This window comes from Coffea eugenioides, chromosome 10, assembly GCF_003713205.1.
Source record: "Coffea eugenioides isolate CCC68of chromosome 10, Ceug_1.0, whole genome shotgun sequence".
In the NCBI taxonomy this organism is placed as follows: Eukaryota; Viridiplantae; Streptophyta; class Magnoliopsida; order Gentianales; family Rubiaceae; genus Coffea; species Coffea eugenioides.
The window spans coordinates 15,629,973-15,702,061 of NC_040044.1; the positions used below are offsets into that span (position 1 = coordinate 15,629,973).

Below are 72,089 nucleotides of genomic sequence, written 5' to 3' on the forward strand. Positions count from 1 at the left end.
ACTTGAAATATAAGCATTTTGACCGGTGGTCAAATCTAAAGAAGTATACTCAACTCTGTTCCCATGGTTATAATGACCAATTTACCCATTACTAACTATTATACCCTCATGGTGCACAATCTAAAATTTTCTTCTTTGGATTGCTGTTTTCACCGGTTGTTGGGATCAATTTGTGCTTCCCTCCTGAAGTACCTGAGCTGCAAATATTTCTACAAGACTACTCAAAAATCACAGTGGTAATAAAACACCAAAAAAAAAAAAAAACTTTTTACTTTGATCAATGGAAGTAATTTTCGTAATCCGTAATTTACATTGGCAATGTGATTGCACTATATTAAATTTCCACGGGATGCTACAATTCTTGAAATTCTCAAATTACTATCATCTATCTACCTTATGATTGGCTCAGTAATGGTTTCAGCAGATATTAAATTAGATGGCTCTCCAGCAGCTATTCGGTCAATGAAAGGCTTGATATTTTTTCATCTTATAAAGGTCCTTATTAGATCGGCCACCTATGAGAGTTACAACAATCCTATTTTTTAATATTTTACATACATTACATCTTAAAAATGATATATTATTATTTTCAAAGGTTTTTTCAAGTAATTATATAACAAAACATTCTATAACACCTCTTGAATATGCTGTCATTCATTGCGTACAATTTTATAGCACAAATGTAGTATAACATCACTGATCTGACAAAGCCTTTCTAATACTATCACTTTACTAGGAGCTGAGAATTCTGTTGCAGTAAAAAGAAACAAAATATTCCAATAAACTTGAAGAAAATCAAAATATCACCAAGAAAAATTGATTAACAAAAGTTTAGGGTCCGTTTGTTTCGAGTGAAAATGTTTTCCAGGAAAATATTTTCCTAATTTCTCGTGTTTGGTTGCACAAAAGTTATTGAAAACATTTTCCTATGTAAAATATTTTCACTCATCTTATGGAAAACAACTTCCCTTCCAAACTTACTGAAGTTGTTTTCCGAAATGCATGCATCCCGCCTGTAGTATGTTCCAAACTTATTGAAAACATCTTGTAGTATGTTCTTTTTTTTTTAGTGTAAACAGGAGGACTCGAATCCAAGACCTCTTCCTTACACTCCCTCCCCCGTACCACCCAACCCAACCCTCCCCCTAGTATATTCAAAATAAAAAAAAATCTCATCTTGCTCATCCTATGCTAGTAATTAATTATGTATAATAGGGACATTCTTTTCTAGAGAAACTTTCAGCAATGAAAGTGCAAGATATATGTCACAATAAGCATTGCATGTGATTGATATTTGACACTAAATGGCCAGCAATTTGTTTATTGCTTAAGGAGATATTTTTTATTCATATATACATTTCTCTAAGATTTTTTAAAGTTAAACAATGAGATAAATTTTCTTATTTTGCATGGGAAGAAGTATGTAGTTATAATGTGTAGAAAGTAAAGATAGAGATAAAAGTGAAAATATTTCAAAAGTTAAACAAACACCAGAAAAATGAAGTAAGAAAATATTTTCAATAAACTAACCAAACACCTGAAAATGATGAAAGGGAAATGATTTTCATGGAAAATTACTTCTACGGAAAATATTTTCCCAAGGAAAACATTTTACTTCCAACCAAACAGACCCTTAGTGATTGAAAATTCCCAACCAGGGAAAAGGAAAATACCTCATTACCAAATTCTTGTTATTTTGTCTTCTTTCTTCCTCCCTGATCCTTAAGAGAATAAGATCAATAGGTTGATTACGGGATAAGAAGAATAAACCCTTCATTAAACCAAAAGTAAGAAGAACAAAGGAAGGGATTTATTTAAACACACTGAAAACAATAGACTAAAAACCTTCGAAGATAATTAAAAATAAAGACAGGAACAGCGGAAGAAGAAGCTTTCTTTTTTTGGGATGCCTGTATGGTAGAGATGAAGTAGCCATCAACAATTAAGGGAATCAAGACTGTTTTATAGTTTAATGTTCACGTGATTAGACACGTAATCAACTTGCCTTTGGGTTTAGTTTGTAGGCTATCAAAAGAGATTTGAGAGAGATTTGGTAAGTTCCTCTTATCCCATACACAAGTTCCATTAGCTTCCCCTTATCCTCTATCTAGGGAGTAATATATAGTAGGAATGGTACATGAATTGTTGCATGAAGGAAAGAAAAATAAAGACGAGTATCCATTTTGACTTTCAATCTGCAAATGCAAACCGTTCGACAGTGTAAACATAAAATATTAAAATCTCGTCGTCATTAGTGTAAACGACAATAGGATCAAGAACTGTATCTGTATTGCTAAGCAACATATTAACAGCTTTTGAGCAATAGGATGCTGAAAAGTAACTTGATCGGGCAGGAAAAAGAAACGTTAACCATTGGGCTTTGGTCCAGTTGCTAGAGACAGTCTCTTAGAATTTTTTTTCTCATGTACTGGATTAAGGGGTTCAAACTCGGCCTAGTGCACTACAAAGAAGTTTCACTGCTTCCTTTGCTCAAAAAATCTAGGGAGGGCACGTCAAAAAAATCCAGAGAGTGCAATAGTGTGTACTCCCCCTTCCCCATAAAATAGAAGTAGTATAGATTATTGCTATTAGACAAGAAAAAAAAAGAGTAGGAAAAAGAAAAGCAAACATACCTGACTTAAAAAATTTTATTGTACTAAGATCCCACGGCAAAATAATGTAGCAAATGTAGCCTTTGGGAGGGATTTTGGGAGGGACTAAGACCTGCTATTTTGTCCCAAAAGGTGCAGTAAAGTAGAGCTGTCTGAACCAGTGATGTGACGAGGATGATGGTTTTAATCTTATTCAATAAATGATGACCGGATAATGTCATAATTCCTTATAGTATAAAACTTTTATTCGACTTTTTTATCCCACAGGTTTTAACATCTGCACCAAGAACACGAATGGTTGTTAGTAATAATCATTCTGAACAATGTAATATTTTTTTAACAAGGTATAATTCTACATGAATTACTTGTAAAACTTAACAACAAAGACAATTATTATATATGGGACATGCATGAACAAAAACAAAGTATCACACCTCTGTTGTAAGGATGTATAAGAAATTTACATAGAATTTCAAAATGTTCAAAAAATATTACGTCTATCTTCCCTGAAGGTTGATTAAATTATCAAATGAACCCTGTGATTTTAGCAAATTGCATTTATACCCTTGCAAGTAATAGCGTCTAAACCCAACAAACGGTAGTAGTGAAATGACAAAATTGCACCTTGCAAAATACTACATTTATCGCCCTCGAAATTTGTCCAAATTTAGAAAAGTTCCTATATTTTACCACAATGCAATTTAACATTTCAATAGCCAAATACTTTATAAAAAAAATTGCTTTAATGTGATCCAAGAAAAACGAAACCTAAATTAAAAGAACTAAATCAATTACTAACGACTAAGAAATGAGCAAATAAAAATAAAATGAGAAAACATCTTAATTTCTTCTTTTTGTGACTGACTTATTTCAATTGTTACCATGCTCTTTCAACCCACTTTTTCCATTATACTAATATATATATATATAAGTAATTTGTTGTGTGAAAATAGTATTTAGCTACACTGTATGAATTTTTATTTTTATCCTTAATTCTTAATAAGTGTCTTTTTAGGAATTTTACTTCTGATTTCCAAATGGAAGCCTTTGTATGAAAACCTTAACATTCAGTGCTTATTAGAGGATGTAAAGCAATAGGTTTTCTATTTTGGAAAAAAGAGTTTGATTATTTATACATTCACATGAAAAAGAACTCTTAATATAGAAAATGTAACGCTGGTATAAAGTTGTATAATTATAGTCCTTACATTACATGTATCGGATGATAAAGGTATTTAGTGAATGTTCATTAGTTGTAATTGGGAAGAATGGAAAGTGAGAATAAAAAGTGATTGAAAGAGTCAACACCATCTCGCCCTTTTTGTACTTTTATCAACAGAGGTTTAAACAATACATTATTTTTATATTTTTTTACACTAATCTTTCTAATTTTACGTATTCATGGGGGGATACTTGTACTATATTTTTTTGGGATAATTTCAGAAACCTCCCCTTTCTCATAATATCACTCAGCTCCCCTGAGATTTTTAAAATCTCATTTACTTCTCTTAAATTGACATTTATTGTAACATTTTAGTCCCTTTGAAGGAAATGCAAGAAAGATAAAACTTTTATTCCAGTACTATCTTTATGTTATCCTACTTATAAAGTTTCCAACAACAATAAAAAATACAATAAGGTTAACTTTTTATAACATGTGAATTTCTTCACTTAAACTATTTATTTTAGTTGTTTTGAAACAAAGCAAAATTTACACCTTGAAGAATTCACATATATGAAGAGATTATTTTAATTTTTCAATACAAGTTAAACAACATCATGTATTCAATGTAATTTCTAAGAAAATTTCTTGACTTTCATATAACTGTTTACGAAAGTTTTCAAGGTGTTAATTACACCAAAATCCTCCTAAGTGGTTGATTTTAACTAGATTTAAGTTATCCATGTCCTTTGCAATCTCACCATGATCTCGATATAGAGAAATATAGACCATTATCAGATAACAATTTTTTTTTTGTTCTAATCTACATTTTTTGGTTTAAAATTTTAATTTTGTTTTGATTTTTTGGTTGAATAGTTATTAAGAGTAAGGGTAATATTGTGGATTTGTGACATTTGATAAGAATATTTAGTCTTATCAAGTTGACACGACAGGCAAGTGAGATTTTAGAAACCTCTGAGGAGTTGAGTGATATTATGAGAAACCTCAGAGGAGGTTTCTGAAATCATCCCTATTTTTCTACTAAAGTTGCTGCTACTACGAAAATAATACACTAGAGAGATGTATGTATTATTGGACTATTTTTATATGGGGCAAAGAACGGTTTTAGGTTAGGTTTTTGTTTATTTTCAATTGTTTAAATTGGAGTAGATTACAATGTAGGAAAAATTAGATTGTTGTATCTAAGAAGCAACATATTGAGACCTAATACATAAATAATACTATATAAGGGCGTGAATCGTTTGAAAATAGCGATCTAATTCATGCCTCCTCTTATCATGCCATAATTACTTGAACGAAACTAATTATTTTATTTTTATGTTACATCGATGAAAGATGAATTTTGTTCATCTTCTATTTGAATTTAATGTTGGAAAGTATTTATAATTACTTAATTACACTTGGCGTAGAACCAATTGGTTATGAGGAAAACATCTTCTGCTACTAGAATAGTATTACCCTCAATTTAACGAGTGCGAGAGTTTCAGGTACTATCCTCATCCACCAAGCTTCACAAACAAACTGAAAACATAGCAGAACACAAATGCATCCATAATGGTGAAGAAGTACTTGTAAATATCAATAGTGCAAGACCAGATGTACAACCGCCTTTGTATTTCATCTAGGATAAAATGCACAGAAAGATTCTTCAGCTCTAGGCTACGATACTTGATTAGGCATTTCTCTGCTGTAACAGCTTCCCACTACTCTGCAGTCCAGTATTTCAATGGCCTTTTCAGACTTTAAATGAAGGATACTTTAAACCAAAAAAAGTTGCTTTCAATTGATAACAATTAACAAAATAACACCATCTCCTAGTGTCACCTTCATCGCCCAAGAATTAAATAAAGAAATATATGTGCTGCAAAGGGGCATTCCAAGGGAAAGCAAAGTGGAGAAGAGTCAGATGTAGATGATCTTTTCAAAATAAAGAAAAATGAAAACCAAAATTAGTCGTGTTTGTTTAGATATTACAAATCTAGAAAATTAATAGAATATTACACTGTGAAACTCCAAAAATATTAAAAGATAAAACACTTATTGCCCCAATATCATCTATGCATGCTTCCAATGCTTTTTTTCTCCCAGATCTGCTAATGAGCTGATTTAAATTCAGATGTTAAAGTGAGATCTAACGAGGTAGATCTAAAAGATTTCAGATCCGACAACCAAATATGCAAAAACTTAGATCTAATGCAAAAAATAGCAAAAAAACTACAAAAGCTATCATTAGAAATCTCTAGGAGAGGAGAAAACTGTCACTCAAAATCCCTGAGAGAATAAACTCTCACTAGGAGACTCCATGAGAGGTGTGTAACATCTTTTGCTACTATAATAGCATTACCCTCAATTTGATGAGTACAAGAGTTTCAGATACTATCCTCATCCACCAAGCTTCACAAACAAACTGAAAAATAGTAGAAAACAAATACGTCCATACAATGGTGAAGTACTTTTACATTTCGACATTGCAAGACAAGGTATATGACCAAGGATGAAATATGCAAAAAGATTCTTGAAGACCACAGGCTACGAGTCTTGATTAGGCACTTCTCTGCTGTAAAATTTTCCCACTACTCTGGAGTCCAGAATTTCAATGGCTTTCTCAGACTTTATGTTCTTAGGTGTCTTGTACTGGTTTAAAGAAGTTCCTTGAGAAACATAAAAGTCCATGAGCTCATTGAATGAACCTTGTTTGACAACTCTTACTTCCAAAGGGCCAATGGTGTTGCTCTGATTCCTCAGCATCTTATATTGCAGATCCAAAGATTGTTCCACTAAACTACAGCATTTTTCCATTTTAACCTGATCAAGTACAGGAAAGTCATCATTGGATCACAGTTGAAGCTCCCAAAAGAGTACATAGTGACCAGGAATAGAGGATGTATCAGCATAGCTACTGTAATCCAAAAGAAAGAACCCAAGTGGTTCAAGGATATGCATTGCAATTGTAACTGCATTCTGGAGGTCTTGTTCAGTTGTTTTATCTGTATCAATGCTCAAAACCACATTTCTCCTTTGTACAAATTTGAATTGGGGAGTGATATTGTGAAAACCTGTCACCAGGAGAACATCCCCCATTCTGTACCTGTATAAACCTGAAAGTACATGCCTCTATCAATATTCTAGATATTAGAGCGTTTGAGCTTCTAAATTCCCTAATCATCATTGTTTATGTTTATCAGGATAATAGATGTACGAAAAACCAGAATGCAGTACCTATATCTGACAAATTTGAACATCAGAACAACTCTTGCACATTACATATTCAAGGCAATTGTTAAGCAGAAACAAATGGAGATACTTCCATTTTAGAACATGATAAATAGATTCAGATGGAAATCGGAAGACACCTTCTGGTGATAAGATGCAAACAGTTCAAGAGCGAATTTTGTGTCTGCAGAGTACTTCTTCATGGGACAGACTAACAGAATTATAGTTCACGTCTACAGTATACCATATGCAATTGGGTCAATCAAAAGTATAGAGAACTTTTTTTAGGTCAAAAGTATATAGATCTTACCTGTACAGGTTGTGACAAGAAGTTCGTAATGTTGGCCAATCTTAACATTAGCAAGATCCACAATGTGATCTTTCAAGCGAGCATCCTTGCTATTGGTGCAGTTTGGATCTTGATGATTGCCAATTGGTATGAACTCATAGTAAGCCATGTTTGGTATAAAAGTATATGAGACATCATAAGGACTGCATAATGGTTTCAAATTTATCCCAAAACACGCCTCTGAAGAAACATAGACTGTTGAAACTATAGGTAACCTGCCTGTATAGAATTCAAGCGCGGGAATGTACTGTGCCATGGACCCAGTAATTATGGCCTGGACATACTTGGTCCTTGGCCAGATCTTCTTAATTATTCCTTCCCAAGATTTTTCTTGGCATACAAGATCAATTGAATCAGCCAAATCTGGCATTTGTTTGCTCAAAATCAAGGAGACAGCCCTTTTGCATTTAGGGTCAGTGATCCAATCACTCATTTGTCCAGTTCTTATGTTGGAAGACATTTCTTGCCAATGTTCCTCAAAAAATTTGATTATCCTTAGCAAACCCGAGGCGAAAAATGTACCAATGCTTGCTATCGCATCTCGCTGGACAAGGCCACAAAGTAATTGACTATACAAGCTCTGATTGGTATCTTCACACAATATAACCTGAGGATATCTGTCTTTTCTGTTCTTTATCTCGCTTGCTGTAGTTGTTCTTAAAACTAAGCCACCAGGAGTGTGGATATCTGGGCTGATAAGGACAAAGAACAGCGCTTTCCCATCGTTTAATCCGTGGAGGTACCTTAGTTCAAAGCTATACATTTAGCACCTTTTATTTGACTCTCATAATTCTGCCGAAGAAATAACAACTGTAAATTCATTGCATTAGTGAATTTACCTATTCAGAACAGTAGCAAGGAGACAAGAAAAGAAGGCCCTGCGCTCTCCCTCCTCAGCAGTTTTTGGAATCCACTTTTGCTTCCCACCTGAAGTGCCCGAGCTGCCAACAAAGTTGATGTTATCAGTTAAGAAAAACAAGAAATTCATGGAAACGAATAGAAATAACTCGCTCTTCAGCACTATTGCCGCCCACTCCATTTAGGAGTTTCCTTTAATCTATTTACAATAAATCAAAGAAATTGATTTACCTGATCAGTAGCTCAGTAATGGAATCATTAGTTAAAATCTGAGATGGCTCTCCATCCAGTGCAATTCGATCAATGTAAATCTTGATATCTTCATAATCTACCACAGGAACTTTATTCTTGAATAGTTCCTTATCAGAGTAACCATTAAGAAAACCTTTCAAGTAATCGGTGCTTGCATTTTTAGTTAAAATCTCCTCCAGGACCTGTTCTTGTATATGACCAGCATTGCTGGTTATATCCTCCAAAATCCTCGAACCAGCTTCAGTATCTCTTGGATCAAAGGTTGGCAGCATTCTGGTAAAGAAAAGAAATGCAGAATCTGAGTTTGGGGATGGGAAATATACAGGGAAATTAATTAATGAATAAGCACGCTCAACTACATTGTCTTGAGAAAAAGATTTACGCCATGGTTAAGCTCTCTTAAACCCATTGGCCAGGTGATCCATCCTCTCATCCTCATTCCCTTCTCCTAGATGCCTATTTAGTTTGCTGTATGTTACCATTGTAAATTTGTAATGATGTAAACAGAAAAACTCATTGAGTTACTTAGTCTCCTTATGCTATGTTCATCACTTTCACAATCCAAAATCGCCAAATGATCTTGAATATAGCTTCGATCGAGCTCTTATGGATCTATATCCATCCTTGAGTTCAGTCAAAATCTAACTCAAATCAAATTCGAGTAATTTGAGTTGCTATACGAATTGAGTGGGATCTCCATATAATATTCCTTATTTAGCTTATAGAGTTTTTATCTATATTTTGTTGAGCAAGCTTGATCTCAAGCTTCAGCTCGTCCTCATAATTTTCTCGAGTCAAACTCAAGCATGAACACGTGATATTCATTGAACTTGAGCTCGGACTTAACCACAAATTAACTTTCTTTGATCTTGAGCTCTAGTACCTTAATATTTGGGCTAGATTTGGCTAATAATACCCCTAGAGAGGTGATCCAAAATTTAAATGAATAGCACATTTCTATACATAAAAGGAAGCTTATTCGTATGCATTTTCCAAAATATGGCAAAAATATACTAGATACCAGTTGTATTCTGCAATATAATTAATAGGGCAAATTATACTTTACCCCCTATGATTTAATGCTTTTCCATGTAACCCTTCTATAGTTTCCGAAGCTATGCATAAACCCTTATGTTGGGACTAAAGTTTCAAAGTGACAAAAAGGGTACTCTATAAGGGAACCAACTCATAGGGCTGAAAAATGAACTAACCTATTCGATACTCGAATCGAGTTCGCTTGGTAAGAGCTCGTTCAAGTTTGGTTAACCAACTAGTCAAGCCAAATTTGAATAGTTTTTTATGTTCGATAACATACAAACTCGATAAAAAATTCGTTCAAACTCGGTTTGGCAAATAAATAAGTCAAATTTGAACAAAATTTCAAGCTTGTTAAAATAATCAAACAAACTTGAACATTAGGGTTTTCAAGTTGATTAGATTCGTTTATATCCCTATCAACTGAAATGTTGAGATTATCCTCATCTAGAAACTAAAATTTCTGAAATGGCCAAAATATGAAAACACAAAATGCATGACATTTTAGTCCCTTATGGTTTAGTGTTTTTCCACATAACTACCTTTTGTTTTCAAAATCTATACATAACATCCCTTTGGTTAACAAGTAGTTTTCATATTAACATAGGGGTATTTTTGATATTTTAGCAGATTATATTATCGAATGTAAATTCGATCATTTTGATGTTTTAATCCAAACTATGATGGAGCTACGTAGAGTTTTTGAAATGGTAAGAAATTTATATGGAAAAGCACTGAACCACAGGAGGATATAGTGTAATTTACCCTAATTAATACAGAAGTTTTGATTTTGGGGGTTTTCTAGTAAACGGGAGTTTGCCAGATAAAAAGGTGAGTAGTTTTTTGACTACCAATTTAGCAGAGCTTCGTCCTTCAACCAAAGGCAACTAATATCACCAAACTTATCAGCATGATAACCAAAACTCAGAAAAAAACAGAACTAAAAGAATTACATATTAGACAGGATTAACAACTTGACTGCATGAATCTTGTTGACTTTCGACCTACAAATGCAAACCGTTCAAAAAGATGTAAATATATGGCCAAGTAAGCATATCGCATAGGAAAAAAGGAAAACATATGAATCACATCAGAAACAACAGGAGGAAATTAATAAATGAAGCGAATATACATCACCTAAAAGAAACTTGATTGCATATAATCCTACGGCGCAAATATACCTCACCTGGAAAAAACTTGATTGCACTATGATTCCACCGCAAAAATTTTGCAGAAAATGAAGCCTTTGAAACCATTTTTGTCGACTGCTTTTCACTTTTCAGCGATGCACGGACTAGAGAACAGTGAAGCTGTCTGAACTCGAAAGGTTGACCAATTACCAGTGCTACAGGAAGTTGTCCGCGTCAGTCCATATTCATCAAATGTTGACTGAAGATTATATATTTAGATAGGGAGAATTGAACTTTTAGTCCCCAATATTTGTCCCGTGTATCAAATTAGTCTTTAAAGTTTTGATCAAAACATGCTACAGGAAGTTGTCAGCGTCAGTCCATATTCATCAAATGTTGACCGAAGATTATATTTAGATAGAGAGAATTGAACTTTTAGTCCCCAATATTTGTCCCATGTATCAAATTAGTCTTTAAAGTTTTGATCAAAACAAATTTAGTCCCCCAAGTTTGTGATTTTAGACAGATGTATGACAATTAGAGGAAATAGATTTGATGACTAATAGTTAACATCAAATTATCCTTAGTCAATAATTTTAACTTTGCACTTTTAGTCTCCAATATTTTGATTTTGAATTATTATCTTCTCTTAAATTTTAAACAATGATATTAAGGATTTAATATTAAATGAAATGTAAATTAAATGGGTATTAGGAATTCTAATTAAACTTCTTTTTCTTCTTTTTTATTTTTATTTTATTTATTCATGCCAATAGTATCCCATATGTTTCTTCTCTTTTGCATGGTTAGTCTAAAATTTGTTAAAATATATATGTCTTATTGTTTCTCACTATTAATAATTAATTGATAATAGGTTTTATTATTTTTATTTTTAATGATAACTAAAAAAAACTTTATTAAGTTTCCCTTTGAATACATACTTTTGTAATTAATTTGATTTTTCTAAATTTTAATAGGTTAACATTTGAGTTTAAATGAAATTGGTATTTTTTACACATCATATGAATCATTAAATGATTATCAAAATACATAGATCATATCAAAGTACATTAAATGATTATCAAACTTTATAAGGTTGGATTCTTCTCCTTCTTTCTTCCTTCTCTCTAGAGAAAACTCTTTAAATAAAACTCCATTCTAACTCTCCCATGGGAGAGAGATCTGATTTTTTTAATCTTTCCCCATGGGAAGAATCTTCCCTATAATTTTTTTTCATTTGTGTGAATAAAATCTCTCCTAAAATTTTCTAGTGAGTGTTTCTTCTCTCGTTAGAATCGTCTAGTGAGAGTATTTTTCTCTCCTAAATTTTTTTAATGAGAGTTTTCTTCTCTCCTAGAATTCCTAGTGAGAGTTTTACTGTATTTTTTTAATTTTTCTTCTATTAGATCTGAGTTTTTTCAGATTTTGATTATCAAATTTGAAATTTTTTGGATCTATTCGGCAGATCTCACCATAATAATTGGACTTGAAGTAGTTAATCTGCAGATCTAGCGATTGGAAACATGCACAGATGTCCATGGAGTTACAATTATTTTATCTCATTTTTTTAAAATTTGATTTTTATTGTATTTTAGATCTGTAGTATCATTTCTTCAGATCTGTTCTTTGATATCTGTGTATGTTTAACGATGTAATTTCTACCATTAGTACAGATTTTAATGACATTATGATATTTTACAAAAAAAGTACATAGATATTAAAAATAAATGCTTTAAATCTACAATATTGGAACATTGGATTTTAATTTATAAGAAAGACAACAAGAAATAAAGAAAGTTTTCTAAAGAATTCCTAAGATCACTTCATATTGATACTTATCTTCACTAGTTTTTATAATTACAATGGCTAACTACAAGGATTTGAAGTCTACGTACGCAAGACATGCAACAATTTGTGTAGTAGTAATTATAATAAACTTAAATTATAAAACTATAATTCTCTTTTTCTTCCACTATTTTATATTTTATTTATTATTGGTATATTGTCATCCAATTATAATTTATTTAACAAAGATGTACTACTTAGGCTACCATCATGTTGTATCAATATAATGTGTTTTCATGAAATTTTATAGAAATTTAGGAACAAATTTGTCATATATTTAATTTAATTCACATATTATTTTATTTTAAAAGCCTTAGTTATAACTACTTAAAACCTATGGGACCATAATGATCGAAAAGTGAAACATTTGGGACTAGAAATATAAAATTCAAAACTTTTGACTAACACTAATTTGATGTTGACCATTAGTTATGATGATTTTCCATTAGTTGTCCTAAAGCTGTCTAAAATCACAAACTTTGGGGACTAAATTTGCTATTGACAAAATATTGAGGACTAATTTGACATATAGGTTAAACATTGAGAACCAAAACTATATTTCTCCCAAATAGATAATCCCTTGTGTTATGAGATTATTAGATCTTCCCTTACCTAATTTCCCACATGTTTTACTTTCCATTTCATGTGTATAAATTTCATTTGGTAGTCAACTGGGGGAAGGGACTTTCTGAAATTGCTAGGCAATTGCTTCATACATGGTGGCGGTGGATTTGAAATTGGATTGATAGGCTTGATTGTCAAGACACAATTAGTTGCAGTGAATAGAAACATTCATTGTAATTTTGCATATTGTTGTATTACTAGTATTTTATGAGAGTGGATTCAATTGGTAAGGTTCGTTCACATTATCTAAGAGAAGTTCAAATACAAATCTCGTTACCAGTAGTCTCTCATTAATAAGCAATCTATAAGAACTACTACAAGACACTCCATGTGACATCTAGAAGATTTTAAGGTGCTTTATATGACATATGGAGAATTTCGAGAAGAATTTGTTGTGCAATTTCTGGGCATTTTTTGTACTGATAAATGCATTGTTAGCTTGCTCTGGATTGGAATAAGATAATCTTGTTCTCCACGTACTCAAACATTATTATTACTAAAAAAAATAAGACTACATGCTTTTTTTGGCATCCTGTTAGGACTTGTTTAGATCAAACCAATGATTTTAAACCCGGACCGGAGAGTGAACCGGAGAACCTTTCGGTTCACAGTTCGATCGGTTCAACCGGTTCGACCCTGGTTCAAAGGTTAATAATTTTTTATTCATTTTAGTATTAAAAATTTTGAATAAAACTAATATATTTATTTTAGAAAATAAATAATTAATAAAAACTGGTTGAACCTCCTGGTTTTCACCGTTCAATCGGGTCTTGACCGGTTCAATTAATTCTTTGGGTTTTTAATTGAACCAGACCGGAGGCATGGTCGGTTCACGGTTCAACTGGTCGAACTGTCCGGTCCGGTCCGGTTTTCAAAACATTGGATCAAACTAGCTGAAACAACAATTGTGTCTAGATTTGTCGCTCTACCACTAACTTAACGGAGCAATATTGTATTCCTGCTCTGTTCCAAACAACTTGATGAACCTCAAAAGTTTATGATGATTGGTTAATGATGGAGCATACACAACGAATTCATATATTTTTTGACAATTAACATCAACATATTGATTTACAGAAGAAAGTTGTACAGTTTTTAATGTGAGTTATGATAAATTTAGGTTAATTGGAGTAGCCACATGCAATAAGGCTCAATTATAATTTTGCCCCTTTATTCACCAAGTATGCATATCAAACCCCATGACTAATAGTCAAACCCATGAAATGAACTTTGGTTCATGTCAGTAGCTGAAAAGACAATTATGCCATCATAATTTCGAGCCTTGATAAGTTCACCCTTCTCATGCCATCGGATGAAAATAGCATTCTCCCATTGGAGGAAATATGTCATTTAAAAAAGATAAATGTATGACCTCTGAATTTTTACCCTTGAATTTTGTGTTGGGATCCAAGTGTGGAATACATGACTATTGAGATATCAAGTACACAACAATTTAATGACAAATAAACCATAAGTATGAAAAATAAACGACACACAAGATTTAACGTGCTTTGCCTCCATCACTGAGTGTACATCCATGGAGAGAAATCCGTTCTTTGTTATGAGAGTAAAACTCTATACAAGAATATAATTTGAACCCAAGTTTAGCCCTTATATACGATCTCTTATATCTCAAGAATCCTCTCTCACTTCATGTATAAAACTACATATCGCCCTTATGTGCTACCCTGTAGTATGCCAACTTCACCTATTTATAAGTTACATTACTTGGCCAACATTCAAATAATAACAAGAAATAATTGCTAATTCCTAATCTCACAAGGAATAGAAAATAACTCCTAATTCCTAAACTCATACAAATATGAAATTTCTTGGTTACTACTTCAAGTAACTAGAACAAATTAGAAAACTAGTTATTTCCACACAAATTAAGAAATCTGCCTAAAAGAAATTAAGTCAATTTCCTAACAAATCTTCACTTTGGAGAATATTTCTTTTAACAACCATTTGTTTTCAACTATCAACTAATATGATACCGAATTACACATCTAAATCAATACAGTTTTGACACCCAATTGATTCAATAGCCAAATGAATATAATAGGTTGAAATTTGTTATTAAATTTATGATTAATTTTCCCTTTATTCTTACCAAATATTGTTTTAATTGTTAGATTCTACTGATATTCAGTTAATGGTACTACTTGTAGGAAAATATGCGAAACACGATCAAAAGGAGCAATTTTCCAGCATTCTAAGAATTGATTTGATGGTGGCACATTCATGGCCTATTTCTAAGTCAAAATCGAACTCAGGGCAGTTTTTGGATGAAGATTTTGAAGACTTTAATTTTCATTATTAGTTTTAGTATTGAATTAAAAAATTTGAATTATAATCTTTAGTAGTTTCCTTTGTCTATTTGGAAAACAGGTTTTATTATTAGCAGTTGTTGTTAAGTAGGAAACAAAGAGGAACAGAGGGACGGACCCATTTGATTAGGAGTCGGCCAAAAAACGAATTGGGGGTGACTCTTTGGAGCATTAGAGAGCCATCGCTTGGTTCTTTTTTTCTTCTTGTTTTTTTCCATCTACTTTTTGAGAGAACCAAATGAAATTTCTATCAAGAAACTCTTGTGGATTTTTTTTCGATGATGCATAGCTAAACTTTTATTTTCTAGCTGAGGAGTAACAATGAGCTTGGTTCACTAACAACTGTGAGATCTAACTATTTTTATTAATTTCTTTTATTAGTTAATATTTGTATGTTTTCTGGTTTAATTTTTTATGGTTGTTAATTGTTTGAATATCAAAGGCATCTGATATTTAATTCAACCTAACAAACTATTGTTAATTAGGACAATTAAATCCGTAATTGTTTGATTGTCTTAAATTAATGACAACTAATGTGATTGGGACCATGCTAGAGAGATATACGATCTAATTTAAATAAACCCTGGTAGTGGGTTTGTTAATTAGAACACATTTTTTCTGATTTTTAATACAATTAAGAAATTAAATCCTTTGGACGTACTTAGAGTTATCTCTTGGATAGGGAAGTAGTTAACGAGCGTACCGTGACTATTGAAACACTACGAAAAAGTTGATTGTTTATCGTTTGTATAACAACTATAACCTGTTTATTAACGAATAATTGAAATAATTCTTACATCGATGATCAGTTATTTGAATCACTCGTAGAGTTATTTCTTTGGTTAGAGCTCGCTTATCTTGAATTAAATTAAATTTACTTTAATTTAATTATTTTTAATTTGTATTGATTGTTTATTTTTATTTTCAATTATCCAAACTCTCCCAGATTAATTTTCACATGAAAAGAAACAAATTTTTCTCCTAATTCCTGTGGAGACGATCCTACTTGTCATTGTACTCGTTTACATCTTTGAGAGTAGGTATTTATTATTGCACAATTCCCGACAACTGTCAATTTTTGGCACCATTGTCGGAGATTGGTATTAAAATATTTGTTTCTTTTCTTGTTTTATTTTATTTTATTTTATTTTTTGATATTTTTGCTAGTTTATGTCTCGTTCTTCTCATATAGGTGATTTAATTTTGATCGCGAGATTGAGAAGACAGCGCGTAGGCTACTAAAAGAAATCCGAATACGAAAGGAAGAGCAGTCATTTACTGCATCTCCAGGGATTAATTTGGCTGTGGATTTATTGGAATCTGCAAGTGAGTACTCAAGCGATACTAACCACGAGAAAATTATAATGGCAAATAACAATCAAACCTTGAAGGAGTTGGTTGCTAAGGATTTAAACCAGCAGCCTTTATGCATTACTTTTTTTTTTATTATGCTGAAAATGTAACGTTTGAATTGAAATCAGGACTAATACACCTCCTCCCCAATTTTCATGGTTTGCCAGGTGAAAAACCTCACAAACACCTACATGAATTCATTGTGGTATGCACAAGTATGAAGCCACCGGATGTCATTGAGGAGCAAATCAAAATGCGGGTATTCCCTTTTTCATTAAAGGGAACTGCCAAGGACTGCCTATATTACTTGCCAGCAGGGAGTATCTCAATATGGACGGATATGAAAAGAAATTTCTTGAAAAAAAAACTTCCCTGCATCCTGGGCTGCCAGCTTACGGAAAGAGATCTGCGGAATTAAGCATAACTCGGGAGAATCTCTCTATGAATATTGGGAGAGATTCAAGAAATTGTTTACCAATTGTCCCCAACATCAAATTAGTGAACAACTTCTCATTCAGTACTTTTATGAAGGCCTGTTTTACAGAGATATGAGTATCATTAACGCTACAAGTAAATGTGTTTTAGTGAATAAAACCTCTCGAGAAACTTGGGAATTTATTAAGGGAATGGTTGGAAACTCCCAGTAGTTTGGCACAAGAGAGGGTACTCCAACTCATCGTGTCAATGAGGTAAGCATTTCATTGGTGCAAAAGTAGTTGGCAGAGTTAACTTCTGTAGTTCGTCAGATAGCAATAGGGAATATACAGCAAGTCAAAACATGTGAAATTTACAAAAATATTAGTCATCCCACTGATGGATGTTTAATGCCACAAGATGATAGTACGGAACAAGTAAATATGGTTGGATACGTGCCCGCGACCCGTAGGCAATACGACCCTTACTACAACACGTATAATTCGGGTTGGAGGAACCACCCAAATTTTAGCTATGGGGGGAACAAACAAAATTTTGGCCCCAACAGACAGTAAGGGTTTCAGTCACAACACCCATCAAAACCTCAACCCTCCTCATCCAACACAGATACATCCCTAGAGGATATGGTCAAGATATTAGTTATTAAAATTGCGCAATTTCAGCAAAATACCTTGCAATTTCAGCAGAGGACGAATGCAAGTATACAAGATCTAAGAAATCAGGTAAATCAGCTAACCTCTATGATAAATCGTCTGGAATTCCAAGGATCAGGGAGACTACGTTCTTAACTTGAGGTGAATCCTAAAAACGTGAGTGTCATGACCCTTAGAAGTGGGAAGGAAATTGAAGGGGTCAAAAGCTATAGTTCCGAAGGACAAGAACGATGATCAGATTGAAAAGGAGCCAGAGGAAGAAGTAAGAAACAAGACAATTCTTGAGGTAACTCCGGATCCTTCAATTAAAATTAACACTAACCCACCATCTTTTCGTAGCAAGTTAGAGAAGTCAAAAAGACAAGACAAGGAGAAGGAGATCCTAAAGGTATTCTGGAAAGTGGAGATAAACATCCCTCTGTTGGATGCAATTAAGCAGGTGTCCAGGTATGCCAAATTTCTAAAGAATTTATGCGTCAATCGAAAGAAATTGAGAGGCGATGAAAGAATTGTAGTGGGACAAAATGTTTCAACTGTAGTACAAAAGAAACTTTCACCAAAGTGTGGAGATTCAGGAGTTACTATTAATGTGATACCGAAAAATATATATACCTTCTTAAATCTAGGACCCTTAAAGGAAACAAGCATTATAATTCAATTAGTCGATCGTACTAACGCATACTCCGATGGATTGGTTGAAGATGTATTGGTCCAAATTAATGAACTTGTATTTTTCGCTGACTTTTATGTGCTTGACATGAACGATGAACGTTCACTAAATCCATCACCGGTTATATTAGGGATACCTTTTTTGAGTATGGTTGGGAAGAAAATAGATGTTAAATAGGGCACACTAGAGGTGGAATTTGATAAGGAGGTGGTTCATTTCAATATATTTGAAATTATGAAATACCCATATGACTCTCGTACTATCTTTGCTATGAGTGTGATTGACCCTATGGTACAGAAAATTTTTTAGATTGATGGCAGGGATGAACTAAAGGTTGCTCTTACTACACATCTCGAGTTGGAGGCAACTTATAATATAGAATTAGGAGAAGAGCTTGAATGTATGATTGGAACACTGCAGTCGTTGGCTTCTGCAAAAACAAGGTATGAACTTGCACTCCTTTCCACACCAGATTCTCATCAAAAGTTGTTACCTTCTGTGATACAGGCACCTGAAGTGGAACTGAAACCTCTACCAGAGCACTTGAAATATGCATATCTAGGAGATAAAGAGACGCTTCCTATCATCATTTTTGCAAAATTAGATCCCAACCAGAAAGAAAGATTAATTTGTATCTTAAAGGACCATAAAGAGGTAATAGGATGGATCATAACTGACATTAAAGGTATAAGTCCCTTGGTGTGCATTCACATAATACGGCTTGAAAAAGGTGCGAAACCTGTAAGACAAGTACAGAGGAGACTAAATCCTTTAATGATGGAAGTTGTAAAAAAAAAAACTCAAATTACTGGATGTGGGAATGATCTATGCTATCTCTGATAGCCCATGGCTGAGTCCAATGGAAATAGTTCTAAAAAAAGTCGAGATTACAGTAGAAGTTAATCATGATGGGGAGTTGGTTCCTATTCACAAACTAACGGGATGGCTGTAATACATCGACTATCGGAAGTTAAATACCGTTACTAAAAGGACCACTATCATTTCCCTATTGATCAAATGGTTGAAAGATTAGCTTGTCGTATTTACTACTATTTTTTGGATGATTTTTCAAGATATTTTCAGATTGCAATAACACTAGAGGATCAGGTGAAAACTAATTTTACATGCCTATTCGGTACATTCGCATATAAAAGAATGCTTTTTGGATTGTGTAACGCTCCTGCGACTTTTTAGATGTGTATGGTAAGTATTTTCTCTTAATATGTTGAGAAAATAATAGAGGTCATTATGGATGATTTTAGTGTCAATAGAGATAGTTTCAATGAATACCTTGAGAATTTGACTCTAATTCTTAAAAGATGTATTGAAACTAATCTCGTACTTAATTGGAAAAAGTGTCACTTTATAGTTGAGCATAGGATAGTTTTAAATCATGTAGTGTTATCTAAGGGTATTGAAGTCGATAAGGTAAAAATAGATTTCATATCCTCCTTGTCATAACCCACTAGTGTGCTGGAAGTGTATTCTTTCTTGAGACATGTAGGTTTTTATCCCAAATTTATCAAGAATTTCTCCAAAATTGGAGCACCATTGTTTAGACTCCTGCAAAAAGATATAACATTTGATTTTGATGAGAAGTGCAAGAAGACATTTGATCGTTTGAAAGAGTTGTTGACTTCTTCACCCGTTATACAACTTTCGGATTGAAATCTTCCATTTGAGATCATATGTGATGTAAGTGATAGCGCAATAGGGACTATACTGGGCTAAAAGACTAGAAAGGCTATACATGCAATTTACTATGCGTTCAAGGCTTTGTGTGGAGTTCAACTGAATTACACAACCATTGAAATGGAGCTTTTAGCAGTTATTTTTTCTTTAGAAAAATTTCGTTCTTATTTGTTAGGAGTTAAAGTGATTGTGTATTCTAACAATGCAGCGCTACGATACCTGTTGACCAAGAAAGATGTTAAACTAAGACTAATCAGGTAGATTTTACTTCTACAAGAATTTGATTTGGAGATTCATGATGAGAAAGGAGCGAAAAACTTAGTTGCGGACCATTTGAGTTGCTTACCCGTTGTTCGAGACGATTTCATAATAAGGGAGACTTTCCCTGATGAGCAACTATTTTCTACTCGCTCTTCTCTCCCTTGATATGCAGATATTGTGAACTATTTAGTCAATAATTAATCGCATCATGGGGTCCAGCCCAGTGGGAGGGTTAGTGGACCACTGCCTACAGGTTGGTCAAAAGCAAAAAAAAAAAAAAAGTTTAGGAGTAATGCTAAATATTATTTGTGGGATAACCCTACTTATGGAGACAATGTGCAAATCAAGTACTACGAAAATACGTAAATGAAAGTGAGTTCAATTCAATTCAAACATTTTTTTCACTCTTATACATGTGAAGGTCATTTTGAACCGTAAAGCACAGCTCACAAAGTGTTAGAGAATGGTTTTTACTGGCCCACCATTTTCCATGATGCATATTTATTCTGTAAATCCTGTGATAGATGCTAAAGGATAGGAAATATATCCTATCAAAATCAGATGCCACAAATTCCTATGATTTTTTGTGAAATTTTTGATGTGTGGGATACTAATTTTATGGGTCCCTTTCCTTTGTCTTATAATTTTCTTTATATATTGTTGGCTGTAGACTATGTGTCAAAATAGGTGGAAGCAAAAGCCACCCAGACTAATGATTCTAAAGTGGTTGCAAATTTCATTCAACCGCATATTTTTGTTCATTTTAGCGTTCCACAAGCTATGGTCAGTGATAGAGGAAAACACTTCTGTAATAAAGTGTTGGTGGCTCTATTCTGAAAATATGGAGTGACTCATAAGGTGTCTACATCGTATCATCCCTAAACGAATGGTCAAGCGGAGGTTTCGAATCGAGAAATCAAATCTATATTGGAGTCCCCGATAGAAAAGATTGGAGTTCTTGGTTGGAAGATACATTATGGACTTATAGGACCGCCCACAAGACTCCTATAGAGATATCTTCCTATAGGTTAGTATTTGGAAAGTCATGTCATCTGCCAGTTGAACTAAAGCACAAAGGATATTAGATAATAAAAAACTGGAACATCGATTTCGACGAGGTCGAAATGCATAGAAAACTCCAAGTACAAGAATTGGAGGAGTTGAGAAATGAGGCATATGAGAATGCAATCATTTATAAGGGAAAAACGAGGATTTTTCATTACTAATAAGTGACAAGAAAATCCTTTGTAGTTGAGCAAAAAGTTCTTCTCTATCAATCTTGTTTAAAACTCTTGCCAGGTAAGTTGCATTCTCATTGGATTGGTCCATTTGTTGTGACTAATATTTTTCACTATGGTGCAGTGGAAATTCAAAATTTATAGATAGATAAGCAATTTTTGGTCAATGGCCATCATGTTAAACCCTATCATGAAGGTGTTTCAATGGAGAAAGTGGACATAATACATCTTGAAGATCTCACATATACTGTTTGAGCAATATTTAACCCTGTCTAACCAAAGACGTTAAAGAAAGGTAGAGCTGTAAACGAACCGAATCGAACCGAGTATCTCATGTTTGAGTTCTGTTCGTTAAGCAGTTCGAACAACGTTCGTGTTCGTTCGTTAATTTTCGAACTCCAAACCTGTGTTCGTGTTCGACTCGTTAAGCAAAATTCGTGTTCGAGTTCGAGTTCGTGTTCGACTCGTTTAACATAAATGAGCCGTTCGCGAACATGCTCGAAATGCTCGAATCCAAATTATTTTAAGCCTTAAATATGCCATGCAAATTATTAACCATTCTCAAAAATAATTAAAGCACTAAGTGACTAAATTCTATTATTCATTAACTATATAACTAACATTAACATAAAAATAACAAATAAAACAAAGCAATTTGTCCTCCAAATATAAAAGTCCAACCATAAAATTAACCCTAAAATTTATCAAATGATAATTATGTCCATGTTCGCGAACGTTCGTTAAAACTCGCGAACATGCTCGTATTCGCTCGATTATTAATCGAACAAAAAAATTCGTTCGAACTCGGTTCGTTTAAGATTTCGAACGAGCCTTTCACGAATACGAACGAGTCGAAACGAACCGAGCTACCGAACAGCTCGGTTTGTTTAACAGCTCTAAAGAAAGGCGCTCATTGGGAGGTAATCCAATTCTTTTTCTGTTGATTGTCCATTTTTATTATGTTTGTCCTAGATTTTATACAGTTAATAGGTTTCATTTGCATTTTTTATGATTAGCAGATGTCCCCCTAACAAGACGTGTCCGCGTCTTGTGGGCACGTGCTAATATGGAATTAACTAACTCCACAATCAGAAGATTATAGACCAATATAATGTGCCCATGTCTTATTGATGGAGAACTCATATTCCAATTTTAAAAATTTCACCGGATGACAAAGCGACAAGATGTGCCTATGCCTTGAGAACACGTACTAATGAGAAATTGTTCAACCTCACCATCAGAAGACTCTAGATCTACAAGACGTGCTCACGTCTTGTTCCACTAAGGAAGGGCAAAAAAAATTTTCCTTTTTTTCTTTTTCTTTCTTTCTTGCAAAAAAAAAAACTGACTAATCAAAAAAATATTCTTTTTTCTTTCTTTTTCTTTCTTTCTTTCTTCTCCAGATGCATGCTTGACCCCTTGCTCTTCTCGCAGCCGTCACCGTAGCCCCTGTCCCGTGCCACCTTCCCGCTTCGCCACTGTCATCAATCGTCATCACTATCGCCATCTCGTGTCGCAATCCCTTTCACCACAAGACCCCATGGTCGCCATTGGCCCTTTTTTGTTGTAGCCGTCGCTTGTGGTTTTCTCTGATCGCTGGCTTTCTCCTACGCTTTGGACGTCAACTTCGCTTCCATCTGTCATCGCGTCCACCAGCGTCAGCATCGCCGTTCTGCACTTTCTGGCTGTTCACCCCTGGGCCATCACTAGTTAGTTATTCCTTGTCCTCTCGTTTCTCTTTATCACTAGTTGGACATTATCTGTGTGGTAGTTATTTCCTTGCTTGTTTAAATCTGCATCAATTGTCTCCACAGTTGACTATTGCCTTGTTAATTTCTATTTCTATTTCTCGGGCTCTTGGTATTGAACTTTGCGTGGGCAACTTAAAGAGAAATTTATTGTTGTTTTCTTGACTACTTGGTTGCTACTTGGGGGATTGACTACTCGTGTTAATTGTCCTGACATAGTTAATTCTTGATGCGTGGTGGTTTTTTTAATCGATTTCGTCATTAGATTGGATGAATTGGACCTTCTGTGTTTCTTTGCTCATCTAGAAAATTGACTGTGCCATTGCGAATTCTATTTCCTTATTGTCATTGACTGTGGTTGTTGACGTTTCCGTTCTTCTATTTGTTAAAGTTCACTTTCTTAAAGCGTTATTGCTTTATTTTGGGTTAGATTGCTTGGCTGTAATTAGTAGTTCGGCGTCCATTGGGAGTCTGTCCGTAGCAATTTCATAATCATTGTTTGGTGCTCTATTTGATTCACTGTCTTGATGGCTAAGAAAAAGTTAGCCTCTAAAATCAAAACCTCTAAGGCCAAGACCATCACATTACAACCAACTATCCTCGCCAGTGATTCACACCACCATTCTTCTTTAGGTAAACGAGCACGCTTAGGTAGGAACAAGGGTGTCCATATTTCTTCCCCCTCTCACTTTGGAGGACATTTGAATTTCACCAGAGCCGTTGACAAGTAATGATACTCAACTTGTTGTGAACAGCGCATTATCCCTTACAAGTACCTTAACAATCTTACCATGACTGCTCTGGGCATCCGGGCTGATGTTGAGCGGATGTTCACAACCATAGGGTGGCGTCCTTATGCTGCAGTTTACTGTCCTGTGTTTGTTGAATTGGTCAGAGAGTTTTACGTCACTTTTGAGTTTGTCCTTCCTACAGGTTATTCTATAACAACTCTCGATGTGATTCGATTTAGGCTTATGAGTCAGCAGGTTAATTTTTTCATTACCCAGTTTAACTTGGTTTTTGGGTTCATTGACGACGAGTATGCCAATTCTAGGGAGTATGCTGAGAGTGCATGTAATTATGTAGAGTCACTCTTCTCCTTTCGCATGGACATATAGAATGAGGTGTCTATGGACGGGGATTGTTATGATCCTAGTCAGTTCAAGAGTTCCTATCTCAAGGACCCCAGTTCTCGTTATGTCCAGCGCTTCTTGGCTTACAGTTATTCAGCTAGGAAGGACAACTCAGGAACCTTTTCTAAACCTAATTTTTTTTATTTGCTGTATGCAAAACAATATCAAAGTTAACTTGGAATGTTGGCTGGCCTCTCAATTTAAAACAATTTTGACTAAATGAAACAAGCTATTGATTCTTGACTCGTACATCACCTATTTGGCAGTTAACTTGGGCGTTCTTGATCTATTTGACCACGATTTGCATGTAACTTGTCAAATGGATCCTTTGGATGAAGTTCAATTAGAAAAAATAGGTGTCATGGAGTCAGTTAATAACATATATTAGTTTCCTCCCCTGGGCCTACTCGTATCCCCGCTCGTCGTTCTTTCATGCGTGCTGGCCCCTCATCTACTTCGAGAGTAGCCGTCGATGAGCCTGGTTTCTCTACCTCAGCGCCTTCTTCGCAGTCATCTTTGGATGCTGAATTGAGGCATCTTCGAGCACAAGTTCATCATATCGATGAGTGGGTGACCAATTTTGCACTTCATATGTCCTAGATTTCCTAGAATTTTGCGGCATTCTTCCACCATGTGGGGTTTATGCCGCCATTCCTGCCTATTCTATAACTGGCCATAGTCCTCTCTCACGATTATTCAGGAAAGTCTCATTGCCTCTCTTTTTCTTTGTGCTCTTACTTGTTACATTGGGGACAATGTCATGTTTAGGTGTGAGGGGGGTGATAGTATAGCAAGTACTGTTCATTTTAGGTGTTTTATTTTCTTTTTGTCACTTTTAGGTAGTTTTATGGTTGTTTGTGATCAAATATAGTTAGGCGGCTCAAACTTTTCTATTGCTAAGTTTTCTTATGAGTTGAGTCTGATGTGGCGAAATCTGAGCATATCTCCTTGGTGAATGTTGAAATTTTGTGACTTTTACGGTTCTTGGCTAACTTGTTTAGGCAATGTGAATATTTTCTGGCATTTATTATATAAATTAGTCAATTTTTAACCTTAGTCCTCCATATTTGAGAAATGAAATAGGTTTTGTGATTTTTAATTTTATTTTTTTCACTTTGGTGCTGTTTGAATATTTTTTGGCTGTACTCCGCTAGTGTTGTCACCTAGTAACCGGGAGTTTTCACCAAAAGTGTCGATTTTCGCGTCAAAAAGTGGTGATATCTATGAATATGTGGTTCCAAGGCGATAAAAGTTGAGTATTTGGGTTTCTTCATTTGGTAGATATCAGAGTTCGCGTCAAAAGACTTTTCTTCAAAAAAAATCAAAAAAAAGAAACCGATGACAAATGAATGAGAGTTGTGAAAAAAAGGTGAAAAATGTACCTGCTGATCCATGGGTTTAGTGTTGAAATTTTGGTTAACAATTGAACCAATTGTTGATAAATACCGGTATAATATTCTAATTTCTTAGATTAGTTAGTTGTGAATTGGATAAGTCTTTGATTTTAGAAGTTAACCGAAGAATATGTCTTGGAACTTAGCCACTAATGCTTGACGTGGGTTGATTGCATCTTGGCAATAGATGGTGTAAGTGATGACCATTGTTTGAGTTTATTTGCTAAATTGTTGTTCTCATGCTTGAGAACAAGCATGGACTAGGTGTGGGGGAAATTGATAGGTTGAAATTTGTTATTAAATTTATGATTAATTTTCCTTTTATTTTTGCCAAATATTGTTTTAGTTGTCGGATTTTACTGATATTTGATTAATAGTGCTACTTGTAGGGAAATATGCGAAACATGATTGAAAGGAGCAATTTTCTAACATTCTAAGAATTGATTTGATGGTGGTGCATTTGGGGTCTGTTTCCAAATCCAAGTTGAACTCAGGGCAGTTTTTGGAGCAAGATTTTGAAGATTTTAATTTTAATTATTAGTTTTAGTATTGAATTAGGAAATTTGGATTATGATCTTTAGTAGTTTCCTTTTTCTATTTGAAAAACAGGTTTTATTATTAGTAGTAGTTGTTAAGTAGGAAACAAGGAGGAACAGAGGGATGGACCCGAACCGAATGAAATTTCTATCAAGAAACTCTTGTGGATTTTTCTCCATGATGTGTAGCTAAACTTTTATTTCTAACTGAGGATTAACAAGCAGCTTGGTTCACCAACAATTGTGAGATCTAACTATTTTTATTAATTTCTTTTATTCGTTAATATTTGCATGTTTTCTAATTTAATTTCTTATGGTTGTTAGTTGTTTGAATATCAAAGACGCCTGATATTTAATTCAACCTAACGAACTATTGTCAATTAGGACAATTAAATCCGTAATTGTTTAATTGTTTTAAATTAGTGACAACTAATGTGATTGAGACCATGTTAGGGAGACATACGATCTAATTTAAATAAATCCTGGTAGTGTGTTTGTTAATTAGAACAGGATTTTTCTAATTTTTAATGCAATCAAGAAATTAAATCCTATAGGCATACTTAGGGTTATCTCTTGGTTAGTAAAGTAGTTAACGAGTGTACCTTAACTATCGAGACACTGAGGAAAAGTTAGTTGTTTAGCGCTTGTATAACAACTATAACCTGTTTATTAGCGAATAATTGAAATAATTCTCGCATTGATGATTAGTTGTTTGAACCACTCTCGAAGTTATTTCCCTGGTTAGAGCTCGTTTAGTCTTGAATTAAATTTAATTTGCTTTAGTTTAATTATTTTTCATTTGCATTGATTGTTTATTTTTATTTTCAATTGTCCAAACTCCCCCAAGTTAATTTTTACTTGAAAAAAAACAAAATTTTCTCCTAATCCCTGCGGAGACCACCCTACTTGCCATTGTACTCGTTTACATCTTTAAGGATAGGAATTTATTATTGCACAGGCCAGATACCTGCCAGAATATGTGTGGTTATCTTGAGTCCAAATCCAGTTGACTCACGAGAAGGTATTTCAATTCATTATCTCGCTTCGCAAGATTTCTTCTCACCACTACTTGCAATTCGGGATCTCATTCAATTAGTTCTATTTCCAACCATTGAGGCAACCAAGTGATAAAATTATCATACTTCTTTTCATTCTCAGGATTGTCTTACCATGTGTGATTTCCAAGACTCCACCTACAACGAAAAACTCATAACTATTAGAGTCTTTTGGTTCTTGGAAATTAGGTTCTTTTGTTTCTTTAGGACACACGCCACACCATCTAAAGAATATAATTCGAATCTAAGAACCACCTGGGATGATGTATCAACTGATGGATTTGTGAGAAAGTTTCCACTAATTTATGTTCAAATTCAATAATGGATTTCATTTTTTTTTTACTCTTGAACCATCTGTCTAGATTCACACCGTCAAATATCTTCATGCTTTCCGACTTCCCATCCTATACCATCAATACTTTTTGCCAAACCATTGAAACAAAGATATCAACCACTAAATTGTTGAATTGGTAACAGGCACCAACTCACTTGATTTCAATAGTCAACCAGGATCTAACCACGAACCTCGCTCTGATACTAGTTTGTTGGGATCCAAGCGTGAAATATATGATTATTGACATATCAAGTACACAACAATTTAATGACAAATAAGTCACCAGTATGAAGATAAACGACACATGAAATTTAACGTGATTCGACTCTATCATTGAGCCTATGTCCACGTAAAGAAACTCATTCTTTATTATGAGAGTAATACCTTATACAAAAATATAATTTGAATCCAAGTCCAACCCGTGTATACCATTTCTCATCTCCCAAGAACCTCCTCTCACCCCATGTTGCTCTTGCGTGCTACCTTATAGTATGCCAACCCCACCTATTTATAAGTTACATTACTTGGCCAACATCCAAGTAATAATAGGAAATAACTACTAATATCTAATCTCACATGAAATAGGAAATAACTCTTAATTTCTAAACTCATATAAATAGAAAATTTCTTGACTGCTATTCAAGTAATTAAAACCAATTAGGAAACTAGTTATTTTCACACAAATTAAGCAATCTCCTAACAAAAATGAAGCAATCTGCTAAAAGAAATTAAACCAATTTGGTAACAGTTTGCTACTCTCAACTTGAAAAATAAGCATTTTGACCGGTGGTCAAATCTAAAGAAGTATACTCAACCATGTTCTCATGGTCATATGACCAATTTACCCATGACTAACTATTATACCCTCATGGTGCAGAATCTAAAATTTTCTTCTCTATTATGTCCTTGTTTGGGTGGGATTACAAATACGTACAAAACACATGTTCTTTAACGAAAGGTCTTCTTCAGCTATTTATTCTATGCCAATATTTAAAACTAAAATTTCTCCTTTGTACATAATTGAATTGGGGAGTGGTACTGTGAACACTTGTCCCCATGAGAATATCCCCCATTTTATACCTATAAAACCCTGAAAATAACACAATACGAAAACCTAAGTTGAAGATATATTGCACAGATTGTCATGAGTGGATTCAATTGGTAAGACTCATTTGTTTTGCTTAAAAAAAAGCTGAAATTCAACTTCCGTTATCAACAATCTCTTATTAATAGGCAATATGTAAAATCCTCTATAATTCTTTGAAAGATGCGTCATTGGCCTACTCTAGCTTAGAATGGAATAACCTTCGCTTCTTCTAAACTTTATTATTACAAAAAAAAAAAAAGACTACATGCTATTTTTGGCATCTTGTCACTTGTCAGGACCTGTTTGCAGATCAAACCAATTGAAACACCAATTATGTTTAGATTTGTTGCTCAACTACTAACCTAGTGAAGTAATGCTTACCAAGAAACTCCGGCTGTGTCTTTATGGACCAAGGACACCAACAGTTATCAGTAACAACCATTCTCAATAATATAATATTTTTTGAACAAGATGAACTATTTATAAAACTTACAATAGAAACACAATTATTACATAGGGAATCCACATAAACAATAACAAAGTATCGCATATTTGTTGTAACGATGTACAAGACGTTTACATAAATTTACAAAACATTCAAAAAATGTTATACTGTTCAATGACGGTTGATATCAATCGTCCTTGGCCCACTCCCCTAGTTTATAACTTCCAGGGGGATGAAATTTAACTTACTTAGCTGTCAAGTATCCTTTGTACAGACGACAAATGGTAAAAAAGAAGCTAAGTTGCTTCTCTAAAAACTCATCTACTGAAGACACCGCAGCAAAGTTTTTATTTTATTTTATTCCGACTACCAAAATTATTTCAGTAGAAAATTAAAGCAGGGATTGAGGATTTAGTCCCTCTTGAATTTTGTCTTTCTTCTTAATTTCTTATCGATAAATTCACCTTTTATCACATTTCTTACCACCAATCCACCAGAAGTAGTTATAGGGGGTGCCATGAAAAGAAAGTGCATCCGTTTTCCTCCATTCAAGATTGAGAAATACCTGAATCGCAAAAGAAGATCAGCTTGCTGTATATTCTTCTTTGGATTGTTGTTTTCAACCTAAAACAAAAAGTTGAAAATAGCTTTTCTTTGTTTTCTTTTCTTGTTTGTTTAGCACTGTAAAAGCGAGATTAATGTCGAAGAATGCACAGAAGTTTGGCTTTTCACGGGTTGTTGGGATCAATTTGTGCTTCCCTCCTGAAGTACCTGAGCTGCAAATATTTCAACAAGACTACTCAAAAATCACAGTGGTAAAAAACAAAAAAAAAAAAATTTTTATGTTGATCAATGGAAATAATTTTCGTAATCCATACTTTAAATTGGCAATGTGATTGCACTATATTAAATTTCCACGGGATGCTACTGTTGGAAATTAGTTCGTAGTATGAAAATTGATCATGACTTGTAACATGAGCTTTCTTTTCATGTCTAGAAGTTTGATTTATGAATTTCTTACAAAATTCATTGGTACATTGAAGTATCTTCTCAAGTCCATTAGTTCATTTATGAAACCACTCAATTTATGTACTTGGTGTACTAAATTCATAAATGGATATTAAGTGAAGATACATTGATATATCTTCTCAAGTTCATGAGTTCATGAAACTACTTAATTCATGAATTTGAAATACTAAATTCATGAATGGACATTAAGTGAGAATACATTGTTGTATTTTCTCAAATTCATTAGTTCATGTATGGAATTGCTCAATTCATGAACTTGGTGTATTATATTAAAAAATAGACATTAAGTAAAGTTCATGTAATTTTGCTCTTAGATTGCCTATAAATGGAGATATTTTAACTTCTCTTGTGGGAGAATTTCTTAGAATATTGCTAAAATAAAAAATTATCCAAAAAATGGTGTTATTTGAGGGGCTGCTCTGATTTAAGGGTTGCCACAAGGCCCACAACTATGAAATGAGGCTACCAGTAAAAATAATATTAATTTAGATTTATTTTGGCTACCTTCATTTTAGTCAATTTTCTGCCCCTTTTTCTTGCTCATCAGATGAGCGGCGAAGCATCAAAATTCCATTTCCACTTTTTGACTTTTTGTTTTTTTTTTTGTCGAAACGTTAGCTTTATATATATATCCGTAAACTTTACAGTATTTGGACAAAGGTCCAATCAAACGGACAAGCTGTCCCACAAGATCACTGATGCCTAGCATCTAAGATTGGGATTCACCCATTCTTCATCTATCCAGATGTTTAGAGTATAAATGCTCAGTTTAATACATTCTAATTTCCTAGAGTTGGCAAAAAAGATGGAGCACTGATGAAACAAAGTGCATATTGATCTAATGTCCTCTATTAATGTAGCCATCTGCTGATTGTTGAACCTTGATCCCTTTATGGCCTCTACCAGCTTGCGGTTGTCCAGTTCCATTCTGATGCTCCTCCAGCCTTGACTTCCAGCTTTCAGTAGAGCTAGCCTAACTGCAACAGCCTGGTCTTGTAGGGTGTCGCCTGATGAACATTCTCTAAGTGCCCAGATTGCTTGCAATCTTCCCATGTTGTCTGTTGTTGATATTCCGATCCCTACTGCTGCTTGCCTTTTGTCCTGATTGGTGTGAATCTTTAATATCAATCCAGAACGGCTCTCATTTTGATCTTGATCATTCCATTGCTGTAGCTCTGTTTCTTGAGTGCTCTTCCTTGAATCTTTCCCTTTGTTAGCTTCCTCAAATTCTATCCATTCCTTCAGCGCCTTCTCAATTACCTTGAAAGGCTCCTTTTCCTTATGGTTAAACTCTCTATCGTTCCTAGCTTTCCATATCTGCCAGAGTATATTTATGGTGAGATTGACTTGATCCTCAACACCTCTACTGTCTTGAGCTTCCTGAATTGCTATCCACCATTTGGTAAAGCAGCCTGATAGATGTGCTATTCCATCCCACTGTACTGGTGCCAATTTCCAGATTTCCATAACCTTGTTGCATTGGAACAACATGTGCTCAATTGTTTCTTCCTTCTCCCCGCATCCGGTACATATGGGATTCCCTTGCCTTGTTCTGGTATAGATTGTCTCTCTGACTGGGATACCATTGTGCAGGCATTTCCAAACAAAAACTTTCATTTTCTGACTTACATTCTGCTGCCACAATGAATTCCAAATCCTAGGATTGGTTCCTTCATAGCTTGTTCCAGCTTCTTTCCGCCTTCTTGATCTCTCTACTTCTGTTTCCTTCATCCAAGTCTTATATCCAGATTGAACCGAGTACTGACCATTTTGAGAATGCTTCCACCAGTAGCTGTCCTCTATTCCAGTCATACTTATTGGTATGCTTAGTATTCTCTCAGCATCTTGTGGATTGAAAGTTTTGAATACCAGCACTCTATTCCATCTGTTATTCCTGATCAGTTCAGAGACATACTCCAGTTGACACCCCTGTGGTTGAACTGATGTTGGTCTTCCTTCAGGACTATCTGGAATCCAGTTATCCCACCAAATTCTGGTTCCTTTTCCGTTGCCAATTTTCCTCCTAATTCCTGCTAGCATATCCTTTCTGATATCTGCTAAACTCTGCCAGATCCAAGATGCATTCTGAGGCACCTTGCATTTGAAGATAGATTGCTTGGGGTAGTACTTTTCTTTTAACACTTTACTAACTAACAAATTTGGTTGCGTGATCAGCTTCCAAACTTGTTTAGCCAGTAGAGCTTTGTTAAACAGCTTCAAATCTTTGATCCCCATCCCTCCCTTGCTTTTTTCCTCTGTCATCTTCTTCCAGCTTATCCAGTGAAGCTTTTTCTTACCATCAGTATCACCCCACCAATAGTCTGCCATTTTCGAGCTTATTTCTCTGCACAGCTTTGAATTTATTCTGAAACAGGACATTGTGTAGGTAGGCATAGCCATTGCCACAGCTTTTTGACTTTTTGTTCACATGTGCACTTTTTGACTTTTTGGTCATTTGCAGCGTACTTTTCATGGGCACTTTGTTGTTCATTGGCTACTTTTTTTCAATTTTTTATTTTCCTGACAACGCAAATTTCATTTGCGACGTCATTTTTTTTATTTTCCTTCCACCACAAATGTCGTCAATTAGATTGCGGCCAAAAATTTGTTTTAGTGAATTTTTTTATATAATGAAAAAAATATTTTAGTGAAATGTTAAATGCTAAACCCTAATTAAGCCTAATTTATTATCATTATTACATTCTATAAATATTGTTCAATGCTACATTATTTATCATTATTTAAATTAACATTAACATTAAAAAAATTTCAAAAATATGAGTTAGTCAAATTTTATTTGCAATTTAATAGCATATTTGATTATAATCTTAATTTATAAAATTAACATAATTCTAATATTATATATTATATTTTTTATAATTCTAGTTTATAATAGGATTTTAGTAATACGATTTACAAATTTTGATTTTAAAATTACGGTTAAAAGGTTACACTGTGAGGGGCTTGAAAATTAGGGTTTTCATGTAAAATGTTAAATCCTAAACCCTAATTAAGCAAGAACAAAAATAACTTTCGTCGCCATTAGGTTTTGGTAAAAAATAAAAGGAATGTATTGCTGCTCATGAGATGATCGGCGACGCGGAAGAAAATTAAAAACTTTCGAAAAAGTGAGAACAAAAAAATTCCTTCGCTGCTCATTTCTTTTACAAAAGTGAAAACAAAATTAAAAAAAAAGAGTTAATTTTACCAAAGGTGCTTTCGGACTCAAAAGCTTTTCTAATAGGATAGGAGTAAGGCTTTTTTTTGGTCTTTTGTTTGAGAGATGTCAACCTGACTCGGAGTAGCAGAAGGTTTTTTTATATGGGGATAATTCGTCAACCACCAAATCAAACTTCTAAGGAAACCCCAACATGCCAGAAGTGTGATTCCTTTGCTTATACTTTGGTTCACTTGGTTAGCTTGTCCTTGAACATGAGGCATGAGACAATCGGCAATAATTGAAATAATACTACTTTGACGTGAACATGACATTTTTTGGCAATAATTGGAATAGTGATACTTTGATGTGAACATGGATTTGTCGGCAATAATTGGAATAGTACTACTTTGGCGTGAACATGACATTTTCCGGCAATAATTGGAATAGTGATACTTTAATGTGCTAGTTTGACGTGAACATGGATTTGTCGGCAATAATTGGAATAGTACTACTTTGACGTGAACATGACATTTTTCGGCAATAATTGGAATAGTGATACTTTGATGTGAACATAGTTTGAGACATTATTGAGTAAGTCGGTAGCTTTGATTTTGCAGATCTAAAAAGTTTGTTGTGATTGAGGGTGGAAAAACTAACGCCGCAAATTCAAATTGCGGCTATAGGTGGCCGCTTTTTTTTTACAAATTTTTTATAAAAAAATTAATAAGAGGTTGAGCGCTTTTTTGATAAAAAATAATTAGAAGTTGGGATGGGAGGAAAAGTATCGCCGCAATTCCCATTTGCGATTTTACTTAAAATATTGCTTTTTCACTAAAATATTTTTTTCATTATAAAAAAAATTTTCACTAAAAAATTTTTTTGGCCGACGGTGCACGATTAAAAGAAAAATTGACGACATTTGTAGTCGAAGGAAAATAAAAAAATTGACGCCCCAAATGAATTTGTGGCGTCAGGAAAATAAAAATTTGAAAAAAAGTAGACGCAAATGAACAAAGGAAGAAAAAGTCCAAAAGTGGAAGAATTTTGATGCTTCGAAACATTGGAAAAAAAAGGGTAGAAAATTGACTAAAATGAAGGCAGTCAAAATAAATCTAAATTAATATTACTTTTACTGGTAGCCTCGTTTCATAGTTGCGGTGACCCTTAAACCAGAACAACCCCTCAAACAACATCACTTTTTGGATAATTTTTTATTTTAGCAATATTCTAAGAAATTCGCCTCTCTTGTGGCAAGTTGTGTTTAAGGTATTTTAAATTTACAAAACCAACTTCTTGCATCTCTTTCTTGTGAAAACTAAACTTGTTATACGATAGTTTTCATTTCCATTATATCCTAAAGGTAATTTGCCATTTCAACCCAGTTAGCAAGATTGTGGGGGCAAATAACACCTTAAGAAGAGTGATCACATGCCTTGAAAACTTTCTTGAAATCCTCAAAATTATTGATCAAGTTCTTGAAATTATTCTTGTAATAGCTCTATAGTAGGTTCCATACACGTGTAATCCCCATATTCTCCAACAGCTACAATTCTTAAATTATTATAATCTATCTACCTTAAGATTAGCTCAATAATGGTTTCAGCAAATATTAAATCAGATGGCTCTCCAGCAGCGATTCCGTCAATGAAAGGCTTGATATTTTTTCTTCTTGAAAAGATCCTTATTAGATCGGCCACCTGTAAGAGTTACAACATAGTGAGAATCCTATTTTTGTTATATTTTAAACACATTACATCATAAAAAATGATATATTATTATTTTCAAAGGGTTTTTCCAAATAATTATTTAACAAAACATTCTGTAACACCTCTTGAATATGTTGTCATTCATTGGAAAGTATTTGTACAATTTTATAGCGCATATGTATTATAACATCACTGATTTGAAGAAGCTTTTCTAACACTATCACTTAACCAGGAGCTGAGCATTCTGTTGCAGTAAAAAAAATTCCAATAAACTTGAAGAAAATATAAATATCACCAAGAAAAATTTGATTAACAAAAGTTTAGTGATCGAAAATTCCCATTTAGGGAAAAGAGAAATACCCCGTTACCAAATTCTTGTTATTTTATCTTCTTTCTTCCTCCCTCATCCTTAAGAGAATAAGATCAATAGATTGATTACGGGATAAGAAGAATAAACCCTTCATTAAACCAACAGTAAAAAGAACAAAGGAAGGGATTTATTTAAACACACTGAAAACAATGGACTAAAAACCTTCGAAGAAAATTAAAAATAAAGACAGGAACAGCAGAAGAAGAAGCTTTCTTTTTTTGGGATGCTTGTATAGTAGAGATGAAGTAGCCATCAACAATTAAGGGAATCAAGACTGTTTTATAGTTTTATGTTCACGTGATTAGACACGTAATCAACTTGCCTTTGCCTTTAGTTAGTGGGCTACCAAGAGAGATTTGGCAAGTTCCTCTTATCCCATACACAAGTTCCATTAGCTTCCCCTTATCCTCTGTCTAGGGAGTAATATATAGTAGGAATGGTACATGGGCTGTTGCACGGTGGAAACAAAAAACAAAGACGAGTATCCATTTTGGTTGGTCAATACTGCATTAGTTGATCAAGACAATGATTACCACAGAAAGATATAATGTTTTTCTTAAGTGTTTTCTTTGTGGCTTTTACTTCTGGAAATAATCATGTGTGCTTGGATATATCGTCATTTTCCAAAAAAAAAAAAAAAGAGGTTGACTTTCAATCCGCAAATGCAAACCAGTCGACAGTTTAAACATAAAATCTCGTCATCATTAGAGTAAACGACAATAGGATCAAGAACCGTATCTGTATGGCTAAGCAACATATTAACACCTTTTGAGCAATAGGAAGCTGAAAAGTAACTTGATCGAGCAGGAAAAAGAAAAGTTAACCATTGGAATTTGGTCCAGTGGCTAAAGAGAGCCTCTTAGAGCTTCTGCCATGCTAGGTCGGGCGTGGGACGGGGGTGGGGGATTTAAACCCGACCTACCCTGACATAGTGCATTACGAGGAAGCCTCGTTGATTCCTTTGTTTAAAAAATCCAGAGAGTATGATAGTACACTCCCGTCTCTCAAACGATGGAAGGAGAATAGATTATTACTATTAAAAAGGAAAAAAAAAGAGTAGGAAAAAGAAAGGCAAACATACCTGCCTTAAAAAAATCTATTGTACTAAGATCCCACGGCAAAATACTGTAGAAAATGAAGCCTTTGAGATGGGTTAAGACCTGCTGTTCTGTCCCAAAGCCAGAAGGGATACCTTTATGGCGGACGAGGGGCGCAGTTCACGGCCTGGATGAAGCTAAAAAAATTTGTGCGGCTCAGATCATGTCTTGTAACTCGATTTTCACGCCGTGTGGGACCCACAAAAACTGGTGTTTTATTTTACACGCTGTTGTTCAATTGTTACACATTGTACAGATGATGTTACACCATGTACAAATGGTGTTACACCTTCCGGAGCGGTTGTTCTGACAACCGCTCCAGCCCCGCGTCCCTTTATGGCAGGAACGCTTTGACCGTGCCTATGGTAAGAAGGCCTGCAGAGAGTGACACGTGTTGGAGTTGACAGTAATCCAAACGGAGACGTTAAGTTGTGGCAGAGCGCGTAGAGAACAAACATGCATGCACCGTCTGCGGATCCAAGCAAAAAACACACGTTCTAACTTCCGTTTTCCAATGTTGTAGGTTGGGCCAGGGAAGGGTAATTGCTCTATAGAACCACTGGCATTTATCCACTTGCAAATGTACCCATTAGCAATGGAAAAATGCTGCAAATGCCTTCGACAAAAAAATGTGTGTAAAGAAGGTACCGAAATTTTAACAAATACTAAATGTAAATGTCACACATGTGGGGGATAATAATTTGGAAGAAGGAAAAGTGGAGTAGAGGTAAACGTAGTAGTTCCGCGGCAACTCAGAACACAAAGGGATTGAAGCCTTCATTATATATTTATATACATATATAAATTTAGTACCCAAGTGTTCAGCGTAAGCATTCGGGAAAATGGTGGAGTAACTATCGTTATGGTAAAAAAACAGTTTTAGACATGATATAATAGGTTATAAAAATTTTACCGACCATTTGATTACCCGTTGGACCTATCCACTTGAATAGGATTATAGGTAAAAATAAGGAGGTAAGTTTGTCATCTAAAATGGTAAGTTAACGTAATAAATTAGTAACTTTTGCATTCCAAAAGATAAATTGAAAGTAATATGAAACATACTTTTTAAAGAGATAAATTACTATTTTATATCCCAAATATACTTTTGAGGGAGTAGGTATATCTGAATTAATAGTATTTTTTTGTATACAAAATAGTGATTTATACTAATAACATAATAAATTTGATTAATGACAAAAACATGCTAATTTACGGCAAAAATAATCTACTATGCATAAAAAACTTATACCAAGCCCATATTTTAGTGTTATTTGAAATAACAGTAAAATATTTTATTAATGATTAAAACTGAGTACCTTACTTCCTAAGTACTGTTAATATACTTGTATACATACTTGATCATATGTGAATGTATTAGTATTTTTGGAATTTATAGGGAAATAAATTTTTTGTTTTGCAGTTAAAAAAAAGGTAAGGGAAAATAATTTTCCCAGAGCACAAAAATCCAGAAGCCAAAATAGATGGTGTAAAAGGGAAAGAAACATCCGAATATCATTGTTTAAAGTATTAAATAAATAGATGTAAAATGGACGTTAAAATCGGGTACTTTGACATATAATAAAGGAAAGCCATAAAGAGCAGGCCATTTGCGGGAAAAGTTATCATTCAGAGAAAGAGCAGGTCTTCACGGTTGTCTTACCAGTCGTCCAACGTATGAGCAAAGTGGCAATAATTAAAATAGTATTTCTTTCGATTTATACATAAGTAACTGTTTTTTTTTTTGCATTTAAAAAAAATTAATGAAAATCTTTTAGCAGAAAGCACATAAGTAAAAAAAAATGGTCTAAAAGGGAAAGGAATAGTATATACGTAGAGTACTTGTAGTTCACGTTCGAAGGACTGCAGTGCTGTTTTTGAAAAATACACAAAAAAATATGTAATCCAAACGAAACCGAATCTTCATTATTTCTACATGACCAAATCTGTGATTGTGTTTTAACTTTTATGCATTGGTATCCTAAAGTATCATTTTCCCATCAAATACCACCTTTTTAACACCCATTTTTCCATAAACAAATTTAGTTATCAAATAAAAAGAAAATAAACCCATTTTCCAATAAAACACTAGTTCTTTATGGCTTTTCTCCATTATAAGAAAAGAGTACCCATTTTCCCATAAACAAATTTATTTATCGGAATAAAATAAAGATAAAGCCGTTTTTCAATAAAACACCAGCTATTTATGGCTTTCCTCCATAAATTATCCATGTTCCCATTTTTTCATGAGCTAATTTATTAGTTGGATAAAATAAGAATAAAATTGTGTTGAATGCCAAATTACCCTTTAGGATAGAATGGAAAATAGGAAAGTAACCTATAGCAAGTTTAAACACCGTTTCCACTACAAAGATATGTAGGAAATTGTTTTTGCAAACTGAAGACACCCAATTTATAAAGTCGAAAGGAACCTTTACAACCGTTATACAAAGCAACTTGTTCATTCTAAAATTTTAGCATCCATTTGATTACCTTTTGGACGTATCAATGTCAATAAGGTAATATGTATTTTCTGGTACACTAGACATAATAAGAATTAAACTTGTATTAATGTAGACCTAACAAAATGAGAGAAGTAGCGTAACAATTAATACAAAAATAAGAATAACAGATTTGGTATAACAAAATTAGTATAGTATGAAATGTTATTTTCGTGTGCAGATAGTTCACGAATATAAGATTCAACCACTAAAAAGAATGACATGCATATGTAATCTAAAACTAAATATAAAATAAATGTAGTTACATTGTGTCATCCGATATTCGGGTCCATAGTGCAAGCCGGAGTTCAATAATGCCATGCCAAAGTTGAAGCTTACTTCAGATGCCATTGGCAAGAAGTGGGTTCACAAAATAATTGGTACAAAGGAAAGACCCGGAGCAGAAACACGAGCGAAACCTTTGCAGTAAATGGCGGGAAAATGAAATGAAGCTATGCAAATGGCGGGAAAAGCGATGATAGCTGGCACGGTCCCACACCGTCCTTGCCAAAAACGCGTGGTAGGGGACCGGTTTGTTGAAAAAGAAGCATAGACGTAAGGACTGTGCAGTCCATTTACACCGTGCTTGACTTCATCCCTGAAACCGGACACACAACAGCGGAATTGTGGCTACAGAGGTCGTCTGTTTGTGCACCGTCCATTGCTATCTTGGAAGCCTTAGTAAGCATGTAAGTATTTCAACTTTTTAGAATATTTGCTTATATATTTTCGTGCATATGCTTACCATAATCGGTGTAAATAGTTGAAGTAAATGCTGCTACAATAATCAATGGTGAACACCATAAATGAGGGGAATTTACAACCACCACAGTTGTCCGGCTTAAACACAATAAAGACATGCATTAATCGTATAGGTAGAACTATTTAATCGCGCCTTCTTAGGTTCGTAACTTTTTGTCTAGTGAGAAGCGGACACGATAAATTTGAAAATGGTCGAAAGTAAGCGGCAACTACTTTTTTGTTTGTTGGTAGCACAGGCCTAGTCGTGGGCCACCAATACATTGTTATTTTTTTATTGGTCCAGATAGGTAATGAAGAACAACATTTTGAATTGTGCACACCCGATGACAAAATTAGGAGATATATATGTATATATATAGCCACACACACCTATATATATATATATGTATATATGTATATATAATATATGGGTTCGAAACCAACACTTAGAGCAGCAAAACTAGTTTGAGGCCACATCACTAAGTTAGCAAGGCAACCCATAATCCCACTTGATAAATTTTTTGGTAGGGTTCTTGTTTTGGGGGTTCCTGTGTAGGGGATGAAATGTTTGTGCATCTAGAGGCGTTGTGTTTATTAGAGCATATTTTTCCAATTGCGACTTGCATCTCATGGATCTTGTCCGCCCGTGCAACTGTAAAATGCAAGGACGACGAAGATGGGAGTATGGACTGGAAGGTGCTCCTATCCCTTTACTCCAGTTCATCCACAACTCCATTACCGTGTATAGAGGGGGAAAATTACGCAGGGACCGTTGATGGTGGCACTGGTGTGTCAACGGATCTTGCCTACTTGTTGAGGTGTAGTCCGATGGGAGGAATATCTAACAATCGCAATTGTCGTTCCTCACAGGTCGAAAGTAGTGCAGGGTGGGCACTGCAAGTGAGTTAAGTAGGTATATAGCGCCCAATATTTGCAGCTTATGCATATGTTTTGAAAGCTACCATGCGTCGCCACTTTGCATATACTAACTTCATTAGCCATGGATTCTTGCAGGGATGTACGTTGACTAGTCCAACGAATTTGACGAATGTGAAGGAAATGATTGATTGGCTGACAACGGACCAAAGACAAGTTGTATGTGGCTGTGATTTCACTGGCATTCTTGAACTTATGCCTTTTACGCTGGATCCACAAATATTGTCATAGATTATTAATAGTTTCAACACCGAAAGTGGTTGTGTGAATGTCCACAGCCACTTTGTGCCAGTCACCGCATCAGATGTTGCGGCATGTTTTGGAGTCCTGCAAGGCAGCAGAGACGTATCCAATGGTTTACGTAGTACAGGCATTAGTGCGGCAGTTGAAGATGAGCTCCGCATCCCAGTTATAGAAGGATGTATTGTGTACAGCGAAGTGCATTGAAGCCTTCAAAATCTTCAATGTTGAGGCGCAGAATTTAGGGTTAAATTCTTTCTACTTTTGATGTACAACCTGCTGTACCCTGGGGAAAGTGACGGTTTCTATAGAGAGTTTGCGTCGTTTGTTGCACGGGCAGGGGAATTGGCAAAGTACGACTGGAGCAAATTTGTATTTGATAAATTCATGTTCGGGATAAGGACAGCACAAGCCTTAGCAGTGCGCGAGGTGTCTGGATGTGTGACGCTTCTTGTAGTGAATTGTACGACTTATGTCGTTATCATGAACTATATTGCAGCATAATAATTGGTGAAATAATGATTACAGCTGATGTGTGCATGTTTGTAGATAATGTACTTTGGCTGATTTGGCTTGGGAGATGATTGTTTGCAGTCCAAAAATGTTGCTGGAATCCCATGGATTAGGCAATGGCGGCAAGCTGACATTGATTTGACCATGGCAAGGTTGAAGTCTGTCGGCGTCTTTGACGGACAGATGAATTACTCGGTAAGCAGAAGCTATGTTTGTGTGGGTGGGTAAATAGTTATCGAAGTACTGGTTTAAAGTTACCCAACTCTTTTCTTAATCCACCGTGTTGCGAGGGATTAAAATTTTCCTGGCAGGTAAAACTAACCGTGAAGACACATGCGGAACGTGAAGAATGTTCAGCTCCTGTTCAAGCAACCTCCTCCGTCGGTTGACCGTAGGCTCACTCTTCTTGGGAAAAGCAACAACGAGTTGAAAGCGCACCTAATAGCTGTAAGGGAAACGATGAGCAGCATGGGGCAGTCGTTAGATTTGGTGAGGGAAGCATTGGTGAGAGGGGATGAAAGGATTTGTGTAGCAGAGAGCGACACTACAATTAGGTGTCGACGCAGAGGTAATGCGTACCTCCTCTCACCAAAGGGTGCTAACAGCAGCCGAGGGTGTGCCAACCGTGCTGCAAATCTGGCCAAGCTGAACGCCACTTCCATTGTTCAGCTGTCGTCGTCTGGTGGTGGATACTAGTCTCAGTATGCAGATGTGCAAGAATCTGGATATAGACTGAACTCTTTACACATTCAGGATTCCGACAATGGCCAATCAAATGATATAACCTCCCCGATAAAGGATAGTAATGTGAACGTTACCAATGGTACGAAACTTGGGTGCATGAAAGCACTGTAGCCCTCATCTGCTGCACCAAGTGATGCAATTCGCCTTGTTCCCATTGCATCGAGGGAGAACTCTCAAATGTCGTCCACAACCTCCAAAAAACTTCAGCCCGTTGGAATGAAAAAATGTAAAGGTTTGAAAAGGTCAGCAACCTGTAAGCTGAAAGGCAAGCTATAGACATCAGCGCGGTGTCAGCAAAAGGTGGCTGTTATATAGTGTCTGTGCTTGCCCACGTTACTGTGCTTGACATCTACTCCAAATCCCTTATCCCTATCAGTGTAAATCATAACTATGATGCGCACGCACGCGTCTGTGTGACAGATGGCGTACATTATGCTAACACCTTCATAATGTGTAGAGTAAGTTTCGTGGAGTGAGTCCATCCTAGCAGCCAGAAGCATCATCGCTTAATCAAATATTCAAGGCTGGAGTAAGTGACATCTATGTGTATGTGTATAATTGTTTGTGGACTAAATACTTCACAATAACCCCCGTCTTACGTGTTCTTGTCCCCAACGCTGTCTTCTGCCGTACCAATCATAGGACAACAATGGAGTGGACTACGGATACTTATCATTTCACACATTTGCCCAGATTGTTGACTTCATCTTCCACAATCGGCATATGCAAAGGTATTATTGTTGCATTCCTGTATCGTTGTTTTCATACTTACACATGCTCACGCGTTCGTATTGTAACATGCAGTGAAATGCTGCTCCTCATATTGGGTCAGATTGCATGTCGAGACCATCTAATGAGTCTGTCTCCCGAAATTTGGATAAGTTCTGAGGTATCATGCTTATTAGTACCTCCTAACTTGAAATGTGGTCCAAGTAATATATATGCCAATTACAACAAAACTGAATTATATCACTCATGCTGTGCTGCGGTCATCAACTGTTATGCTGGTTGGCTAACTTGTCGATTTCGGCGACTCAACCCATTTGCCAAGGCAGCAACATGGTTTCTCCCTGCCGTTGTCCAGGTCTTCAACTTCCTGCTTACCCAAGTATTCGTTGCCCAACACATTTATTTGCAGAGTCAATTGTGCGTCTTATGTTGTGCACATGCTGTTCGACGTTCCACCTAGTCAGCCTTCAAGTGTGTGTAATAAGCATGTGTCACCATCTAGCCTGCTTTGAAGCATACATGAACAGCATATCCATTAAGTTTATGTAAGACATGTCCATCCATCCAAATATTGTTTCTGCCTTGTCTCATTAACTGACATTTTCTTCCGCTGAATAACACCTGGTATTGTCAACCAATGTGGCTGCCGAGACATTGTATATGGACTACCTAACAGAGACATCGTTTGGCGGACCTTTGTATGCCTGCAGCAAGGTATGGCGTACAAATGGCATAGCTATTTGTTCTCTCTGTTGGATGGTTCTTGAGTTACAGCAGACTTGATACTTTCACATACGATTGTCTGTATGGTATAATCATAACATGTTTTGTTTGTTGCGTTCGTGGCTTGCAGATTTGTATCCCAATGAACCATCGTTGTGCACTGGTTCCTCTGCATTGTAGACATGACTGAGGACAAAGTGCTTATATACGACAGTTTGCCTGATGAAGAACAAAATACTGGCCGTGTGGCAATTACAAGATTAGTGGTTAGTTTGTCAGCACTCATCCACTCACCCATCTCAAAATAGTATTGTTTGACATTAAGATGTACCTCTTCACTTTCAAACCATCTGATACGGGCCTAGTTTTGTCAGACATCATAAGTCCTGCCTTTGTAATCTGTGTGAGGACTCGAAATTTTTTTTATTTTTATAGAATATTACTGGAATATTTAAATGATTATTCACTCATTTTCTCCGAATTATTTATTTCGACCATTTTAAATCCATTTATATGGAACGACGTCTCTTTATATTTTTAAAGCGTTTTGTTGAAAAATTTGCTTTTCGAAAGTTTGTTTAGTCCGGAACAACGGGTGCACGTTTTTTTAGGCTATACTTGAATCGGGAGTGTATTAATATTGAAGAATTAAGAACGATCAATAATAGATTAAGAAAGGTTAATTGAAGAATTAATATTCAATTCACGTGAGGACTCGTAAAATTATTTTTTTTTTAAACCCCTAATTTTGGCTCAATTAATTATCTATTTGAATTTTTGCCCCAAATATTATTTTCTATCCTTATTAGACCTAAATATATGGAATTATAGCTTCATTATATTTTTAAAGTGACTTGTTTCAAAAATTAATTTTTTGGAAGTTCGTTTAGTGAAAATAGTAAATACGCGACTGGAATAAATAATCGATTCGAGAATACAATTAGCTTGAAAAAATTGGAGACTTGTGCATTAATCTCAAAATAGGTATTTTTATATTTAAGTGTTCAAAGGTTAGTTAGTTATATTACCGTTATAGGAATTTCTTAGAAATTTCATTATCTCGCGCTTAAATTGGAAATACGCGTTTTACGCACGCGAGTAATTGAGGAATCTTAGACCATTATTTTGGAACTATTAAGAGTGAATAATAATAATATGAATGCAAGTGTATTAGAGGTTTAGTGCACTAGTGAAATAAACTCGCGAGGAATCGAGCCGAAACGCACGCGGATGTGCACTAAGTTAGTGGACAGCTTAAGAGCAATTGAGCCACACGTATAAGCTTACCATTAGAAGCTCATATCATCTGCATTTCATTCCTCTCCTACGCACAAACAGCCGAGCAGCCAAGGGAAAGCTAAACCAGAAAATTCCTCCACCCTCTCTCCTCAATTCCTTGCTCAATTTCCTCCAAATTTCACATGTAACTCTCAAATCATTTGGTGATCAAGATCAGCTAGGAATAGAACTAACTCACACGGTTTTTCTCCAGCTCAAAGTGACAAAAAATCTCTGTCTTGGCTCTCTAAGAAAGTAAATAATGATCCACTACTTAATTCTTGGTTTATGGAAGCTAAATTACACTCATGAGCTCTTGAATTCTCATGGGCAGCTTTAAATTGTTGAGAAATTGGTGAGTGGGTTCTATGAAATCCCACAATGACTTGGATGATCTGATTAGCTAGGATTGGATGCTGATTGTATTGATTAAGTGCTAATTTAGTAGAGTTAAGTGGCAAAAATAAAAAGGAAATCAAATGAGGAGCTGCATGTGATGTTGCCGATTCTGCCCTGCTAATTTCATGCATTTTAGTGTATTTTCTTGAAGTTCAATTGACTTGATTCTGATGAAAACATGAAATATAGGTTATGTTTAAAGTTTCCTCAAAATTTTACGTGATTTGGGTGAGTGCATGTTGAGTTTTAGAATCTGCCAAAACTGGGAAATGATTCCCGTCACTACTAGACAGCCAGTTTGTTTCGGCTATAATTTATCGCTCCGATATCGGAATCGAGTGCTGTTTGTGGCACTGGAAACTAGACATTCCCAGCTTTCATTTGGTGTAAAATTCGACCACTAATTCCACCCGAGTACCCCGTAACAACCGTTTAAAGAAGACTGTCCTGTTTCTCTGTTTTCCTGGAATGAAGTTCAGAAGTTACAACTTGAGGCTCGAATTTGAGCTAGTTGTGTTCTGAATTTCAAAACGATTTCTTCTGTGAAATTATAGCTTTATGAATTTATTTTCCAACGCCACCAACCATGCTCAATTCCGAGTTGAATTGAGTAATTTGTGATCAAAATACGAAACCTGCTCTGTCTTTGAAAACCCTTAATCTTGGGCAGAATTAATGTTAGACTTGGTATGGACTTGCCAATTGAGTTTTTGGAGTTAAAACACCTACCAAATGTACCATGAATGTTCCTTAGGCTTTTCCTATACAAATGAATCACGTTTTGAAGGATTTTTCCTTGGCCAAATGGTTGGAATGGAAAACAAAAAGCTCAAGACAGTTTTGCCTTAGGATTTTCGAAACTTTGGTTGTTTGGTTGACCACCATTCCGAAGTTATTTCTCCATGAAATTTGGTAGAGAGACAAGCCTTATATGGTAGTATTATACTGCTAATTATGGTGTTATTCCGAGGCCGTTTCATGGCTCAAATAAATTACCAAACTTCATGACTTGAGTTTGAAAAACCTATGTTTCACAAGGAAATTTTGGTAACTTCGAGTTGCCATATCTTAGTACTCAAAACTCCGTTTCTCATTCCGCTTGTTTTGCTGTAAATTTGGATTGCGACTCTAAAAGAGTTCCAAATTCAAAAGCTAGTTCCAATCAAGTGAATTTTGCCGAATTTTCAAAGTTGGCCAAAAACCAACCTAAATCTGCCTTAGGAACCAAAATAGAGACTTTGAGCTTGTTTTTGAATGTTTTCCATTTGGAATCTTAGAAAAGTGTATTCTAGGAACTTTTAGTACCTTGGAAGAGGTTTCCAACGGTACCAAGTTTTCCAATTTTTGACTTGTAAAACGTGAGATACGATTTTCCTAATGTATCATATCAAAACTGAAATTTTTCGAATTCCAAGGAAATGGAGTTTTCAAGTACTCCTTATTCCTTCGATATTACCTGAATGATTTACACTCGATTTCCAAGATGAAACTAAATTTCTCTTGTATTTTGAAACCCCACTAGAGAGTTTCGATTTAGGATAATTTAGGCTCGTTTCACTAGATTTTCTAAGATTGTACTATGTGTAGACACCAAATTTTCAGTGTCATTTCATTTACTTTTTTTTTTTTAGTTTTTAGTTTTTAGTTTTTATTTGTCGTGCTAGGTTTATTCACTTTTTAGTTTTTATTTTTTATTTTTTTTTAGTTTAGTTTAGTTTTTTATTTTAGTTTTTTATTTTTAAGTTTTAGCATAGAATTTCTCGAAAAAAAAGGAAAAGCATTCAAAAATTATGCTTTAGTTGTTTTGATTAAATTCAATATGAAAAATGAAAAAAAGAAAAAAAAAAGGTGAAAAATGAAAAAGAAAATCATTAACCAAACATAATTTGTTGTTAGGTATTTTATTTTCTTTTCCGAGTTAGGGGAAACCTGATAGCGGGTTTGGGGCTATTTAAGGAAAAAAGGGGAAAAAGAAGGAAAAAGAAAGAAAAATTAGCATTTCATTTTTATCTTTTTATGCCTAGTTCCGCTCATTCTATTCAATCTTTCTTCATTAGTTATTTTTCTTAATTAGTTATTTATATTTTGTTAAATTATTACTATAAAAAAAATAAAAAAAAATAGAATTTTGCATGCAAGCTGCGGAAACGCAGCTTGCAAGGACAGTCACGCATGCCCCATCGGAGGGCTGGATTTTAAGGTAGGGACAAAACCCCTCATCCTCACCTTTGAGGTGAGGGTTTAGGGGATATAGGTCCCCATATAAAAGGGAAGAAAAAGCCGAGAGATGAGGGGGATGGCAGTTGACGGCTGTAGAAAGAAACAAAAGGCTATGAGGATTTTTTGGTGAACGGGTAGGAAGAGCAGAAAGCTACGGGATTTCATCGGGGAGAGCTGGGAGAAAGGAAAAATCTGGAGACCGAGAGAGAGGAGATAGCGGCTAAGAAAGAGAGAACCAAGAGTGAAATAGAGAGAGAGGGTTTCGTGGAAGCAAGAGAGGTTACAGGAGGAGGACCGAAGCAAGGAAGAAACCAGGAGGTTTCTTTTCCAGAAATTCCATAGAAGTCGACTCCGGCTCATCTCCTTTGGCCTCAGCCTCGTCAAAATCATTATCAGGTGATGGTAACCTCTTGGTTCAATACAGCTTTTATAGAGTTTTGAGTCCCGTATGCACTAAGATTTTTTTTTGAGTATCTGTGTTTGTCAATGCTTGATAACAATGATTGTGAATCTGCTTATTGATGTTATGGTATTGTTGATACACTTGGTAGTGCCCCTTTGTTCATTTAAAGCGAATCCGAACCAAAGAAATGCAATTGAGAATCCATGAATAGATTTTTTTTTCTATACATGTAATCCAATGAACTAAAGGTTGCACCTTTGGTCCTTCTCTGTGTGTACAAGTCGGGCCTGAGAATTCTTAGGATTACAAACTACAAGATTCAATCTTGATTGTTGTCTTGGGTTGGAAATCTGGTTCTTGTTTGGATTTTTGGCATGACACCCAGTAATTGCAGTGTAGGAAGCCAGGTTTCTGCTAAGAAGATGCATGAGTTGTTAAACCTTTTTGCCGCCGGTTTATTGAGTTTTTTCCATAGCATTACCATGTTTACTCCTTGCTGTCTCTCTTGCCTTTGTTTTCTTTTCCTCCTGTTCTGTATATCTTGGGCATGAGTTTTGAAGTAAAAAGCATCAGCTGCATGATTTGGCTGGGAGTTGTGCACGAAAATCTGTTGCAACAAGCAACAAGCTCGAGGCTGCTGGTTTGTTGCAGCGATTAGACAAAACTATTTTTTTTGTGTGATTGAGGTTCTGGTTTGGCTTGAGTTTCATTTGGGTCTGTTTGCTATGTGCTAGTGACGCTGTGTATATACTTGCTGCAATTTAAAGCAGCAAGATACGGTGTCACAGCAGGCTGCAATATGGCAAGCCCATTCGTTGCAGCCATAGAGTCACTTTGCTGCATTTTATGTCTAGCTGCTGTGATTAGTTCTTCTAGGGATAGATGTTTGTTTTGGGTGATGTTAATGGCAATGGGATGAAGCTATAACATGGGGGTTTGATGGATAAATCAATAAGCTTCATTCCCATCACTTCGCATGATCATATTTCTGTTCGCATAAGAAAGCTGCATTTCATGCTCTTGTTCTGCCGTTTCTTTTCCCGTAGCAGTCACCAAGTGGGTCTCATCACATACTTGATGAGATATTCGGATAAGGGGGTGTTGGGTGTGTATGTTTAGGGGCTGAAATGTTTGAATCATATTCAAATGCTTGCTGGAAAGAACAAGCCAGGCTTGCCAAACCATTTTTTCGCATGAGTTTTCTTCCAGATTTTTTGCATCAGTTCATCTTACGTTTCTTGCTGGTTTGGATGTTGAAATTATATGTCTTGTTGTTTGGTTACAAGTCATGATTTTGGCTGAAAAATTTTCAAGCAAAGCTGTGCGTTTTGGGTCCGAAATCTGAGCTTGAAATTCAATCTATAACCAGCTTCACTTTTGGTTGCAGAAGCTCGGTTCCTTAGTTGAATTGCAGAAGCATAAGCTTCGTGCATTTGCATGGGTTGCATGAAAAAAGTTCCCAAAACTCGCACTTTGACCCCTTGGGTTGCATATAGTGCTACTATGGCCCAATTAGTTGAATAATTTAATCAATTTTGTCATTCTAGAATTTTAATTGCTCTTGGTATGCTTTGATATGATTTTGGGTAAAACGTTTAGTGAGTTTTAGGATGCATTTTGAGGTTCAATAAGTTTTGATAGAGTTTTAGCTTGGATTTGTGTTCTAATCACATCTTGGAAAATTTTGATGTTTAATTTGGACAAATAGATTTCCATTCATCTTTTATGAAGATTATAGCATTTGATTTTAATAGGTCTCATCTTAAGCCATCAATTTTAGTATTTTATTTTAGACCCTTTCAAAAATTTTTAATTATTTTAATTAAGTCCCTCTTGCTTTAATTTTTTGTATATGGTTGGTTTGTTTATGTAAATACTTTAGTTGACTCCACTTAGTGTTTAACTTTCATTTTTCATATTTAATTTTTATTTCATGTAATTATTTGATAATTAAAGTGGTACCTTGACCTTTTATTCTTTTGGAGGGTAAATTAGTAATTTCGCCTCATTAGGGACACCATTTCAAGGGAGGTACATGCTAACCCTTTATTTGCACTTTATTTGACCCTATGTGATCCAACGTGCTAAGTGAGAATTGCATGTCTACTTTGCTTTCCTTGCTTTTCCTTAATACCTTTCATTTATTTTATTTACTTTTGCTTTTTTTATTAAGTCTCTCTTTTATTTATTTATGGGGTATGTGTACACCTCTTGGCTTATAATAGATAGGACCTGGCGAGCATTTTTGTCCATTTTCCCCTTCCCCTTTTGTTTTAGTTAGCAAATGTAATAGGTTCATTAGATTGATTGCTTGCTTTTGTTGCTACGTATTAATTTGCTTTATTAGGCTCTTGCATTTAGTCGAGCATGCTAAGTGTTATGTGCTACATGTTTCTAGGTGATTGGCATGTCTACTTGTTTTCTATAGTCATAGATGAATGTAATGAATGAATGCGCGTCACCACACTAGTCCCACGCTAGTTGTGGCTCATTGTCCCGTTTTCCACTAGTCCAACGCTAGTAGGAATTCATAAATATGGGCTAGTCCAACGCTAGACCCTTAGGGATTTCTCTCGCTGGTTCATACTTGCATGTTCCACTACATTTCATGCATTTTTCGAAGTTTTCTAGCATATTGGCATGTTCCTCCAATCCTTTCCCCTTCATTTTAGGCTTTTGCATCTTCATGCTAGTTATAGGGTACATTTGCTTGAGGGTCCACTTTCGATGAGGGAAACGAGCGAGTGTGGCTACAAAAATAGGCTTAGCACGCTAGTTTTTCCTTCTAATCAAAGGGAAAATTAAAGTCGGGAAATTAGGAGTCATTCCCGTACCCAACTTGATGCATTCCTCTAGGTTCATGCACTCTCATTCTTATTATATCACTTCCTCACTCTTTTATCCACATTCTCTCACTACTTATATTTTTCGCAATCCACATGCCATGTTCACACACTTTCCCTATCACTCATTTATTTTCTACCTCACAAATTGCACCCAATTGCACTTATATGTATCTACTATCATATTTACATCCATTTGCACACAGACACCTTTATTTTCTCAATTTGCACACATGCCCTTGTCTTACATTCGCACACATGCACGTTTTCTTACATTTTCACACTTGCACTCATATTTGAATCTTCATTTGCATCATTCGCGACCTCTATGAGGACTTTCCTTATTGGCCACCGCAACTCATGTGGTTGGGACCAAAAAGCCTCGTAAGAGACATTTTAGATTTAGGATTGCATTTCTTTTTCATATCCATTAGTCATATCCAACACGCAACGCATTTTTTGGGTAGAAGAATTAGGAAACGTGGGGCTAAATCGCGCAACTAGCTTTGGCTAGGGTAAGGGAGTGCATTAGGCTTTGCCTTTGCCTTCTCTCTTATCAAATGTGACTCCCGATCCCTTTTTTTGGTTACGTAGACCTAAAAGTTCTTAAAAAGGGGTTTGTTTACTTTGCTTTTCAAAAAATTCATTTTTGGGTGACTTGATACACCCTAACTTTATACCAAGTGGCGACTCTATTTTTCATTCAAAACCCTTTTTGAACTTTGTTTGGCCAAACCGTCGCACTTTCAAGTCCCACGGCCTTTTATTTTCACACACATTCACATACATATTCCACACACTACTTTCACACCATTCAAAAAGTGGGGCGCGACAGTTGGCGACTCCACTGAGGACTTCCTAAGTGGGTCCAAGCATTTGATTTAGCTATTCTTTTCCTTTTTCTACCCTTTTTATGCATAGCATTTGGATATTAGGGTTGCATTTTCTATTTTAGGACTTTTGCCTCACGCGCGTATCAAACTATTCCCTCGCTCACGTATGTATGATTGATTGTTTGGATGTATGTTGTATTTGTTTTATCTCGCGCTTTGCATTGCATTTGGGGGGGGTGTGTGTCACCTTTAGAGCCTCGCGTTGGTTCTCAACCCCTTCCCTCAAAATAGGGAGAACTTCATACGTGCACGTTTATTTACTATTATCCCGTTTTATTTTATTTTTCGTGGGCTCTTTCCCACACCACCTTGTAGGACTAGGAATGGTTTCTCTAGGTATGTGGATGGTGTGCTCTGCGCCCATAGCAGTACCTAGGAGACCGCTCGAGCCACCGACTGAGGGTCTTGAGATTAATGACCCATTCTCGTAGGTCTGAAGGCTTGGGGACCTTTTTAAGCCTTATCGAGTCTAGTCGCATTAGTGAACCCCAGTCTCATGCATCCATGTTAGAGTTTTCTTAGGTTAGAGTCAGTCTCACCCTTGATAAGCACATTAGGCACGAGGGAAGGGGTTCCACCCCTTTTACTTGCTTTTATTGTATTTCTTTTCTTAATTGCTCCCAATATGTTATGTGTACTATCAATTGCACTAACCATTTCTTTGTTTTCTTGGCCTGCATTCATGTGCCTTAGCAATAAGAGGCCTCTTTGGCACTCTTTTAGTGACTTACCCACTAGATAACTCACATGTTTAACTTTCAGTCATTACACTCCATTTTCAATAAGTACATTTCATTTTAGACATTTTCCCCCTGATGCATTATTTATGTCCTTTAGGCCATATTTGTCACATATTTACATCGCTTTAATAAATGGCATCATGCATTAAACCTTAGAAGGAACGCCATTTAGGCAATTCCATTTAGGGATAAGCCAACCCTATAATCCTATGGGTATTTAACCCTATTTTTGGGATCTGCACGTTTACTCTTTTTGCAAAATAACCTGAGGAGTAAAATTTCAAGGTAACGGTATCTAAGTGAATTCCCCATCCAAATGATGCAGTGTCGAATGCTCAACCAAATCCCCCGAGAGCTGAATCAGTGGAAGAATAACCTATCTTATGAGATTGGGGGGCTATTCCAATATGTGGGGCATCTACCAAGCCTTGTCGACATAATACCCAACGTAGCTGCTATCCAAGCGTTGACAATTATTGGGATCCAGATGCCTCAATTATCCAGTTTGGAGTGTGCGAACTCACCCCAACCCTAGAGGAGTTAGAGAGATTGTTGTAAGTACCGGAAAAAGGCAGTCCTATGATATACCCGAGCGGGGGAACGCGAGAGCAGTTTTGCATATTTTTGGGATTGAGGAACAATAGTTTAGACCAACACCCCGACGCTAGATCTTGTCCACTGAGGTTTTTATATGACCAGTTTGGGGAAAAGGAGTCCTTTGAGCGCCATCAGATCGATTTCTTTATAACAAGGGGGCAATGGGAAGAAAAACGTGTGCAAGCTTTTGGTTTGGTTTTGATCAACTTATTGCTATTCCCTCAAAGGCATGGAAAGGTGACATTTGCAACAATTAACATGATTCAAAGTCTTTTTTTAGAAATTCGTGGAACAACACCAACTTTGATACCCGTTGTCATAACAGACATCTTCTCAGCCCTTACCAATTGCCAAAGGAAAGGGGGTTTCTTCTACGCTTCAAATTTGGTACTTCAAATGTGGATCATGGAACATTTGGTGAAGAGATCACTTAACCCTTTGGGTCATTGTCTTCCAGTTGAGAATTGGATTGATTCACATCGAGAGAGAGTCAGCCGCTACTACCGCGTGATGTCGTCAAGCCAGTTTATTGAGAAATTCAACAGTTTGACACCAGAAAAGGTACAATGGGTTCTAGATTGGACCAAGGTTAGAGACCCAGCCTTTAGGACCACTCAACATGACTTCATCCCTCTAGTTGGAGTTAATGGTCTAGTCGCCTATATTCCACAAAGGGTTATGAGACAGTTTGGATACCCACAAAGTATTCCTATGGTACAAGGGGTTGAAGATTTCAGATTGAGAACGGTGACCGAGAGTCGAAGCATGGTATTAGAGGCTTGGGGAAATTTGCAAGGTTTTGGAAATTTGCAGTTGGAATTGGTAAACAAGGTGGCACCTGCAGTTATGCCTGGGTACAATGAATGGATCAGACAAAGGGTGGAACATGATAGAGCAAGGCAACAATCAGCATCAGCTAGTCCCGAAGAACAAATGGAGAAGCTAATGAAGGAATTAGAGGAATCTCAAGCCCAGCTTATAATGGCCAACAAAGTTTTAGAAGATACCCAAGTGCAGTTGAGGAGGGAGAAGAAGAAGAACGAGAAACTAGAGGAAGCCATAGGCGCCCTTGATAGAATTAAGGAAGGAGCGCGTAAGCTCAGTTTAAGGAGCTCTAGAGAGTCACAAAGTACAAGTCTCATGAGACATAGGAATTTTGTAAACATGGTTACTAGGACCATTGACGAAGTTGTAAAGAAAGATTGAACTCTTCCACATTTTATGAGAAGCTTTCCATTTCAAAGTTCTAAATTCACTTACAGGTTTGGAAATGGGATTTTACCCTGAAGGCTTGCATTTTCATGCTAGACCTACCCTTGGCATAAAAAGGGCTCCCCCATAGGACATGCATCCGAATTTTTTGAATATTTACTAACTCTTGTCTTTTTCTTTTCCTTTTATTTATTTTTATTGCAATAGCTAAGCGAGGGCTAAATCTAAAGGCAATTCCTTTCAAAATTCTCAGGTAATATTTAAACATAACTTCTCGTCGAAACCCCATCATAACGCGATCCCGAAGTAAAGCCCAAAGGAATCGTGTAGACATGAGTACTCAGCCAGAATCGTCTGATAAGACCACTGCAACTACCCAGCCGGAAGCCGCAAGTCCCGGGGTTCAGTTGACTAAATTACTTATCAAATTTAGGGAAATGGCGTTTGAGATGGCCGCCCAAAAGAAGTTGATTAACGAGCTCATTAGTAGTGGAGTGCAGCCCGAGCCTCCGTCCATCAGACAACCGGAATCCGAACCATTTGTCATTCCCCCAATTCAAACTACTTTTGAGGGAGTTTTCAACCCGCAATATACTTACACTCAAAATCTTCCGTTCTATCCTCTCTATGGGCAAGGGTATCAGCCTCAAGGTGGTCAAGGTGGTCCGAGCATGCCTCCAGATCCACAAGCTTTTTATCAGACTACCACAGAGCCTGTTGTGCCAGAGCACACTGTTCAAACTAAGCCGGAAGTGGGAGAGCCGTCTGCCCCGGTTGATATGAAGTTACTTAAGCGGTTGGATCGTTTCGATGAGTTCATCAGAAAAAACCAAGGTTTAAGCAAGCAAGGGGTGTTAGACTACGATGATCTGTGCCTGTTTCCAAATGTACAGCTGCCCGTGGGATCCAAGACCCCGAAGTTCAATAAATATGATGGTACGGACAATCCTAAGACACACTTGCGTTTGTTTGCCAACAAGTTGGGCAGACCAGTGGATGATGAAAACTTGCCATTAAGGTTATTTCCAGAGAGTCTAGAAGGCGACGCCCTTATTGGTATTCAAACTTAAAACCGGAGGAGATGAAGACCTGGCTTGATCCGTCCAACGCCTTTATCAGACAGTACGAGTATAACTGCGAGTTAGCACCGACCAGAACTATTTTGGAAGGCACGAAGAGGCGACCATCTGAAGATCATAAGACATACGCCAAAAGATGGAGAAAGATAGCTGCCAAGGTTGAGCCTCCGATGACCGAAGATGAAATTATTCGCACCTTTATAAAGGCGCGTGATCCTCCATACTTTGAAAAAATTTTCCGTATGACTGGGTGCACATTTGCTGCGATTGTGAATAAACTCGAAAAGTATGATGATTTTGTGAGAGTCGGAAAAATTGTCAACGTCTCTGCCCTAAAATCGCAAGTAGAAGCTTTGCAAGGGCAAGGGAGCAGTGGAAAGAAGTCTCAGTTTAAAAAGAAAGAGGGGGAGGCAACTTTTATCTGGAACCAGAACCCTTCACCCAAACCCCGATACCAACCTAATCTGACCTACCAACCACATTACCCTTATTATTCAAACCCGCACCATGTATATACTACCAATATCCACCACCCTCGACCTCGCTCAAGCTATCCTAATCCACCTGTAGCCCCTTTTCAAATTTCTCAACCAAATCCGCCCTAAAACTGACCTCGCCCTCCATATAACCCAAGATTTCCTCCCCCAAATAGACCTGTTTACAACCATCCTCAACCTCCTGAACCTTACAACCGACCCCCTAGCCGTATATTTACCAATTTAGGCAGGTCTCTAGACCAATTGTATGACCAGTTAAAGGCGGCCGGGAAAATTGGTATGGTACCCCCTCCTACCTATCCATTTGGCATGCCCGCTTGGTATAACCCGCAAGCTGTCTATGCTTATCATTCAGGGGCACCCGGACATTCAACTTTGGATTGCAAGGCTCTTAAGCATAAAGTTCAAGATATGATTGAAGTTGGAGAGATTGTAATTAGAAAAAGGGAGGCACAAGGGCCGAATATAAATAGGAACCCCTTGCCGGAACATGCTAATACCATTGGGGTCATTCTGGACGACACAGAGTATGACGAGCTAGCCCAAAAATTGGCAAGGGAAGCTGAGGTGTTTGGGGTCACAGACCGGCCATTCATAATAGAAGATGAACCGTTTGAGGAGGATAAAGACCTTTTATTTTGGATCTCACTCCAGTTGAAAGCAAGCCTTTGGAGCCAGTAGTCATCGAATTCCCAGGGCAGGAGCCTGTTCTAAATTTGCAGCAAGTGCCATGGAATTACAATGAATCTGTCATACAAATTGGAGGAAAGCCAGTTGCCAAAGAGGAGGTGTCAGTGGTCACTAGATCAGGGAGGATTGCAAGTCCGTTTGGAGCTACCGTTCCGATTCAAACAAACATCCCCGAGCAGCCCGCTAAACCAACAATTACTGAGAAAGAAGCCATGGATTTTCTTAAAAGGCTGCAAAGAAGCGAATATAATGTAGTCGAGAAGCTAAGTAAGTCGCCCACCCAAATATCCATGTTGGATCTGTTTTTTTCTTCGGATATGCATAGGGATACGTTGCTCGAAGTGTTGACCAAAGCTCAAATCCCTAAGGACATTTCGGTTGCTAATTTCTCACATATGGTTGGGAGTGTGTTATTTACAAAACAAATCACTTTCTCTGATGATAAGCTACCGGCGGAAGGCATTGGACATAACAAGACTCTGTACATAGCTGTGAGGTGCAATGGAAAAATTTTGCCAAAGGTGTTGATTGATAATGGATCTGCGCTTAATATCTGTCCTTGGAGTACCTTGGAAAAGTTAGGGTTACAAGATATCAAGCTGAGGCCTTCAGGGACCATAGTTAGAGGTTTTGATGGAGCACAAAGAGAGCCTATAGGAGAAGTGGATCTAGTTATCGAGATAGGGCCCACACAGTTTCAAATAGCTTGCCAAGTCATGCATTTTCCTAGTATTTACAATGTTTTGCTTGGAAGGCCGTGGATTCATAAGTCCGGAGTTGTGCCCTCTTCATTGCATCAATTGTTGAAATTCATAATAAATGACAAATTGATAACTATCTTTGCTGAGGAGGATTGCCTCGTGATTGCTGATTCTGGGTCCGAAGAAGATGGTAGCCAAAACGCCACAGTGACCCCTCATAGCACAGCTGATATCGTCTCCGTAAGTTGGATAACAAAAAAGGAACGAGCTCTGTCAAAGGCCAGTGTCATGATGGCTAAGGAAATGATCCGCGGAGAATATGAGTTTGACAAAGGGTTGGGACGTGATCTACAAGGAATTTTGAAGCCAGTGCAAATTGTGGAGAAAAGGGACTCATTCGGCTTGGGTTTCCGACCAACCGCTAAAGACATCAAAGAAATGAAGGAACGCAAGAGAGCTGAGAAAGAAGGCAGGCAAAAGGCTTTTGATATTCTACCACTGCATTATACTTTTCCACGACCAATCGAGGTGATCACATCAGAGATTAACCCAGTTGATGGAATCGAAACTAGTTTGGCCCAATTGTTCGTTGGGGCAACATTTGAAGACAGTTTTCCAGATGAGGCCGAGTTTCCCGACATCCCTGAAGGATCAATTTCTAATTGGACAGCCGAGTTTCTGCCCATTCGGAAGGAGTTTCGGTAAATCTAAGGGGGTTTGTCATTCATGCGAATTCATGAAAATACTTCTGCATCTGTAAATAGCTAATGAAAGCATCTTTAACTTTGACTAAATTTGCACGTGGAAATATTGTTAAGCTTCCATTTCGTTTCCGCTTGCTTTCTTTTGTTTTCGCTTTCAATCAAAGGTTTTATGAAAATGCACGAGTTGTTCTTGTCATGTTGAGTTGTTCATTTGTTTGTTTATATTGCTTGTTCATTTGTTTGTTGTATATTTGTTTGCTTATTATCCCACATTCGTTAATTCTTTCAGATGGCCAAAAGTAAAACTATTTGACCCTTTGGATATCACTATTCTGGAATTCAATAATGGCAATCTCTATATCACTCACGACTTGGAGGTCTGGGAATCCGAGCTCCAAAGCGAGAGTGATAATGAAGAGGTATTCGATTCTTTTGCAAAGAATTTTCAACAATATGAGGAAAAACCAAAATCGAACTTGGAAGAAACAGAAAAGGTTAACATTGGCACTAAAGACGAAGTTAAAGAGGTGCAAATTAGTATTCATTTGAATGAGGGGCAGAAAAAGGAGATGCTTGAATTTTTGACTATGTTCCAGGATGTATTCGCATGGTCTTATGATGATATGACTGGTATTTCAACTGATGTGGTAGTGCATAAGTTGCCCACAGACCCTACTTTTCCACCCGTAAAACAAAAATCTCGAAAATTCAAACCAGATATGAGCCTCAAAATAAAAGAACAAATTGAAAAACAGCTCAAAACCAACATTATCATTGTTTCCCATTACCCTGTTTGGCTTTCGAATCCAGTCCCTGTTCCAAAAAAGAATGGAGAGGTGCGAGTTTGTGTTGATTATAGAGACCTCAATAAGGCCAGTCCTAAAGATGATTTTCCTCTGCCAAATATTCACATTCTCCTGGACAATGCTGCTGGGCATGAGATTGAATCCTTTTGTGATTGTTTCGCTGGATACCATCAGATTTTGATGGCAGAAGAGGACAGGGAGAAGACTGCTTTTATCACCCTTTGGGGCACGTTTTGCTACCGAGTGATGCCATTTGGTCTAAAGAATGCCGGAGCTACTTATCAAAGGACCATGACCACCCTGTTTCATGACATGATCCACCGGGAGATGGAGGTCTACGTGGACGACATCATAATCAAGTCTAAAAGAGCAGAGAACCACTTGGTCGATTTGAAGAAGCTGTTCGAAAGGTTGCGAAAGTACAATTTGAAACTAAATCCTGCAAAGTGCGCCTTTGGGGCACCAGCTGGTAAATTATTGGGCTTCATTGTTAATAAAAGAGGCATAGAGATAGATCCAGCAAAAATCAAAGCAATTCGAGATATGCCAGTGCCGAAAACTCAGAAGGACGTGAAAAGTTTCTTAGGAAAGGTTAATTTTATTGGGAGATTCTTTGCCCAATTAACTGCCACATGCGAGCCGTTGTTCAAATTGTTGAGAAAGAATGTGCCGTTGTACTGGAATGAGGAGTGCCAACAAGCTTTTGACAAGATTAAAGATTATTTGCTGCAGCCTCCGGTCCTAATGCCACCCAAACCGGGCCGACCATTGATCATGTACCTATCTGTGCTTGAAGAAGCAGTCGGGTGTGTTTTGGGGCAGCACGATGACTCTGGAAGGAAGGAGCAAGCCATTTACTATCTAAGCAAGAAGTTTACCCAGTATGAGGCTAATTATTCATTTATTGAAAAAAGCTGCTGTGCATTGGCTTGGGCAACTCAAAAGCTGAGACACTACCTGTTGAGCTATACCACTTATCTTATTTCCCGATCTGATCCTTTGAAGTATCTCTTGGAGAAGCCGATGCTAACTGGACGTCTAGCTAAATGGCAGATAATTCTCTCAAATTTTGATATTGTTTTCACTTCACAGAAGACTGTCAAGGGGCAAGCTATAGCTGATCATTTGGCAGAAAATCCAAGGGACGATGATTATCAGCCAATTCATACTTATTTTCCTGATGAGAAAGTCTTATTTGTACGCGCCACAGATGATATAAGTGAGCAAAGCCCTGAATGGAGGCTTTTCTTCGATGGAGCTTCGAATTCTCTCGGAGCTGGAATTGGAGCTGTTTTGGTTTTACCCGAAGGAAAGCACTACCCTGCCGCTGCCAAATTGCAATTTGCTTGCACAAACAACATGGCTGAATATGAAGCCTGCATTTTTGGTCTCAAAATGGCTTTAGAAATGAAAATCAAAGAGTTGATAGCTTTCAGTGATTCAGATTTGCTCGTGCACCAAACTTTGAAGCAGTGGATAACCAAAGATTCAAAAATTTTGCCCTACCATTGTAGTCTGCTCATTCTGGCCAAGCAATTTCAAAATTTGGAGTTCAGACATCTCCCGCGAGCTCGAAACGTATTTGCTAATACTTTGGCCACCTTAGCTTCTATGATCCAGTATCCAGATGAATTGAGAATCGAACCAATCCAGATTCAACTTCAAGACAAGCCCGCCCACTGTTGGGTTGTAGACAAGTCCTCTGACAATATTCCTTGGTATAATGATATTAAGGAGTTTCTCAAAACGGGGTCTTACCCTCTGCATGCTAGTACAAAAGACAAGAGTTTTCTGCGTAGAATGGTTTCAAAATTTTTCTTGAGTGGAGAAGTTTTGTATAAAAGAACCTCAGATTTGAACCTTTTAAGGTGCATTGATGAAGACGAAACTCAATATATGATGAAAGAAGTGCATAGTGGCGTTTGTGGACCTCACATGAATGGCCATTTGCTAGCTAAGAAAATCATGAGAACCGGATACTTCTGGCTTACTATGGAGCGTGATTGTATAGATTTTGTCCGGAGATGTATAAAATGTCAAATGCATGGTGACGTTATACACGCTCCACCCACTGAATTGCATAGTATGATCGCCCCATGGCCCTGTTCAATGTGGGGTATGGACGTGATTGGTACAATTGATCCTCCCGCCTCAAATGGACATCGATTTATATTGGTGGCAATTGAGTACTTTACCAAATGGGTTGAAGCGGAGTCATTCAAACATGTAACGAAGAAGGTAGTTGCCGATTTCTTGAGAAATCACATCATCTGTCGCTTTGGAGTACCCGAAACGCTTATTACAGACAATGCCAAGAATCTGAACAATGACATGGTAGATGGACTATGCGAGCAGTTCAAGATCAAACACCGCAACTCTGCCATTTATAGGTCTCAGATGAATGGAGCTGTAGAAGCCGCAAACAAGAATTTGAAGAAGATTATCCGTAAAATGACTGAAAGGCATCGCGATTGGCATGAAAAGTTGCCTTATGCATTAATGGCGTATCGGACTTCTATCCGGACATCGACTGGGGCAACGCCATATTCACTCATGTATGGAATGGAAACTGTATTACCAGCTGAAGTTGAAATTTCTTCGCTACGAATCCTCATGGAAGCTAAATTGGAGGAGGCTGATTGGATAAAACAGCGCCATGAGCAATTGACTTTGATCGATGAAAAGCGGTTCAATGCTATCTGTCATGGTCAGTGCTATCAGAAACGTGTGGCCCGGGTTTACAACAAAAAAGTCCATCGGCGCGCATTCGAAGAAGGTGACAAAGTACTAAAGCGAATTTTGCCGATGCAAGATGAAGCTAAAGGCAAATTTGCTCCAAATTGGCAAGGGCCGTTCATTGTCCAAAAAGTATTACCTGGCGGAGCACTTATCTTGGCAGAAATAGATGGACGAACATTCCCTCAACCCATCAACTCAGACATGTGCAAGAAGTTTTTCATTTGATCATGCAAATTTTCTTTAGAAATTCATGAAAATGGCGAAATGCAAGTCAGGCCATCTTCTTTTACACTTAAAACATTTTATCTCTACTTGTCCCCTTTGAGCCATCAGAATTGACAAATTTTCGTTTGATAACCCCTGAGAATTGCAAACCCCACATTGGGGCAAATTTATTTTGAAAGAAAGATGATCAAAAAGAAAAGAGAACCCCACACTGGGGCAAATTTAGTTTTTAAAGAAAAATGCGAAAGTGAGAAAAATGCAATGAAGAAAATGCAAAGAGAGAAAATCCGATCAAACTGGGGCAAATTTTCCTCGGTTTCGTTCAAAATCGGAAACGATTTCAAAATAGTGCAATTTCAAATTATTTCACACCTCGCATCAAAATTTGCTTTCAAGCCTCAACTTTTCTTGAAAAACACCCTACCTGACCTCATTACAAAGCCCAAAGTCCTGGCTTTCGTCATTTGTTGTATTTCTATTAGGAAATTTGTTAATCAACTGGCAGGTGATGTCCGTAATGCTTTCGCCTAATCTTACAAGGGAAGTGCATTTTACTGATGCTCGAAATCTTTAACTCATATTTCTGAGTCGATCATGGTCAAGATACTTCATTGTTCTTTAGGTGAAAACCTGAAAGGGCGCCTCGGAAAAAGAAAAAAGAAAAGAAAAAAAGAAAAAAAAAGAAAAAGAAAAAGACAAAAACAAAAACAAAAAGGGTGGGGGCAGCCTTGGTGAAAACCCAAAAGGGCGCCAAGGTAGGTTTTCTCAACAAGACGAGCACGAGAAGGAACAGCTGGTGACCTGGTTCATTTGGACTTTCCCTCATGATTGCGATACTTCTGCCAGTATCGAATTCCGAAGTAAATATATCCAAAGTCTTGAATATGATATTCGTTGGCCAAATTTGTATTTTTCTTTACAAATATTCTTTTGTAAAATATATTTTTATAAACCTCTTGGTTTCTCTCGATTATTTGCGTTCGACTACTTGTGGTTGTCTGCATTCTTTTGCATGCTCATCTTTGCCTGACATAGGAAATCATCTTGCATATATCATTGATTTTTATGTGACAAATTTTTCATGCATCGTTCTTTCACCATTGGGTTCGAATGGATGATGAACCCTAAGGTTTGTGCAAAGATAGGGGAATTCAATCATCTACTAAAGGAAGTAAGATGCAACAAAGCTGCTACATAGATTTGGTGACGTGGTAAATACGTACTTTATCGGTCTCAGAAATGGAAAGGTTTCAAAATTACAAGTTCAACTAAGCCAGACGCCACAGAACAGAAGCAAAAGCATCACAAGACTCATGTTTACACGATTCTCAAGGCAAACTGGATCAAATGATGGTGGCAAGTCCATTATTTCTTCTTTTCTTGCAGGAACGTTGTGTTTACAAATGAAAACAACCACTCTCCTTTTCGCACCTAAATCGATGACAGAAAAAGCTCCCCAGTAAGCAAAGACGAAGTGATAATGTTATTGGCAAAGCTTGATCATAAGAGACAACATCAGTTATCGCTTCAGCTACAGAGATCAAATCTCCCTCTTGGTACAAAAGTTTGAACTACTCCCAGGTAAAAACTCAATTCATTGTTTAAACCTCCCCAGTGAAGTCCCGTTTTAAATTTCTTGTTCGGGTCAGTCCCGTTTTAAATTCCTGTTCGGGTCAGTCCCGTTTTAATTCCTTGTTCGGGTCAGTCCCGTTTTAAATTCATGTTCGGGTCAGTCCCGTTTTAAATTCCTGTTCGGGTCAGTCCCGTTTTAAATTTCTGTTCGGGTCAGTCCCGTTTTAAATTCCTGTTCGGGTCAGTCCCGTTTTAAATTTCTTGTTCGGGTCAATCCCGTTTTAAATTCCTGTTCGGTTCAGTCCCGTTTAAATTCCTGTTCGGGTCAGTCCCGTTTAAAATTCCTGTTCGGGTCAGTCCCGTTGAAAATTACCTGTCAGGGGTCAGTCCCCGTCGTTTGAGCCGTTCGCAACCAAATAGCACAAGTAAGTATTTGGTGTCTACTTCTTTGTCTTAAGTTTTTCCCAAAAACTCAGACAAAGAGGGGAAAACCGTAGACACCAAATTTTCAATGTCATTTCATTTACTTTTTTTTTTTTTAGTTTTTAGTTTTTAGTTTTTATTTGTCGTGCTAGGTTTATTCACTTTTTAGTTTTTATTTTTTATTTTTTTTTAGTTTAGTTTAGTTTTTTATTTTATTTTTTATTTTTAAGTTTTAGCATAGAATTTCTCGAAAAAAAAGGAAAAGCATTCAAAAATTATGCTTTAGTTGTTTTGATTTAAATTCAATATGAAAAATGAAAAAAAGAAAAAAAAAGGGAAAAAGGGGAAAAATGAAAAAGAAAATCATTAACCAAACATAATTTGTTGTTAGGCATTTTATTTTCTTTTCCGAGTTAGGGTAAACCCGATAGCGGGTTTTGGGCTATTTAAGGAAAAAAGGGGAAAAAGAAGGAAAAAGAAAGAAAAATTAGCATTTCATTTTTATCTTTTTATGCCTAGTTCCGCTCATTCTATTCAATCTTTCTTCATTAGTTATTTTTCTTAATTAGTTATTTATATTTTGTTAAATTATTACTATAAAAAAAAATAGATTTTTACATGCAAGCTGCGGAAACGCAGCTTGCAAGGACAGTCACACATGCCCCATCGGAGGGCTGGATTTTAAGGTAGGGACAAAACCCCTCATCCTCACCTTTGAGGTGAGGGTTTAGGGGATATAGGTCCCCATATAAAAGGGAAGAAACAGCCGAGAGATGAGGGGGATGGCAGTTGACGGCTGTAGAAAGAAACAAAAGGCTACGAGGATTTTTTGGTGAACGGGTAGGAAGAGCAGAAAGCTACGGGATTTCATCGGGGAGAGCTGGGAGAAAGAAAAAATCTGGGGACCGAGAGAGAGGAGATAGCGGCTAAGAAAGAGAGAACCAAGAGTGAAACAGAGAGAGAGGGTTTCGTGGAAGCAAGAGAGGTTACAGGAGGAGGACCGAAGCAAAGAAGAAACCAGGAGGTTTCTTTTCCAGAAATTCCATAGAAGTCGACTCCGGCTCATCTCCTTTGGCCTCAGCCTCGTCAAAATCATTATCAGGTGATGGTAACCTCTTGGTTCAATACAACTTTTATAGAGTTTTAAGTCCCGTATGCACTAAGATTTTTTTTGAGTTTCTGTGTTTGTCAATGCTTGATAACAATGATTGTGAATCTGCTTATTGATGTTATGGTGTTGTTGATACACTTGGTAGTGCCCCTTTGTTCATTTAAAGCGAATCCGAACCAAAGAAATGCAATCGAGAATCCATGAATAGATTTTTTTTCTATACATGTAATCCAATGAACTAAAGGTTGCACCTTTGGTCCTTCTCTGTGTGTACAAGTCGGGCCTGAGAATTCTTAGGATTACAAACTACAAGATTCAATCTTGATTGTTGTCTTGGGTTGGAAATCTGGTTCTTGTTTGGATTTTTGGCATGACACCCAGTAATTGCAGTGTAGGAAGCCAGGTTTCTGCTAAGAAGATGCATGAGTTGTTAAACCTTTTTGCCGCCGGTTTATTGAGTTTGTTCCATAGCATTACCATGTTTACTCCTTGCTGTCTCTCTTGCCTTTGTTTTCTTTTCCTCCTGTTCTGTATATCTTGGGCATGAGTTTTGAAGTAAAAAGCATCAGCTGCATGATTCGGCTGGGAGTTGTGCACGAAAATCTGTTGCAACAAGCAACAAGCTCGAGGCTGCTGGTTTGTTGCAGCGATTAGACAAAACTGTTTTTTTTTGTGTGATTGAGGTTCTGGTTTGGCTTGAGTTTCATTTGGGTCTGTTTGCTATGTGCTAGTGACGCTGTGTATATACTTGCTGCAATTTAAAGCAGCAAGATGCGGTGTCACAGCAGGCTGCAATATGGCAAGCCCATTCGTTGCAGCCATAGAGTCACTTTGCTGCATTTTATGTCTAGCTGCTGTGATTAGTTCTTCTAGGGATAGATGTTTGTTTTGGGTGATGTTAATGGCAATGGGATGAAGCTATAACATGGGGGTTTGATGGATAAATCAATAAGCTTCATTCCCATCACTTCGCATAATCATATTTCTGTTCGCATAAGAAAGCTGCATTTCATGCTCTTGTTCTGCCGTTTCTTTTCCCGTAGCAGTCACCAAGTGGGTCTCATCACATACTTGATGAGATATTCGGATAAGGGGGTGTTGGGTGTGTATGTTTAGGGGCTGAAATGTTTGAATCATGTTCAAATGCTTGCTGGAAAGAACAAGCCAGGCTTGCCAAACCATTTTTTCGCATGAGTTTTCTTCCAGATTTTTTGCATCAGTTCATCTTACGTTTCTTGCTGGTTTGGATGTTGAAATTATATGTCTTGTTGTTTGGTTACAAGTCATGATTTTGGCTGAAAAATTTTCAAGCAAAGCTGTGCGTTTTGGGTCCGAAATCTGAGCTTGAAATTCAATCTATAACCAGCTTCACTTTTGGTTGCAGAAGCTCGGTTCCTTAGTTGAATTGCAGAAGCATAAGCTTCGTGCATTTGCATGGGTTGCATGAAAAAAGTTCCCAAAACTCGCACTTTGACCCCTTGGGTTGCATATAGTGCTACTATGGCCCAATTAGTTGAATAATTTAATCAATTTTGTCATTCTAGAATTTTAATTGCTCTTGGTATGCTTTGATATGATTTTGGGTAAAACGTTTAGTGAGTTTTAGGATGCATTTTGAGGTTCAATAAGTTTTGATAGAGTTTTAGCTTGGATTTGTGTTCTAATCACATCTTGGAAAATTTTGATGTTTAATTTGGACAAATAGATTTCCATTCATCTTTTATGAAGATTATAGCATTTGATTTTAATAGGTCTCATCTTAAGCCATCAATTTTAGTATTTTATTTTAGACCCTTTCAAAAATTTTTAATTATTTTAATTAAGTCCCTCTTGCTTTAATTTTTTGTATATGGTTGGTTTGTTTATGTAAATACTTTAGTTGACTCCACTTAGTGTTTAACTTTCATTTTTCATATTTAATTTTTATTTCATGTAATTATTTGATAATTAAAGTGGTACCTTGACCTTTTATTCTTTTGGAGGGTAAATTAGTAATTTCGCCTCATTAGGGACACCATTTCAAGGGAGGTACATGCTAACCCTTTATTTGCACTTTATTTGACCCTATGTGATCCAACGTGCTAAGTGAGAATTGCATGTCTACTTTGCTTTCCTTGCTTTTCCTTAATACCTTTCATTTATTTTATTTACTTTTGCTTTTTTTATTAAGTCTCTCTTTTATTTATTTATGGGGTATGTGTACACCTCTTGGCTTATAATAGATAGGACCTGGCGAGCATTTTTGTCCATTTTCCCCTTCCCCTTTTGTTTTAGTTAGCAAATGTAATAGGTTCATTAGATTGATTGCTTGCTTTTGTTGCTACGTGTTAATTTGCTTTATTAGGCTCTTGCATTTAGTCGAGCATGCTAAGTGTTATGTGCTACATGTTTCTAGGTGATTGGCATGTCTACTTGTTTTCTATAGTTATAGATGAATGTAATGAATGAATGCGCGTCACCACACTAGTCCCACGCTAGTTGTGGCTCATTGTCCCGTTTTCCACTAGTCCAACGCTAGTAGGAATTCATAGATATGGGCTAGTCCAACGCTAGACCCTTAGGGATTTCTCTCGCTGGTTCATACTTGCATGTTCCATTACATTTCATGCATTTTTCGAAGTTTTCTAGCATATTGGCATGTTCCTCCAATCCTTTCCCCTTCATTTTAGGCTTTTGCATCTTCATGCTAGTTATAGGGTACATTTGCTTGAGAGTCCCCTTTCGATGAGGGAAACGAGCGAGTGTGGCTACAAAAATAGCCTTAGCACGCTAGTTTTTCCTTCTAATCAAAGGGAAAATTAAAGTCGGGAAATTAGGAGTCATTCCCGTACCCAACTTGATGCATTCCTCTAGGTTCATGCACTCTCATTCTTATTATATCACTTCCTCACTCTTTTATCCACATTCTCTCACTACTTATATTTTTCGCAATCCACATGCCATGTTCACACACTTTCCCTATCACTCATTTATTTTCTACCTCACAAATTGCACCCAATTGCACTTATATGTATCTACTATCATATTTACATCCATTTGCACACAGACACCTTTATTTTCTCAATTTGCACACATGCCCTTGTCTTACATTCGCACACATGCACGTTTTCTTACATTTTCACACTTGCACTCATATTTGAGTCTTCATTTGCATCATTCGCGACCTCTATGAGGACTTTCCTTATTGGCCACCACAACTCATGTGGTTGGGACCAAAAAGCCTCGTAAGAGACAGTTTAGATTTAGGATTGCATTTCTTTTTCACATCCATTAGTCATATCCAACACGCAACGCATTTTTTGGGTAGAAGAATTAGGAAACGTGGGGCTAAATCGCGCAACTAGCTTTGGCTAGGGTAAGGGAGTGCCTTAGGCTTTGCCTTTGCCTTCTCCCTCATCAAATGTGACCCCCGATCCCTTTCTTTGGTTACGTAGACCTAAAAGTTCTTAAAAAGGGGTTTGTTTACTTTGCTTTTCAAAAAATTTATTTTTGGGTGACTTGGTACACCCTAACTCTATACCAAGTGGCGACTCCATTTTCCATTCAAAACCCTTTTTGAACTTTGTTTGGCCAAACCGTCGCACTTTCAAGTCCCACGGCCTTTTATTTTCACACACATTCACATACATATTCCACACACTACTTTCACACCATTCAAAAAGTGGGGTGCGACACTATGGTACGATCTTCTTTAATAGTAGGGGTTTGTGAATCATAATCCATTATTATTTGCTCAGGCGCACACGAGAACCTTCAAGAGGATCCTACAGTGAACGCCTAAAGCTCCGAGGGACATTTCTTCCTCATTACTTGTATTGGTGAGTGCCAAGTGCATGTTTACTTGCACTTCGCTTGAGATTTGTTGCCTACATGAACTCTACTTGAACCTATTGTTACTTGAACTGTACTTGTTGGGAAAAGTGTGTACTTTGCCGCACTTTATCTCCTTTACCTGGATCAATACATGACATGCTACATGAATTACATGAAATTGATGGATTTTACATGTATATGACCTAAAGTCGAGTGCAGAGAAATCTCATCGACTAAAACTTGATTTGTTTCTAAAAACCTGACTTGTGGGGACGCCCAATGGTTATACCTCGTAATCTCGCAGCCAATCGTGAGGTCTTGGTCGGGAGAACTTGGTAAATCTTGGGACCTGAAGCTTAATCTTTTGAGATCTTGCTAGGCATATTGGTATAGTATCGTCTTTACATGCCTGTTGGTTACGGATCCGAGGGGGTGAAATGATGGATGGAGGGAAGTAAGTGAAGAACTACGGATTGGAAATACCAACCCGGTTGACGGAGAGTCATCGCGGGAAGGTATACGAATAACCCTGGCAATGCAAGTGGAACTTAGCTCCTGAGAGCTACCATATCCTTGAATTGTTTATGTTTACATTTCATTTGATTTGGCAATTACTTGTACTTTATTATTTGACCTGTTAATTAGGCTTGTAGTTTGGACTATGTGATTGCATGTGTGTTCTTGGCCTCACGAGCGTTTTGCTCACCCTGTAGATTTGTTTTCCTTAACAGGATTTGGCATGGAATGGTACTTGGAGGAACTCTTTTGATATACTTCTGGCTTAGGGTTTTAATATATTTTGGATTAGACCTCTTACTGGTTGTACTTCGGAAACCTACTATATGGTTTGAATATTTGATGTACCCGGTTGTAGTACATTTTGGGTATTGATGTACTTTTTGGAAATTTAATGTAATGATTGGATAAGCGTTATGTATATTGTTAAGTTTGAAAGTTTTCCGCACTTTCTTACTTATCTAGTGTTATTGAATGAGTTTGCTTTAAGCTCGAATGGATACTGCTTGAGTCCTGGCGAGAGTTGGGCAGACGTCCCGCAGATACCCTCTGGTTCGCCTTAGGGAGAAGTGGGGGCGTCACAGTTGGTATCAGAGCATATGCTCTTGATCTTGTAGTGTATCCTAGGCTTAAAGTTTAGGATGCCTGACTGTGGGATTAATTTGAATATTATGTGAACTAGAGGATCTATTGTATCCTACGAGTTAAAGAAATTGGTTACTTGAGAGTTTCTTACTTGGGACTTGTAGAAACAAAAATTGAGGAATTAGGTGATGTTATATTGAAAGAAAACACGGGATGAGAGATTAGTAGTGAAAGATTGGACGAATTTGAATTATTATTATACTTGTAAGTGTGGAAAAAAGTGAGGCAATTATTAGTGCTGGCTAAAGAGGATAAGAGACCGAGATTTGATGGTCAAACTTCATGTATCGTGATTGTGAACCCAGATAAAAGAGTTTCAAAGGAATAAAATGCATTTTCTTGCTCATTTACCTCCTAGAGAATTTATGCTTTGAAATTCTAAAGGAAAAATGAGGATGTACTAGTTTTATTTTCAAACGATGATTGGAAATAATATATATATGCTTTAAGTATGTGTAATTCTTCGATTTTGGTAAATATGTGAATTTTACTTGAATTTCAATTTAAAAATTTGTGAATAACTGATGAGTTTGTTGAAATTTTGTATGTGATGGGCTGATACAAGGTTAAAATTTTCTAAACTAGATTTTCCCCCTTGATTGTATACTGGTGTATTTTCACACTTGAATTCATCTATGCTTTACAAAAAAATTAAATAATAATAAAAATAAAAATATCTTGAATTTTCGGAAGAACGGCGAACTTATGTTTTTATAATGAAAATCTTGAACTTGATAAGATTTTTGTTACTTTAAATACTCTTCTTATCTTTTAAAATTCTTGGTTTTCAAGAAGGGTGAGCCTATCTTTAGGTGTACGGATTGAGGAAACTTTGAGATATAGAGTAACCGCATTCAAGAACACGCAGTTAGTGTGAATTGACTTGGTTTCCATTTGACACGTAAGTTAGCAAGTTGTACTTATTTCTTGGGTTTGAACTTGGAGCTTGAGGCTTTAACTATAAAACCCTAAGACTAGTTATTCTTGGAGATGATGGTGCTCTGGTTGGTGGCTTGCTTATTAAAGATTTTGAACTTCGAATGGATAACCTTTGGTTTCCGCTTGTGTTATGGTTTGATTGGATCTAATTTCGTAAAGGCATGTGATCTGATTGGAATTAGTGATATTCGGACCCATTGGTTTAATTAAGGACTTAGGAAGGGTGGTGCACGCCGTGAGACCTTTTGTATCCCGCTTGCATATACTTCTACATTTTGTGACCCTTAATTGCCTATATACAGTATTTGACATATTGGGCTTGTTTTGTGACTTCTTAACTCGTACTATAACCTTCGATACATGTAAAGAATCATGTCTTGATTCTAAATATTTTTGCAACTTGTATATGCATTAAGTTCTTTTATGATTAATTATTCCTTTTCTTGCGCTTATAGACTCCTATTAAGTATGGTAGCAGGAATAGGAAAAAGGGGTCGTGGCCGAGGGCTTAGACAACCCTGTACTCGTGAGAAAAATTGATGGATAGTCTTATATAATTTAATGAGATCCTAGTACTGAATATGAATCGAGAATGAACCAGAAGATTAGATCTACCAGTGTATAATGGATTAACCTAGTTGGGAACTTAGTGAGATTTTCCTGTGTGAAATTTTAATAGCTGCTTTATACGTATATTATGATTGGTCCTGTGGCCATATTTCAACTTTTGTGAAAGTTTGAACTCCAAAAGTATTTCGTGGGTTTGGTGAGATGACTTGAACTCATTACCAATTTGTTCTACTTGAACAAAAGCGCTTTCAATTTTACTTGACTAATACTATACCCAGATTCACTTGTTTTACTTTTCACAAAATTTATATATATATATATATATATATATATATGTATACACATTTTGAACTCGTTTGAGACTCGAAATCAGATAGAGTTCAAGTTCGAATCTTTCTTAGGAACATGAATGCCTATTTGTTATAAATCAGAGATTAGAAATGATCGGGTTTTATGTACCAGTAGAGTTAACTCTTGGTTGGATAAAAGGGCGGTAAAGGTATTGGATCACAGGTTATGC

At 36.4% G+C, this 72,089-nt stretch overlaps 2 protein-coding genes and 1 non-coding gene across 3 annotated transcripts; 1 reads left to right on the plus strand and 2 right to left on the minus strand.

The window, feature by feature from the left end:
• Positions 1 to 6,116: 6,116 nt before the first annotated feature.
• On the minus strand, positions 6,117 to 10,731 carry LOC113750203 (indole-3-acetic acid-amido synthetase GH3.17-like). The gene is given in 5 exon segments (XM_027294179.1): positions 6,117 to 6,893; positions 7,319 to 8,100; positions 8,197 to 8,298; positions 8,447 to 8,740; positions 10,684 to 10,731. Coding segments are annotated over 4 exon segments (1,746 nt in total). The 5' UTR covers position 8,740; positions 10,684 to 10,731; the 3' UTR covers positions 6,117 to 6,324.
• A 6,442-nt stretch (positions 10,732 to 17,173) lies between these two features.
• Positions 17,174 to 17,280, minus strand: LOC113750982. Its single transcript, XR_003464746.1, has one exon. It is a non-coding gene; the product is annotated as a small nucleolar RNA R71 (small nucleolar RNA).
• A 37,696-nt stretch (positions 17,281 to 54,976) lies between these two features.
• Positions 54,977 to 55,609, plus strand: LOC113750504. Its single transcript, XM_027294470.1, has one exon. It carries the CDS (start codon positions 54,977 to 54,979, stop codon positions 55,607 to 55,609), a length of 633 nt encoding a protein of 210 aa, XP_027150271.1.
• Positions 55,610 to 72,089: the final 16,480 nt, after the last annotated feature.

Coding starts and splice junctions, on each gene's coding strand:
- LOC113750504 (XM_027294470.1), top strand. CDS start 54,977: ATGGCGTTTGAGATGGCCGCCCAAAAGAAGTTGATTAACGAGCTCATT.